Source organism: Lissotriton vulgaris, chromosome 4_1, assembly GCF_964263255.1.
Source record: "Lissotriton vulgaris chromosome 4_1, aLisVul1.2, whole genome shotgun sequence".
NCBI lineage: Eukaryota > Metazoa > Chordata > Amphibia > Caudata > Salamandridae > Lissotriton > Lissotriton vulgaris.
The window spans coordinates 1252273207-1252345295 of record NC_141691.1 but is presented as its reverse complement, the minus strand read 5'-3'; the positions used below and the strand labels follow the sequence as shown (position 1 = coordinate 1252345295).

The window sequence follows — 72089 nt, the reverse complement described above, 5'->3', positions numbered from 1 at the left end:
ACGCTGTAGTCTTTCAAACACTTCCTTATCCTTATCCTCCTTATCACGCTGGAACTGCTCAGCTTTCTTCACTATGGTAGCAACATTATCTCGCTGACTACGTTTATTCTGTCTGATCTCTTTCTGTCGGGCTTCTTTGCGCCACAACCGAAAGGCATCAAACATGGCCGGCCTTGATTTACGTTCGAACAACTTCATTTCTAAATTGTCTAAGATCGACGCCTCGAAGCTACCGTGAGGTGGCCAACGAAGGTCGCCGTCTTTCTTTGTATATTTAATCCAATAATCGTTAAAGGTAATCGGGCCTAGCCCATGTTTGCTATATAAATCATAAGTAGGAGTTCCAACCGGAGGTATCGGACACGAATCCTCCAGTCGGGAATCCGCACCACAAGGTCTAAAACAACTGAACAAAGTACTGCGACCAGGCATCTTGCACACTAGCCGAGTTTCACAAACTTCAAGGGTTACGGGATTTACCAAGTCCCAGCAAAGAACAAAACCCTCGGTTTTTGGCGGCTGCAGTCGTCAAATAATACAACAACAAAGTACGCTAGCAAAGTGTCACCGACAAAAACACTCACACAGCGTGAACAACAAAGACACTTATAGATTCATAACTAGAGCTGCAATTTTCAGATTCCAGACGAAAGAGAAGAATAATGAGTAGACTGAGAGTGGAAGCGATGAAATCACTCGATTCACACAATCAGGATCCTACCTTGAGGACCACAAAGAGACCAGAACTGCAATGTTCTGTGGTTTGACGCGAGTCAAGAGACTGTGAAGTGACCCTACTTCTATGTCTGTGATTACACAGCAGTGGGAAACATGATGAGCATCAAATGGAGATAAACATTGGACACCATTTTCGAATGGGCAATAGAACCAGTGAGATATGTGTGCCAGGTAGAGACACTGGAAGAATATGAAAGTATGTATACGGAGAGTCTAGAAGCATAAATAATGAGTGGGCAAGCAGTATAGCTTACTGTGTATTATAACAACATTGGAGACAGAAGGTGCAATCCTTCATGTTCTATTATTACTAAGATGATTTTATGTGTGTTGAACAACAGAAGGGAAGAACATTCGCTTTATTGAAAGTGTGAACAGAAATGTAAAAGTTTGGCTAAGATATCAGCATGGAATGGAAAGTAAAAAAAGGAATAGTTGCTCTTCATAATGTTTAGACAGGCAGCCTAGGATGAGTACCAAGGAAATGCCTCTTTTTTAATGATCATACCGAGTTTTTGGACTGGTTCTGCTTGTTTTTTTACTCTGAAAATGCACTAAGTCCTGCCAAGCAGGCCTTAGAGCCACTGCCCTCACACTTAAAAATGTATATGCCTAAATAGCTCACCCACAATTGGCATAAATTAACTTACGTATGTCTCTAGTATATGGTACCAGGGGTACACAGGCCCTGTAAGTTAAAGTGTCCCTCATGGAATGCTGCGCTTGTTGTGCCACCAAGAGTTTGACAAAGCAAAGGATCACTCCCAGGCTACCATTGTTGGCTGGCAGAGCAGTTCTAAATTGCTAGCTCAACTTTGAAATTTAAACCAATGGCAAAGCCCCAAAATTCATTTTTAATATGTGCAAGTCATCCTTTAGGCAGGCCTACTGAGCTCTAAAGGCAGGGAGCATTTTAATACAAAGATGGTCATGTGTTTCTTTGCCTTTACATGTCCTCACAGTAAAAGCCCATTGTTGTTTTTCTTTTGTAAACGTTAGTAGTCCCATTGGCGATTAAGGAGTTACATCCTAACAACTCAGCAGTGCTCTCTACTGAATGGAACTACTAAATATAATACTTTGAAGTATCAAAAAAATTGTTGCATTAAACCCGACTTGTTGCTCAAGGCAAATTTAATGTAACTTTTGCATGAATAACAACTTCAGAAAATTGCCTCTTTGTTGTCCAAATTTTCATGTAGCCATTGTTGCCCTCGATACAGTCTTCTGCCATCCTTTAGAGAGAGGTACAAACAACTCTCCGGAAGAAGAACAAAGGATCGGCTAAGAGTACACCTCCTGCTCGCAAGATGGCCAGATTGGGTGTGAGCCCAAAAAGCAAGCTTCAAAGCAGATGCCACCTCTAAAGGGCAAATGGTAATCACACTTGAGAGAGCTGCTCTTTTTCTTTAGGTGACTGGTTCGTTCGCATCTTGAGCAGCAAGGGAGAAACTGTGGGTAAGCCAGTTTTTCAGAGGGCGTGTAACCTACAGGTTGCCACTCCTCTTGGTTGAGTAAGGGAGCACCACACACCAAGAGAAGGGCTCTACCATGTTTGGAGTGATCAGACTAGTACTTTCTGAGCGAACATGTTGCCACACTTCACCTGAAGTCATCTTCCGATGGGAGGGGACCTTGTAGCCCACTGGCTAGTAAGTAACCACATCACCTTAGGCTGGAAGTGGAAATAAAAGTGGCACCCCTGGCACCCAAACCTCAGCTAATGTCTGGACTGGAAAGAGAACCGAAGAAAGACCGTCCTGCTGTTCCCTGAACACAGCAATGAGAGGCTGCATGAGAAGCTAGAGTGCACCTGCTGCGTCTTGGGCTAGCGAGAAAGGACTGTGGTGTCCTGCTAGAGGATAGGTCATCGCCAGATCCCAGACAGAGATGGTAACTCCAAGAGTCAGTTTCTTGACTCCCTGGTATAGCCACAGGGCCGTAAAAGCTGAGAAGCCTACTCCTTTGAGAGGCTAGCGCCAAGAAATCTGTTCACCGCTGGACCCCAAGGTGCAGCCTTGAAAACCAAGTTGCGACCCTCAAAAGTTGCACTTCAGTCTGCCAGACCCAGGAGAGCCGTCAGAGTACAGTTTGGTTGCCCAGCATGGAAGTAGCTGCACGTTAAAGGTAACATCTGGTTTTGCTGTTACTGGAGACCAGTAAACCAGTAGCACCTGGTTTTGTGATAGACTTTCCCAGAAGTTTGTGAGCCATCAACCCCTGAAGCCAAAGTCGTCCCTCCATGTTTGGGTACCAAGGGGTGGCCAAAGTAAAATCCCAAACACCGACTCAGTATCCTCAGCATCCTTGAGCATCTTCAGCATCCTGCATCTCTTGCAACAGGGCCACTCCATTGCTTCTATGGCAGCTCGCCCTTAGGACATGGAACTGTACCAAAGACTGCTTTAACTGCAAGGTAAATGTTTAACTGGAGCTCTTTAGTCCCTGTGACTGACTTCCTGTCAGAGGTGATTCCCTCAACAGTGCCCTTATAGCCATTTTCAGGTTACTTGTTATGGGTAACCCTAAACCACAAGTCGCAGTACATTACCATGATTATTGCACTAAGTGAAAAGCTTTAAGTTCTTGTTCCTTTAAAAATTCATATCTCTAGAACCCTCCAGTGGAATTTTTGTCACTGAGGTGTCTATTTTTAAAGATTAAAAGACAATATATTTTTTATAAATTGATGTTGGATTGTTTAGCATTGTGTTTTTTCTTATTCAAATATTTCTTCTTATTCAAATGAGTTTGTAGTGCTTAATGCTTTACACTTGTTCTTTTGTGAATGCCTGACTGCTCTGAGACACAGCTACCCAGGACTGAGCTAGGTTTTATAAACAAACCTGACTGAACCTGATATGGAATTGTGTCTTTATTACTTAGTGAGGTCTCACAACTACACCATATAATAAGTCACTTTCCTCACATGAATGAAGTCAACAAGAGAAACAGTGGAATTCATGTAAAGAGTCTTGCAGTATCTGGACTCTGATACTAAACAGTATGTTTTTAGAAAGACGAAAACTGTAAGTGAAATGTGGAGAAGGAAGCTAAATTCTAATTAAATGGAAATTTAGTTTTGTTGTGTGTGTCTGGTAATGCTCGAAATGGAGCTGGGATTAGTTTTACAGCTAGGTATAGCAGGTAATTGAATGTATTTGAAAAATGAAATTAGCAATTTAAATATGCTTGAATTGGTAAAAAACAATCAAGGAGAACTGAAAACAATCATATATTCTTGGCTTTTATACATTTTTTTAAAAAATCAACATTTTTCATTAGATGCCATTTGATACTCTGTATTTAAATTTCCTATCCACTTCATTTCCCTTTGTGATAGTAGGAGGAAAAAGGTGGGGTGTAATATCAGAGCCCTGGGTGATCAACGTGCCATCGTCCAGTTGCAACTGTGTAACAAAGAAGAATTGATATCGGGGCGAAGCAGTCCGGCCAATGTTCAACCCTATATCCTTACACGTGCCTATTTGCCTAGGTAATTGGCTCCCTCTGATGTAGATACAAAGGAGGGTCACCTGCCAAAGCCCATGCATGGAGCTCCACCAAACCATTTCGGTCTCATCGAGTTCATGGCTGATACATCGAAGCACCCCAGACTGTTTAGGAATACATATGCCTTGTATATAGACTTTAAAAGCTTCCTGTCAGGCTCCACCGTTCTGAATCCTCAGGGCTGTGTTGATGCTCTAAAGGGGCCCACCTCTGGACAACTCCAAGTCCGGCATATGAAACACACAGACTTTTGGGGTAATCAAGCGTGGGAAGGAAAGTGTAGGGACCGCGGGGAGGGAGATCTGTGAAAGAGACAAGAACACAGTTTGAGCACAGATACCACCTATAAGAGGTAAAGAAGCAAACTGTAGGCAAATAATGGTGTTTTATCACATTTTCCACCCCTCACCTGAAAAGCAAAAGGTAACAACCAGGACATAGAAGAGAGTAGAGGGCAGCGGCAAGTTCCCCTTCTTACACTAGGCTCAGAAGACAAACAAAGAAGTTATGCTACAACAGGTACAAATAGTTTTCATATAGGAGATATGGCTGTTTCCTTTATCCCCCCTCCTATAAACCTACCAAGGTGTCATGAAGTGAAGCTAGATGCCTAGTCATAAGTGAAAACCCCCCTCTTTGAACCTCTCTCCTGTTATTGGGATAAAAGTAAGAACAAAAGAAGTGATGAGTACTTTTCCAGACTAGAAGCATTAACCTCTTGTCTTCAGCCCGGACACTATAGGGGAATGACTGTGACCTCCATCGCCAGTATGCAAGGTTCAGATATACACATCTGTTTGGAGTCAATTACAAACACCAGTTTTTTCACCTGACACTTTTCCGTTTGTAACCTCCTTAGATTTTGCACCAAAACAGCTCCTCTGCACCAGACCTTAGAATACCGGTCTCAGCCAACAGATAAGTTTACCTTCTGACATCCGTTGGAGACCAAACTGAATAAACGCAAAAAACAACTCCTCTGCATGAAACCGTGTTTACTAGGTCTCTGCCAATAGAGGAATTAGTCTAGAATGCTAAAAAATCTACACAAAAAGCTCCTCTGCAAGAGACCTTGGACCGGTCTCAACCAACAGAGGAGTCAGAAGGCTGCGAGAACCAGCGCAGATAAATCCCTGGACCGAGATCGAGGGAAAGTGGTGGAAGTCATCTGGGGAGCTCAGTGAGAGTTTAGCAGCAGGAGAAATCTCCCGCTCAAAATAGAGTGTTACCAAAATTCAAGGTGCCTATGCACTCTTACCGCCCCACCAAACGTGGCTCAACAAGGAAGTCTGCGAAGGGCTGCAAAGCACAGAATCATCTGAGGAGCTGTGATCCTCCCATCGCCACTTGACACCTCGATGGCTTTGCATGATAGTCACGTGGGGCGTGACTTTCGCAAAGCTTGTCGGGAATTGTAGTTTTATCGGCTCAAGAATCGTCCCGCACCCGGTAACACTGAATCGAAAGTAGTCAGTGATTATCCCAGCATCGGAATCGTGACATTTCCCATAGAGTAGCGTAGTAAGACACTGAACCTGAGATTAGCTGGAAGTAGTAAATTATGACATCTTTGACCTCATTTCTGAACAAACTATTGAGAAAGGCTTATGTTGGCAAGCGCCAAGGTGTATATGGTTACACAATGTTGTGGATATTGAGGGACAGCAGCACTGGGGAATGATCCGACAGGGTAGAGAGTGTTTGGATCACAATATTAGGGGATAAGTACCAGTGATCTATGCTAGCCCAGGTGCCACATGGTGCTGAATAGAAAGAAAATCCCCTATCAGTGAAATGTTGATGATGCCAAGCATCTGACAGCAGAGAACACTGTAACATGGCAGTACATTCCTTAGTAGAAGGCGGATTGGTGACCTGACCCAGGCCTGTTGTGTCAAGGGTGGGTAGCAGTGTGAGATTAAAATTGCCCCCCAGTACATTAGAGTTGATGGAGAAGCTAGAAATATGTGTGGATATATTGGGAAAAAAGTCAGACGTATCTTTGTTGGTGGTATAGATATTAATTAGGAGTACTTGCTCTGTACCAATGGACCCAGCTACTAGTAGATTTCAACCCTCAGGGTCCTTAATCACTTTGTGTGCCTGAAACGGAACTGCCTTATGAATCAAGATACAAACCCCTCTGGACTAGGTATTATAGTTAGCAAACAAAAAAGATTATCAACCCAGTTGGAGGCAAAGCAATAGTCTGTGGTAGGTGCATAATGGGTCTCTTGTAGGAATGCTACTTGAACTGCGTGCCTGGCGAGGTAAGATAAGACCTGTCTTACCTTACGGGGGTTAGACAGGCCCCTCACATTCCACAACATGCATTTTAATTCCAGACTACTACTTGACAGTGTCATCGCAGCCATGTATGAATGTGCAGGTATGCATCACTGTACAGAAATGCGCAAGTCTGACCATTGGTATAAACAATACCCTGTATATAACAGACATGTGAATTAAGATACATAACAACCCATAACCCCCCACCCACATAGGATAACAACCCAACCAGTATCCGGTGAATCCCATTCTTCTTGATCAAATAGTAGGAGAACTCCTAGGGGGGAGGCAACACTCTAAGGAGACTGCCAGAAGAAGAATATTAGATCTTAAGAAAAACATATACAGCCAATAGCAGTAGAGTGTTAAAAGAAAAGGATATAGCGGTGTATCTGACAAATAGCAGACTAAATGAACAAGGTAACAGTCAGTAGGCCACTCGACTCATCAGTCTGCGGGGGTGAATGTTGGGGGGCGGCGGGTCTCTTCCCAGGAGGAGAGGTTGAGCTCGGTCTATGCTGCCTCCAAAAATCAGCAGCCTCAGTGGGTAAGTCAAAGATATGGGTCTTTCCGTTGAGCTGAAGGCACAGGGGTGCCAGATAAAGCATGGCATATTGGACATTCACCTTTTGAAAAGTTCTCTTTATATCTAGAAATTTGCGACAGGCCTCCTGAACAAGAGGAGTAAAATCAGAAAAGAAAGAGAGTGACATGCCCTGATACTGAATATCACATTTATCATGGGCCATGTGAAGAGTAGCATCTTGATCATGGTAGTTCAGGAGTCGGGCTATGATTAATCGCGGCGGGGCACCAGGGGCCGATCTAGGAGTGAGAGCTCTATGGCCCGCTCAATTGCAAATGTTGATGAAAATGCTTCCCTGCCAAAAAGAGCCGCTCCACATAGGCATCCATGGGGCCTGTGTTGGTGGATTCTGCCACTCCACCAGTATGAATATTGTTTCGGCGGGATTAGGCTTCTGCATCTTCTGCCTTGATTGCTGTTGTCTTAAGGAGCCGTTCAGTGCACTCAGTCTCTTGGCCATAGCCAATTGAGCATCCTCTAGTTCAGAAATACGCTGCTCAGTGGCATCATTGTGGGTTTCATGCTGCTCAATGCGGCCATGCATATAATCTAGGTGGGCCTCCAATGTGTCAAACCGGGCATCAATAGCCGCCCTCAGTTCTGACATAATGGCCGCGGTTCCATCAATGGGAGGGCATTAAAACCAGTAGAACCAAGAGGGTCTCTGAGCACAGGACCCTCATTTTCTTCACGTCTAGGGGTCTTGTTTATGTCAAAGGAAAGCTGCTGCTGGTTGGGGTCCCAAGACCCATGTTGTAAAGTAGCAGTAGACTCGAAGTATTATTTCCGAAGAAAGGAGGCCGCAAATGAGGACAAGCAATGCAGCCCCAGATATAATAGTAGAAGTGCCTGTGACACAGATGTTGGGGTAGAGAACATGAGGGTGAGGACTCCTAAATTCAGCCCCAACAGTCCGTTTACAACCAGTATTCAAACCAGATAACTTTAGGGCTGCCTAGGTCATCAATTATCTCAAATAGTGCGTCTGGTGAATCCCTGGGGAAGAGCGGTCACTCGCTTGGTGCACTTCCAGGCCATTCAATGCATAGGCCCAGCAGCAGCCCCGGTCAGTGAGCTCGATTCAGGCAAAGGCCTGCCGAAGCAGCCAGGGCTCGTGAAATGGTGAGGCAAGGCATGCAAGAGAGAGGGAAGGCACTCACCGCTGCAGCCTTTCCATTAATGCTAGTGGGAGGTGACAGGATACCTCCTGTTCCTCCACACACCAAAGAATCTTCTCCGCTGCTGGCTTGATTGCAGCGCAGCTGCTCAGCTCGATGCGATCCGCCCTCAGGTTCACCCACGACCCCTGTCTTCGCATGGCCTTTGAGGGTCACCTCAGGCCACTGGTGGCAAGGGCTAGCGCGTCTCAGAAGAGCCTGCAAATTTCACTGCTGAAGGACCCGGGTCGCTCTACAGGTCAGCGGACATCTGCGAGTCCGGCCAGATGCCACAGGGAGACCAGTGAATTGGAGCATGAATGCGATTAATGAGCTGCTGCTCCGGAGCTTCACAGTCGAGTTGCCATCTTGGTACTCGGCCAGACCACGCCCCCAATGGGAACAAATATAATTTATTTCAGTTGATGCATAACCTTAGGCTTGCCCAAACCAATCTAAGAGGTTCATGTCATGTGGCAAATCAACATTAGCATCTTTGAGAAATAACAACATATCATCTGCTTATAATGCTGAATAATGTTGCACACCCTCTACCCCCAGACCCTTGTAAACCCCTCCTGTCCTCACCCAACTAGTAAGTGGCTCCATAGCAATTGCAAATAATAATGGCGAGAGTGGGCACCCTTATCAAGACCCTCTTCCCACTGCATATTGTTCCAAAATAGGCCTACCCATTTCGACATGAGAAGTAGGCGCAGCATACAGATGCCTAACTCATGCAATAAATTGGTTTCCCTATCCCATTTTATTGAGCACTTCATAAAAGAAATCTCAACGTAAACTATCAAATGCCTTTTCAATGTCACTTGCTGCAATCACCCCTTTTTCCTTCTTTGCATAATCAGATTCGGTGATTGCCAATACCCTCCTAATAATATGAGTCGTATTCCCTCCCAGAATACCCAGACTGGTCTGTATGTGTTACCATAGACATTTATGGAGTAGATAGGCGTATTACCAATATGCTTCTCAATATCTTGTTATCCAGATTCAGAATAGAAAGTAGTCGATTAACCCTTTCATCCTCAGAGGCTCTTCCTGGCTTTTACAATTGGATCACTGTTGCTTCTGCAGTTGTGTGAGGGCAATTGCGCAGCACAATTGCAGTAAAGATTGACTAGTCTTAGTGCCAATTCTTCCATATAGGTTGTTAGACGGGACCTGGAGGGTCGGCCGAGGACAAGGGGAGAGGTCTCCGGGGAGAGCCGTCTCCAGCGATCGTACAGACCAGTAACTTCCCCCCCCACAGATGGACACCACACAAAGATATAGTTTAACGTTCTTTATAAGCAATCTTGAAGTACGGTAGAATGGTACACGGAGGTCAGGACTCAGGGGTCCCCTCAATTCTAGTCTCTTGGTTGGGGAAGGAGGGTAGCGGGACAGTCTTGTTACCAATCTGGTAGTTACGCTGAGATGATGGGTAGCTCACAATCCTCGAGCTCAGTGTTCTAGGAGGACGGGCCGCGGCAGCGCCAGCAGGTCCCGAGAAGGTCGTAGGTGGCAACAGTCCGCGGCAGCGCCAGCAGGTCCCGAGAAGGTCGTAGGTGGCAACGGTCCGCGGCAGCGCCAGCAGGTCCCGACGAAGATGGTAGTTACAACGGGCCGCGGCAGCGCCAGCAGGTCCCGACGAGGATGAAGGTTGCAGAGGGCCGCAGCAGCGCCAGCGGCAGGACGACAGCTCTCAAGGCAGGGCTGCGGCAGCGCCAGCAGTCCGTCAAGGATGAGTTCTTCATGGTGTCTCTCGACTCCAGGATACAACTACCCTCCTGCTCTGGAGCTGCCCCAGTTATAGGTCTGGCGCCCTTTGATGTCCGGACCCTCGCACTTGGAGGTCGGGAGGTCCGGGATGAGGGAGTCCAGACACCCAGCAGGGGGGTGGAGCCAGCGCCCGGGGAGGCTGGGGGCGATCGGCACCTGGCGGGGGAGAGCCATCGACACTTCTTTCTCCCATTGACCTGCCAAGTGGTCCGTTCACCTCCTGGGTGGATGGTGGTGCCGGGATGTCGGGGCCTGGCCAGGCCCAGGGTTAGGGTCGAGCTGAGGCCACGCGGCCTCGTGGTGCAGTGTCCAAGATGGCGGCCGGGCCGGGCAATGGAGCTGACAGGGGCCCGGGCCAATGATACAGAGATGTCCGGGAGCAGGAGTCCCATAGGGGACGGTGTGCGGGTTGCTTCTGGGGGTAGCACCTGGAGGGCCGGCGACCGGGCCCTGTCATGCGGGGAGGGAGCGAGACCTTCCGGTGGCCTGTCCAACATGCGTCCCCCCAGCTGAAGGCGGGGAGAGTCACCCACCCTCTTGGGGACTCTCCTCGTCGAGGCGGAAAAAGCGGGACAGGCCATCCGCGTTGGCGTGATCCTGGCCAGGTCGGTGCTCCACAGTGAAGTCCATCCCCTGCAGGGAGATGGACCAGCGCAATAGTTTGGGATTTTCCCCCCGCATCTGCATTAGCCATTGCAGAGGGCGATGATCTGTTTGTACCCGAAAGTGGGTACCGAAGAGGTAGGGCCGGAGCTTCTTGAGGGCCCACACTACTGCGAAGGCCTCCCTCTCGATGGTGTTCCAGCGCTGTTCTCGGGCCAGTAGGCGTCTGCTGATGAAGACCACTGGTTGGTCCACTCCCTCGGGGTTCAGCTGGGAGAGGACGGCCCCGATGCCATGGTCGGAGGCATCAGTCTGGACGATGAATTCCCGGCTGTAGTCGGGAGCCTGGAGCACAGGGGCGGTGCACATGGCGGCCTTCAGTTTCTCGAAGGCCGCTTGACAGTCTGGAGTCCAGTTGACCATGTTTGGGTGTTTCTTGGATGTGAGCTCTGTGAGGGGTCCCACAATACTGCCATAGTCCTTCACAAACCGTCGGTAGTATCCGGTGAGCCCCAAGAAGGCACGGACCTCGGTTTGCGTTACGGGAGGCTGCCAGGACTGGATGGCAGCGATCTTGAGCTGAAGGGGGGCCACCAGACCGCTTCCCACTTGGTGTCCGAGGTAGGTCACGGACCCTTGGCCAATTTGGCACTTGCTGGCCTTGATTGTGAGGCCGGCCTGTTGGAGGGCCTGCAGGACCTCTCGGAGGTGGCGGAGGTGGTCTGACCAGTGGCGGCTGTACACAGCAATATCGTCCAGGTAGGCGGCGCTGAACTCTTCGAGGCCCGCCAATACCTGGTTCACAAGTCGTTGAAAAGTGGCTGGAGCGTTTTTCATGCCGAAGGGCATCACTTTGAAATGGTAGTGGCCATCCGGGGTGGAGAAAGCGGATCGTTCTTGGGCCCTGGGGGTGAAGCCAATCTGCCAGTAGCCCGCTGTCAGGTCGAAGATGCTGAGGTAGCGGGCAGCCCCCATGCGGCCGATCAGTTCATCTGCTCGGGGAATGGGGTGAGCGTCGGTTCGGGTGACAGCGTTCAGACCCCGATAGTCGACGCAGAATCGGAATCAGGGGTGGTGCCTGGGGTAGCAGCTTTGGGGACCAGTACGACTGGGCTGGCCCAGGGGCTGTCCGAGGGCTCGATGACTCCGAGGGTGAGCATTTTTGACACTTCTTCCTGGATGCAGGCCCGTACCCGATCTGGTACGCGGTACGCCCGGTGTCTGATAGGGGGACTGTCCCCAGTGTCCACGTCGTGCAAGCACCAGGGGGTGACTCCTGGGGTGAGGGAAAATAGGGTCGCAAATTGCAGCAGGAGGCCCCGACAGTCTTGGCGCTGCTCCGGGGTTAGGGCATCTGAGAGTCAGACCCCGTCTACTGACCCATCTTTGTCCCGGGTCCTCAGTAGGTCAGGGAGAGGCTCGGAGTCTTCTTCCGCTCCACTGTCTGTAGCCATCAGTAGGCTGAGCTCCGAGCGCACAAAGTGGGGTTTAAGTCTGTTGGCATGGAGGACCCGGAGGGGGTTCCGGGGAGATTCCATGTCGATGAGATAGGTGACGGGGCTCTTGCGCTCGACTACCTTGAAGGGCCCTGTCCACTTGTCCTGCAAGGCACAAGGTTCGTTGGGGACATCACCCATACTTGATGGCCAGGTTCGAACTCTATGGAGGAGGCATTTTGATCGTACCATCTCTTCATGTCCTCCTGACTGGCCTCAAGATTAGCTTTGGCTATCTCTCTGAATCGTCTTGTCTGGTTGCGTAGGGTCAGGAGGTACTTGTAGACGTCTGGAGGGGTTTTCAGGGGGGCCATCTCCCAACCTTCTTTGACTAGGCTGAGGGGCCCTCGAACAGTGTGTCCGTACAAGAGTTCGAAGGGGCTGAAGCCGAGGGACTTCTGGAGGACTTCTCGGTAGGCGAAGAGGAGGCACGGAAGTAGCACATCCCACTGGCGGCGTAGGGGTTCTTCCAACCCCATAATCATTCCCTTGAGGGTGCGGTTGAACCGCTCAACCAGTCCGTTTCCTTGAGGGTGATAGGGGGTTGTGAATCGGTAGGTGACCCCGCACTGCTGCCAGAGGGATTTCATATATTTCGAAATAAAGTTCGTGCCCCTGTCGCTGACGACTTCCCAGGGGAAGCCCACCCGGGAGAAGATCCCCATTAAGGCTCGGCCGACCACCGGTGCTGTTACAGTTCGAAGGGGAACAGCCTCGGGATTGCGGGTGGCGTGGTCCACCAGTACCAGGATGAATCGATGCCCTTGTGCTGTTCGGGGGTCCAGGGGCCCCACAATGTCTATTCCCACCTTTTCGAACGGGGTGGTAACAACCGGGAATGGTTGCAGGGGTGCCTTGAGTTTGCGGCCGCTCTTCCCGCTGGCCTGGCAAGTGGGGCAGGACCGGCAGTGGTTGAGGATGTCATTTCTCATTTTTGGCCAGTAAAAGTGGGTCACCAGGCGGTGGTAGGTTTTGTCCTGTCCCAAGTGTCCAGCCAGGGGGACATCGTGGGCCAAATTCAACAGGAAGTCTCTAAAGCGGAGGGGCACCACCAACACTCGACTGGCCCCCAACTCCGCGATTCTTTGTTCGCTATACAATAGGTCATTGTCCCAATATATCCAGTGGGCCCCGGCGGTACTTCCCGCACTCTGGGCGAGGGCTTGCTGTCGTAGTCCCTCGAGGGAGGGACAGGTCTTTTGCTCTTGACGGAATTGTTCCTGGGTGGGTCCCCCCTCTTGACGCCACTGAGCCAGGTCTGGAAGGTCCTGCGGCTGAGCGAGCCTTTCTTGGGTTAGTTCCGGGGGGTCGGTATGGTCGGCGTCCCCCACTGGAGCGATCGGGGGAGGAGGTGCTGGCATCTCGGGTTCTTCAGGTCGGGGGATGGCGCGGGCGGCCATGGACCGGGTTGTTACACACGCCCAGTCCGGGAGGCCCAACATCCCCAGGTGCTCTCTTCTTTCCACGGCGGCCCACGGGGAACTCTCGAGATCGTTCCCCAGGAGACTGTCCACGGGGGCATCATCACGGACCGTCACCTTCAACATGCCGGATACTCCTCCCCATTCGAATGGGACGCAGGCCATCCGACACAGGCTCTCAGAATTGTCGGCTGAACGGACGGGGCAGAGAACGTTCGGCAGGATTTGTTCTGGGGTCACCAGGTGACAGCGGACGGCCGTCACACTGGCTCCCGTGTCACGTAGGGCTTCAGCCTTGCGCCCATTTATGTTCACCCACTGACTGTATTTTCTGGTGTTGGCAGGTAGGGAAGCCCGCGGGATCATGTCTCTTCCCCCTAGGCACGCCAGGACCATGGCGGCCGGTTCCCACTCTGGTTGTTCCTGTTCGTATTCTTCTGATTCTTCGGAGACTTGCTCTTCTCCTAGGGCGGCGGCAGCTATCTGGCGGGGCCCTGGAGTCTGGTTCTTTGGGCAGTTCGGATCATTGGCGTAGTGGCCGACTCGCTGGCATCGGTGACAAGTGACACTGGCTCGGAACCCCAGGCGCATCGGGGGGTTGCCCCGGCCGGCCGGGGGTGGGGTGCTGGTAGCGGGAGCGGCCGGGACGGCGTCTTTCCCCCGGCCCTGGCCTCCTCCTCCTCCTCGGGGACGGTGATGGCCTTGGCTGTTCCTATTCTGTTCGTTCGGCCCACCCCGGCCCACTCGGGTGCTCTCCCAACGGTCAGCATCGGCGGCGAGCTGCCGTGGGTCAGTCAATTTACTGTCGAGGAGGTGCTGCCTGAGCTCGACGAAGCAGTTGTTGGAGAGGTGTTCCCACACGATGAGGTTAAAAAGTTGCTCGTAGGTTGTTACGCGGCTCCCCTTGATCCATACCTCGAAGGGGCGGCTGAAATAGTTCACATATTCCACCCAAGTTGTACCCGGGATTCGGGTGCAGTCGCGGAACCTCTGGCGGTACATTTCGGGTGTAAGCCCATATCGAGTGAGGAGGGCGGCCTTCATGTGGTCATAGGATGTCATTTGATGGTCCGGGAGCTGTAGCAGGGCATCGCGGCCTTCATTGACGAATCTCCCCCATAGCCCGGCTCCCCAGTCACTTCGATCAATCCGGTGGGAGGTCATGGCGATCTCGTAGGCCTTGAACCACTGTTGTATGTCGTCGTTTCGGAAATACTCTCGGACGACATCTTTGGGGATGTGGACCTTTGGTTCTGTAGCTCCTGGGGTGCGCGGCTGCTCGGGCACCCCCAGGTCTTTGTTTTGCTTCCGTAGTTCTATCTCTGCCAGTTTGTGCTCGTGTTCATATGCCAGTCTCTTTTCTTCGAGTTCTCTTTGTCTTTGCTTTTCTTCCTGCTCTTCTCGGAGCCGTAGGTGTTCTAAGTTCAGTTTTTGTTCCGCTAGTTTTAGCTCACCGTCCATCTTGAGCCGTACCATCTCTAATTCGTGTAGTCTGTTTCTTTCTCTTTCTTGGATCTCTTCCTGTGAGAGACCCGTTCCCTGTTCTTCGGGAGAAGAGGTGTTGATCTCTGATGCTGCAATGTTTTGGTCCGGGGGTCTGACAGCCCCGGTTTCCGCCCAAGACTCAATGGCGTTCTTGAAATCGTCTTTTGTGCTCAGACCGGTGGTAGCAATGCCTAGTTCGATGCAAAATTGTTTTAACTCACGATGGTTGTACTCTTCCAATTTCTCCATCTGGAATTTTTGTGTGCTCTCTTTGGTTGTCATTGTGGTTTAGTCGTGGGGTGAGTCACTCTCTGTACGTACGCGTTGATTCGGATCGCGCCGCTGGCCACCAATGTTAGACGGGACCTGGAGGGTCGGCCGAGGACAAGGGGAGAGGTCTCCGGGGAGAGCCGTCTCCAGCGATCGTACAGACCAGTAACTTCCCCCCCCACAGATGGACACCACACAAAGATATAGTTTAACGTTCTTTATAAGCAATCTTGAAGTACGGTAGAATGGTACACGGAGGTCAGGACTCAGGGGTCCCCTCAATTCTAGTCTCTTGGTTGGGGAAGGAGGGTAGCGGGACAGTCTTGTTACCAATCTGGTAGTTACGCTGAGATGATGGGTAGCTCATAATCCTCGAGCTCGGTGTTCTAGGAGGACGGGCCGCGGCAGCGCCAGCAGGTCCCGAGAAGGTCGTAGGTGGCAACGGTCCGCGGCAGCGCCAGCAGGTCCCGAGAAGGTCGTAGGTGGCAACGGTCCGCGGCAGCGCCAGCAGGTCCCGACGAAGATGGTAGTTACAACGGGCCGCGGCAGCGCCAGCAGGTCCCGACGAGGATGAAGGTTGCAGAGGGCCGCGGCAGCGCCAGCGGCAAGACGACAGCTCACAAGGCAGGGCTGCGGCAGCGCCAGCAGTCCGTCAAGGATGAGTTCTTCACGGTGTCTCTCGACTCCAGGATACAACTACCCTCCTGCTCTGGAGCTGCCCCAGTTATAGGTCTGGCGCCCTTTGATGTCCGGACCCTCGCACTTGGAGGTCGGGAGGTCCGGGATGAGGGAGTCCAGACACCCAGCAGGGGGGTGGAGCCAGCGCCCGGGGAGGCTGGGGGCGATCGGCACCTGGCGGGGGAGAGCCATCGACACTTCTTTCTCCGATTGACCTGCCAAGTGGTCCGTTCACCTCCTGGGTGGATGGTGGTGCCGGGATGTCGGGGCCTGGCCAGGCCCAGGGTTAGGGTCGAGCTGAGGCCACGCGGCCTCGTGGTACAGTGTCCAAGATGGCGGCAGGGCCGGGCAATGGAGCTGACAGGGGCCCGGGCCAATGATACAGAGATGTCCGGGAGCAGGAGTCCCGTAGGGGACGGTGTGCGGGTTGCTTCTGGGGGTAGCACCTGGAGGGCCGGCGTCCGGGCCCTGTCATGCGGGGAGGGAGCGAGCCCTTCCGGTGGCCTGTCCAACATAGGTCAAATAAAATTTCACAGGGAGCCCATGCATTTCAGGGTCTTTCCCTCTTGGAATATGCTTACGACAACCGTGACTTCTTGAATTGTTACCTAACCACCGAGGTCTTTTTTCTCCTTCACTGTAATCTTAAGCAATTCAACTGACTCTAAAAACTCATTAATACATTTTGACATAGCATATAAACCTGCATACAATTTACTAAATCTTCTATTGATGGCTTCCTGTTTATAGATGTGGGTGCCCTACTCAGAATCTATTGCCAGTATGTGTGCACCTATACTCGTAGGGTTTGTGAGCCAGGCCAACAAAGTACCAGCCTTGTCACGTTACGCTGGCATACTGGTCATATATCCTCTATAATCAAAACAACGCATATTTTCTGTATCTACCACTACCTACTCTCTGGCATCCAAAACCTGCTGTTTCAACTCCAGTTTACCTAGTCTCGCCAACTCTAGCTCTTGCAGCCCTTTCTCATGTTTATTAATCTCCTTCACAAGGGTACAGCTAACTCCCACTATCTCTGCTATACAACGCCCACATATAGCAACCTAAAAACGCATCCCACTCTAAAAGAGGGGACACAGTAGTAGCCTAATATTCCCTAAATAATTTACCACTGCCTTTCCAATAACATCTTGGAACACTGGATATTCCAATGCCTCCATGCCCTAATGCCAGCCTGATATTCATGCCCGTGCTCTATTCCACCCCACTGATAGTAAAACAGGATTATGTTCCCAGTGTTTATCTTATAAATGAACTGCCTATTCCTCATCACAGTACAAAACCTAAGGTACCAGAACGTTAATATCAATAACCATACAGGATTCAAGTCTCCTCAATTTTAGAGATCTTCCCCCCATACGTTTAGGCTTATAGGTAATTCCAAAGTATTGCTTTTTTTTCAATCACTAATGTGGCTTTCTTTGAAATGTTTTCTGGTACTGTAGTTGGTATTATCATGGATTGTTTGCTCTAGTATACTGCAAAATCCTCTTTTTGACAGGAAAGTTCATGCTCCCTCTATACAACGTATGGCATGGACATATTATACAGTAAACAGTGTATTCTGCATAACAAATATTATCATGGGCAATTCTGTACTTTCACTTGCTATGTGGGTCTATAAACTCAGTCGTACTACGACTGTGTTCACAAGCTTTACAGTGTCTGCACAAAAAAAACATCTTTGGCTAAACATTCCTGAATTAAATGAGTTCCTGAAAGCATTACTTTACATATGTTTGTTTGTATAATATTAATTTAAAGTGTTCCCAGTGTGGGAAATGTGTTGTCAATGGCAGTTTTCACAGTTTTAACTAATTGCCTAATTTCTTGTCTGATTCCAATGCTACTTATTTTAAAATATGTTTAAACTAATTTCCTCTTATAATCTATTTAGTGAGACAAAGATACTTTCTGTTCAAAATAAATATTCAAAAGTATTTTATAATTTCCGAATTTTTAACGTACAAATGAATCGAGTGCACATTAATTCAGGGAGATGCCCAAACAGCAACTGATAGGAAGTGTCTCGCTAGTTGCTTCCCATCATAACACAATGTATTCATTTTAAAAATGAGATCTGTATGCAAATAGATTCCAGTATGTATGTTTCTGATTGATAAGCTTTTATTCGATATGCAAGATATCTTATAAGCACACACACAATACAGCCATTTACAAACTACAGAAAAACATTATTTAAAAAAGCAATATTAGATGCACATTTAAAAGGATAAAAGGACATGTAATGCCAAATAAATTAGCTAAAAGTGATGTATGTGGAATTTGTACAGCATAAATCTAACCAGAGCGGTACAGGATGAAAGGTAAGCATACAACCAATGGAGGATACAACGGCTATCTGGATTCAGGCAGCAGAAGCGCGTTGTTACTGCATTGTGATGTAGTTTCTTTTGAAAAGTGTGTCTTCAACTCCTTCCGGAATTACAGCAGTGTTGGGGTGGTCCTATTGTATACTGATATATTATTTTTAGACCCTGTGTGCCTGGATAGATCAGGACGTCTGACATTTTCTTTTCTTTTTTTACACTTTTTAATCTCTAGTCTTAATTTGTCAGGGCTACATTAGCCCTGCATTAACCCTTGTATGCTAATTTATTTGAACCTTCTCAATAGAAAAGTCAACAGTTTCATTTTTGTAAATGCCTTACATTTATCATGGTTGTTGAATGCCAGCATTCTAGTGTTTTTATTAGAACACTTTGGTGAAGATAAAGTAGAATACTTTGGAATCAACTGACCGACTGCTGCTGCATTTGGAAGTTGATATTTCACTCTGCAAACCAGACTTTTTGGACAAGGAAGATACATAAAAATGTATAGAAAAGAAGTTGTAATTTTAGCTTTCTGGAGCACGGACCATAATTTCCATGACAAAAGGAAACCCTAACATGTTTTAATTTACCCCGTCTCCTCTATAAGATATCCCTCACACTTGTCATGAATATAAAATCTTAGCGCTCTTTTTTGGAAGCTGTAGTAGAACACTGAGGAGCCAACTGACACACTACTGCTGCTGTTGTAAGCACATGTTTTACTCAGCATGTGAGACTATTTTCTGACACAGATTACAAAGATATTTGTAAACGTATAGAAAATATGCCCTTATTTTAGCTTCTGAAGTACGAAACAAAGGGTCAGATTTACAAGCCCCTTGCGCCTCCTTTACGCCCCCGTTGCATCACTTTTGTGACGCAGCGGCGGCGCAAAAGATGCGCCATGGTGCGGGGTATTTACAACGTGACGCATCTGAGAGATGTGTCATGTTGTAAAGCCCTGCACCAGAAGGAGGCGTTCCTGCGCAGGGGGGGGGGGGGGCGTTCCAGAGCAGGAACGCCTCCTAAAAGTGGATGAGTGAAATCTACAAGATTTCACTCAGTCACTTTGGGGCCCATGCTGCGTCAAAACTCTGCGCCTGCTTGTAGCAGGCGTAAGGATTGACGCAGCATTAACAATATAGGGCCCCCCCAGAGCGTTACTGGACTCCAGCAATGCGACACTTTTACGGCACAGATGCGTGACGCATCTGTGCCGTTTTTGCCCCATGGTGCGCCGCATTTTAAATGCGGCGTATCAATGGTGGCGGAGGCATGGCGCACAGTAAGTGGCGCATCCCTGCTGATATGCAGGGATGCGCCACTTATTGTAAATATGCCCCATCATTTCTATGAGAGAAAACATGATTATGCATAGTTGGATGTATAGTAAGGAATTTTAAGATCTGATGATTTGGATAAGGCAGCGTATGGGACAATTCCTTTCGATCTCCTTCCCTTGGGATTTCAGAGATAATACTATAGTATTTAGCTTCTGAAAACTTACAGACCTTGATGCTTCTAAAATTACCTGGCCTTGTTTCGGTAGTCCAGTTCTTGGATTTTCGGCTCAGAATCAAATATGTTGTTTTGCAAAGTTTGTCTAATCAAAGACGACTAAGAACAATTATGTATGGGCAGTGTGCAATATAAATAAATACATGCATACACACATACATATATAAATATGTATATTTGGCTGCTTAATCCCTTTTCACCTATTGTTCATGTTTCATTTTTATTGGTTGAACAGTTATACTTTCTGGAAGGAAAAACTATGAATTGGTTTCAAATCAGTTTTTTGTATTCTGAACATTCCTACTTATCATAACTTATTCAGAACTATTAAGAAGCCAATTTCACTCTAAAGAGATAATTAGAAGTGGAAACACTTATATATGTGACGATTTATATCCTCTAGCATTTAGATTACCTGTTGGATGCATTTCATTTGCCAATCTGAAAGTGTTCTGCAAAGTTTGTGGGTTGATGGATTTGGTGCAGTGTGTCATCAGAAAGGATGGGGCTGACTTTAGTGCTGGCAGGCTCCTTTTCTCTGGACCGATGAAGCAGCTTGTTTTCGAAACTGGTGAAAATAGCATTCTGCTCTGATGGGTGAGTGTCTGCTGTGCGTGGGATTGCCATCTGTAGACACAAACATAATGTTCCCTGTTGTCCACTTTTTCTTTCTGATGAACTAAACAAAATATAAAAGAAAAAATAAATATCAAAGAACCTTGAAATTGTACAATGACATCGTTTATCAATTGAGATGTTTTACTGAAAGCAAAAGAAATACTGATAAATTGAATTAACTATGTTCATGTGAGCATTCTCAGGCATATTTTACTCCAAAAATACATTTTAAGGTAATTTTAAGGTAAAATGTAGTATTGTGAATTTATTCATCATTGAGATATACAAACAACTTTATATTTAATGATGAAAAATGTTCATCACCATGGGGACATGTTTATTCTTTTGCTTTTACTTTGACTTTCACATGTTTTCAATCCACTTGAATGATTTTAGTAAGGATTAGCAATTGTTATGCTAGTTATCAAAAATGTCTTGGTTTCACCATTTGTAAAATGTGCCCTTAGAGATTGAGGGTATCATTTATGAGGCCCTACCGGCACTATTGCGCCACCTGAACTTCACTTTTTTTACGTTCCGGTGGCGCAATGTGCCACTGGCATATTTATAAGGCCATGTAAAGCGACATTACGTTACTTTTCATGGCCTTATAAATATGTGTCCCTCTCACGCAGAAAACTGTGTGAAAGGGGCATTCCATGGGTGTTGCTGGGGTCGTTCCCTGCAACATCAATGTTTTTCTGACTCTGACACAAATTTACGAGAAATCGTAAGTCTGAGGCAGCACCAAAAACGTACGCCTCCCCAAGGGAGGCATAAGGAAGGCACAACCAGGAAAAATGTCTTTATTTCTCCTTGTTTTTCCTCTTTCTATGGGTGCTGTATTCTACTTCTTGTGATTGCTATTGTGCAGGAAGGATTCCCTCCCTGTACAAAAACAATCATCCCTGCAAAGCAGGCACCCTTGCACCATGGTGCAAAGGTGCCTGCGTTGGCACATGGCAGCCCATTGTGTGTGGGCACAGGGAAAAAGGACAGCAATGCACCATATCTAATAGTTTACAACACATTCCTGCCCTTTTCTTTGGTTGCAGGGCAGCGCAGCAGCAAGGTCTGCTGCTCTGCCCTATAGCAAAAGCCATAAATGAGGCCCTGAGTGTTTAAAAGAAAACTGCTTAATAAAAATTTCAATGTAAATAAATATTCTGAGAAAATGGTGGGAAAGTTAGGTAGAGTGCCTGATTGCTAACGCCCTCATAGATTACCTAAAACGTTAAAAGGCTCAATTGCCAAACACTGTGGAGGTGAGAGGAGAATGATCAAGGGCTCTTCAATAATGAGTGCATATAACCAAGTGCCCTGCCCAACTGTTTTGTAATACAAAAGAGAGACAACTCACGCAGAGGTACATAAAACATGAGATTCAGTGACTCCATTGTTCAAAGACGGTGCAATTTAAATGCAGTGAAGCACTTACTCTGCTATCCGAAACATGTTGCAAGAGTTGCTAAATATCCATAGATGGCTTAGCTGATGAGAGTGTTTTTGCTGGATGTGACGTCATTGATAAAATATACATGAAAACGTGGGAGTTTAAATGTATAGTACTTGTTAATATCGGAATGTTTTGGTTGGAAACTGTGAGAAAGTGGATTATTAGTTGGGGTAGATGGTAGCCCACCACAACTAATAATGACACTACCCTTGTTAGTTCCACAAAAGTTTTCAGTAATTTAAAACTCAGCTCAACCCCTGGTAGCTATAGTACAGAGTAGACAGGCTTAACTTAAGAAAATATGTTAAGCATTTAGAAGTGTCAAACAGTAAAAATAGTCGACAATTCAATTGTTTTTAAATCCCACTCCAATTTTTTGAAATACCATATATTTTAATGAACAAAACAACGCCAAAATGACAAGCATTCAATAAGGAAATCTGGATATAATTTTTTTTTAAGTTTTAATGGAAAATAGGACCAAAAATCTTGAATCAGCAACTGCAGGCAACTGGTCATATTAGGCGGGGACAAAGGTAAGTTTCAAGCCTGACCACAATGGAGCTTAGGTTGGATATAAGAACCAGGTTGCTCTTGGTCAAAGAGTTACTATCAGACTTGTATATTTCCTGGGAAGGTAGAATCCTCTACAAAGCAAGGATGCAGGCAGGATCCAGAAACCAACTTGCCAAAGATGGGTGGACAAAGGACAAAGTCTTGTTAAGCCATCATTGAAAGTGGGAAAAGTCTCCCAGAAAGCTATCAATGTTAATCAGATGCTGCTTTGCATCTTGCTTAGTGAAGATTTTTACCTTCAGACTTAGTGCGTAATTACGACTTTGGCGGTGTGGGGACCGCTGCTGCCATTTGGCAGGCCAACCGCCTGCTACTCAGGTGGTCGAGCGCCAGATTTCGAAGCGGGAGAGTAAGTTACCTAAAGATTGCTTCCAGACCACTGCCAAGATCATAGCTCCCGTGGCAGTGAGGAAAGTGGCCGTCAATGGAGGCTGTGCCGGAATGGGCATCACCATTGGAATTTGCAACCTGCATTCCAGCCCACATTTTCATGGCGAGGTCACCCCATGAAGCAAGCAGAAAGGCAGGTAAAGGGCCACACAAAAGGACCCTGGAGCATATAGGTCGATGTTGATTATGGCCTGAGCTCATGTTGTAGCCCCTCATGACAGTATGTTGGTTCACGCTCTCTCTTAGAGTGGAGGCATGCTACCACCTTGGCTGTGCTGCCACAGACCGCCAGCCCTACAGGAAAGTTGTAATGTACCAGAGAGTTCTCAACTCTCTGGTACAAAGCAGCTATATTTAAGTTAGAGCCACGTATAAAGTATTTATGCAGCACTTCAAAGAGTAATAGAGTGGAAACACAGGAACAATTCCACACTAATTTAGAAAAATAGAGTAAAATTTTATAAATTATTTGACACCAAAACAACAAAAATCCAATTAGTGGGAGCAGAGATATCCAATGTTAAATGTTTTGTGAATCTCAAGAACTTAGAAGCCGTGAGTTTCTCTTAAAGAGAGGATGTGGCCTAAAGGCTAGGGGTGTCGATTTCAAATCTGAGGAACAGGGTTCTAGTCTAGACAATGACACTCATCATCCTGTGATTCTGAGCAACTTAATCTCCCCGTGCCTAACAAAAATGAATGTGTCCTTGTGTAATGCAAGTGGTGCTCATGTAAAGCGCTCTGATACCTTCAGGTCAAGTTCATGATATATAAAATTCCGGACAAAAAGTACCATCCACAGTTATTTGGTTGCATCAGGCCGGGTGCAAGTTACAAGTTCAGCCCAACCGCTAAAAAGTGCAGGCTTTAGACAGAACTGAGTTCTGACTAATGAAAAACTACCTGGTTGATCTGGGCCTCAGGTTTCAAAGTCCTTGAATCAAGGTGTGCAAGCCAGCATCAAAGAGCTGTTGAAGAGGAGCAGCTTTGCGATGTCTGGCGTTGCGACGTGTAATGCAGCAGCAGAGTCGATGACATCTACAAGGAGCTGCAATGCGAGGCCCTGCGTCCTTGTCAAGGAAGCTGGCTGGGCCTGCAGAAACTTGCACTGTGATGTGTCTGCATTGGGGATGAGATGCATCATGCCAGGCCGGTGTCAGTGTCGGGCTGCATCAGCAATGAGTAATCTGCCAGTACTTACGGGGACTTATGCTGAGATGCGTCGATGTTTCGGACAAACTGCGTTATGCTGGGCCTTAGTCAAAGAAGCTTGTTATGTTATTGTGGCTTTAAACAGGGTGACAGCCAGTTGATCCTTGGAGATTTACTGGAGTTCTGGGTCCACACAGGCAGGCTGGATTCAGCAGGGCAGCTTACGGCAGCAGAAGACTCTTGGTGCAGCAACAGCAGTCCTTGGGCAGAAAAGCAGATCTTGGACAGCAAACAGCTCAGCAAGGCCCACTTCATAGCTGGGCAGTCCTAAATTATGGCAGAGTCTACGTGTCCAGATGTGATCTGAAGAGTTAGATCTGAGGGTCCTCTATTTATCCTGGGTGCCAGCTTTGAAGTGGGAGACAGTTCTAAAGGGTTTCACTCCCAGAGAAGTCAGAATTTTCACCCGACCTTGTCAGAGGACACAAAAAACTAATGTGAAACCTTTTGTGAGTATGCTGAGGCTCTGTATTTTTTATGTGCAAGTGTGGTAGGTGACAGCTCCAACCCCCATCATGTCAGAAATGGCCCATCCTGCCAACACCTATTGCTCTTTTGTCTCACTGTCTGTGAGCAATACACAAAGACCAACTTGCAGCAACGCCTAGTCATGTGACCCCAGATACAGGCTGCAGACACCAAATGGTTAGGGCAAGACAATTCCAACATTCTAAATGTGCAAAAAGAACAATTAATGGACGGAATGCTGAACAATGTCAAACATTCACCCCCAGTGCAGAGATCCGAGCCTAAAGACATCTTTTTTGCTCACCCCCCCATTCCAGTTGGGACCCAGCCATATGCAAATCAGTCTTGGCCCTGCTCCCCATGGGATAATTCCAACCCTAACTGCCAGGTCAGGTCCTCCACAGACTGGAAACAAGCATCCTAGGACCTATTTCGGAGTATTGTCCCTCATCATCCATGATAGATTGACTCCAGTGTCTGGGCATACACTTCCCACTTAGGGTGACAAATGCAAAAAGGACAATTTATGGATGGAATGCTGAACAATGTCAAACATTCACCCCCAGTACAGGGGTCTGGGCCTAAGTCCATCATTTGTTTGCTCACTACAGCATTCCAGTTTCGACCCAGCCATATGGAAAACAGTCTTGACCCTCCTCCCCATGGGAACAGTCCAGCCTGAACTGCCATGCCAGGTCCTCCCCGAACTGGAGACAAGACTCCTAGGATAGGATCTGGGGTATCACCCCTCATCAGCCATGATAGCTTGACTCCAGTGACATGGCGAACACGGGACCCATGTCTGAGCAAGCGAGGTGATGGCAGCATAACTATGTAGAGATCAGTAGGCTTCAGCAGATCCTATTGACCTGTATCACTGGAGTGAGGTCTAAGGCTCATCCAGTTATTGTTCCGCTGGTGTGTGGTTACCTCAAACTTGGACTACATTAGTTTGGCGTATAGTGCGGCGAAGGACATGGCTGGTGAATCTGTGCTGGGTGTATAAGTGCCTGGGAGGGGTAAAATACAGGAATAATGTAGTACTGTGCAGTGCGTGCATGCTAAATGCATGTGCTGGATGTATGTGAGTAGTACAATACATGAAGGATGTACTACTGTGGAGTGTGTATTTGGTAAATGTATATGCTGGGTGTATGTGTGACTATGAGTGGAACAGTCCAGGAAGGATGGTGGAGTGCAGTGTGTGTGTGTTTGCTGTATAGATGCACTGGGTGTGTGGGTGCCTGTGAATGGCTCAATACATGGAGGAACTTGACTTCCATTTTGGGAGACCCATGCCTCCATGGGGAAACATGAGCAGAGAAGATAGAAGATGCCCCCCAGACAGATTTGTGTATTATTGCATTCCTCTAAGCTGGGTGTGGCATACACTGGAGAGATGAGAGTCAGGCTGCCCCTGAACACTTCAAAATGTTCTCTTTGTTTATTGAGATGTCACAAGGAAGGGGCCTGGGCACATCCTAGGAAGAAGAGAATCATAAAGAGTAAGGCTGATGGTCTGGGCTAACCTTTTCATACACATATCTCTATGTCTGACATCAAGGTGCGAATTCTAGTCACTCTCATGGCCTGTGTTGGGGGCTATCAGCTTTGGAGTCACTCCTGCTGTGACAGACTGCTTTCAGAAGGAAGAGAGGGCAGAAGAGTGGGTTTTGAAAATAAGCAGACCCGGAACATGAACTTCAAAGACCAAAACTCTAAATCACATGTGGTGTCTTGAAATGGACTATAAGAAGAAGAGCTTGAGTTCCTAAAAATTGTCATCTGCCAAGCAGCCAGACAGGGTATGTGAGGAGGGGAACCTCTACAAGACTGTGTTCAGGACTTAGGGCCAAGGACTGCTAGTCTCCCTGATGGGTTAGGGGACATTACCCAAGGAAACCACAACCACCTGCCTTGAAGCCTAGAGCACCAGTGCCTACGTGACGGATAAGATCAGTATGGCCTGTGAAGAAGAGGAGACTGCTGGAGGGAGCAAGGTCCTACACCTCTCAGAATGTTGCCTTTAAGCAGGTTAAAGTTGGCGACGCTCGTAGAGTCATAGAGTCATGCACATCATTATGCCAATCGGGCTGGAGCCCGTGCATAGTAAGGAGTTGTGACCCTGTATGCTATGAGGGACTGCTGCAAGAAGATTAATGGGCTGTGAGGGCCATAGCCCGTGTGCCGTGGTAAGCAGCGACCCATTAAGCCAGCCCCGAGGAAACTTGCTCGGTGTTGGAACACTGTTGACTTTAAAATATAGTCAGGGTGGACACTTAAGACTCAGACTACTCATGGAACTTGCCCTAGAAGTTACCTAGAGTGAATGGGGAATAACCACTATCGCTAAGAGGTTGGGGTGATTGGGACTCGGGGGCCGTCTAAAGAAACACTCGAGCCATGACTTCCAGGGGTCTGTGTAGTTCTTTGTGAATGTTGTATTTTTACTTTATGCCGTTACTGGTAGAAATAAAATACTTCTCTTTTATCATAAAAGTTAGATTTGGCTGCAGAATGATGTATTGCTGTAGCTGTGAACATTTTGAGTTTTGAGCCTATGATCACTCCCCTGTATCTGCTGCTCCTCCTAGGGAGCCTTGGACTGGGTGGATGCCGCTATTCCTGAGTCAAGTGCTGAAGGGACGTTAGCCCAGTTGCTCAGGATACATAGGAGCTCAGTGACTGGAACATCAGGAGTAAAAGGCCTCAGCCCCCATGTTCGGACCCAGAAACGATTCGGTCGGCGATTTTGCGTTTCTCACATCGTACTTGCTCGCTCGTATAGCTGTACAAGTCGGGCGGAGAACACGCGTACGGCTCATACTTTTTACCGCCAGATCGCGTTCGGGGACCTTCCAAACGATTTCAGACTCGCCCCCATAGTTGTAGAAACAAAATTAGTCTAACTTCTGAAATATTTCTTCAGTTTACTTTGCAAACGAGTAAGCACAGAGATGGCACTCATATATAAGGGCCATCCACAGGACCACTCCATTCATGCTAAGAATCGTCACTCCATGTTTTATTCAGTCCTATCTCATGAAAGCAAGCTCCTGAGTCAGTGCTACAAATGCTCTTGGTTTGAACACATTTGCTTAAGTGATCAGGTCTTAGATCATATGCAGCTTTCATGATCAGAGTTAAAACTTTAAAATGGATCTGATCTTTTATTGCCTGCCAGGCAAATCTTTTGTACTAATTCATCAAATGTTGAGAGCATAAACAATCTTGGTCACCCTATTTTGGGCTGCATACTCTTTGAAAATGTTGTACTGGTTAGCGTTCAGATATATAGGCACATTAAAGAAGCCAGGAGACAACCACTACATTCAATAAAATAATATGGGGCCATATGTATAAAGATTAGTCATTGCGATTTCAAAATTGCACAGTTTACCAAGTCTCAATTTGGAAATTGCAATCCCTAGTGCATGAAAGTTTAAAATTTAAATGAGCAATTCCTAGTGGGTCTCAAATCGACCTACATAATGAATATTAATGAGGTAGGTCACACAATTTGTGACCTATTATGAATCGGTGCCATCTTAGGGATGTTGGCCTGCTTGGACAACAGACCACCATTTCTGACTGCTTTTTAACAAAGCAAAAAATGTTTGTAAATTCAGCCTGTTTCCTCTAAAGGAAACAGGACAGAACTAATTTTTTTAGCAAATTTTATTGAGCATTTCATAACATCTTACATCTCCTTTTATGCAATGAAGTCCTACAGACATTCAACATTAAAGTGTGTACTGGTCCCTTCTATCTATAATCAATCATGGTGCCAGACTAGCAGGAATGCAAGAGAAACATATTAATCAGCCACCATAGCATTCTTGTAGCCCTTGAGATCTCTGGCGTTGAGGACCCGTCTATTTTCTTAGATAGCTATCAGTCCTGCTAGCTCCATCTTTCTATATCATGCCATCCTATCCATGTAACATTGAGCAACCACCCAACTCCCTCACCTCCTCCCTCCCTCCCCCTAGACGTGCCTTAGCATGAAGTCACTCTATCTGTTTTGCCCTTTGCTGGTTTTATTCCGTAGGTTCATTAGCTACTGGCCTGCCGGTTCAATATTAAAATATCGATTGTAAACATATTGATGAAAAATGTATTGATGTGAAAATATCGATAACAAAAATATCGACTTCCTATACATAAACAGATAAGTACAATAATATCTATAGAAAAAATATTGATGTAAATAATATAGAAGTAAAAAATATTGTCTTAAAAAAATACATTACTTAAATGAACTTAATTAAATAATATTAATTTCATTAACAAAATTAATTAAATTTAATACATATTTTAACTAATTATAACTAATTATCTTAATTTAATAAATATAAGCACAAAAAAGTGCACATATACATATATTTACTTAAATACAAGTTATTAACTATTATCTTTATTTAATTTATAAACTTTTTAAATTATATAAAAATAAAATATACACATATATAAATGATGTAAATTAAATTAAATATTCTATATGTAATTAACAGATTGCACTATTAAACAAAGAATACAACTTAAAATTACTATTCCCTTGCCAGTGAGTGCAACAGTAGGGCAAGCGTTTGATAGCATAGGGGTAAACATTACTATCGCCCTCCGATCGGAGACAAGCAGAGAGACTGAGGAGGTGAGGTGAGGTGTTTCAGCGGAGGAAGCTGCTACTTAGCCCCGTCCCCCCTGGATCGGCGCATAACAACGCCGAGAGCGCACAGTTATTTTATCTCCTTTTACTGTTTTTATTGTTGTACAGAACAATAGAATTATCACACAGCGGACTAGGATTCACGTCTACAGAACCCTTGATCTTCAAAAGGGTGGTCCTGACGTAGCATGCAGCTTGATTACACGGGGTAAACAATGACTGCAGTGGCAACATCGTGGATACCTTAATGGCACCTTTACTTATTGTACTATTATTTTAACTTTTATTTTTAACTTCACGCTAACATGGCTGACAGTATTTTTTGGGGTACAGATTAGCAAAATGGCTGACCACTCCAAAAACGAGGGTGAGAGGCCCAACCCCTGCCATGGGTCACTCTTATCATAGATCAACAGCAACCCCTGTGGAACCAACACTAAACACAACAACTGAAAAAGAACTAAAAACAAAATGATGAATGGAAATGCGAATGGAAAGTAAAACAAGACTACACCAGGCGATCCACAGTCAATGGAAAAAGACATAGGACTGCACAGCTGTCTTCCTATCCTCTGTGTTTTGTATTTGTTTTGGGGGCTTAGAGGGGTTGTACGACGCCTGGGCTGTTCGCTGGCAGCACCATGATGAACATTCTGAAGGCAGAGATCGCCTGTAAAAGGAAGCTGTTGGAGGACAAGGCGCTTGTAGGGAAAAACAAAAAATACTTCAAACACAGTGAGCTTGCAAGAAAAGATGAAGAGGCATACTTCCAGAGGTGTGGTCTCAAGATAGAAAAGGATGATGAGGAAGAGCAGCCATCGTCCTTAAGTAATCCTGTATTAGAGCTCGAGCTAGCAGAGGAGAAGTTACCGATGACTCTTTCTAGACCAGAGGTGATCCGGAGGGTGAGAGAATGAGGTGAACCGATTCTATTGTTTGCTGAAACAGATTATGATGCTTTTCAGAGATTGAGAAAGATAGACATTTTAGCACCTGAAGTTAATAAAGGCTTGAGGAACGACTTGAAAGCTGCCCTGGATAAGATTGGCCAGCAGTACTTGAATGAACTTGTGGCAGGCCCAGAACCGGGAGAAGAGGATACCCAGAATGACCTGAAAGTTCATGAAGAGAATACCACAATCGAGGAGCTGGAGGCTTTGGGAGAATCTTTGGGACAAGGTGATGATAATAAAGATATGGACTTTAATACACTAAATGCTTATTTATTTTGTGATTTACTATTTGCATATGTGTATATTTTGGATTGTCTGTGTATGATTTATGATTTTCAGACTGCCTTAATTTGCCTAAAAAACTTTTGTCTGTCCTCCCTTGAGTGTGTTAGTTGGGCACCGGCTGGTGTCCCACTTGTATCACACCTAACTTTTCTGTATCTCATGCATTGAAATTAAACTGTCCGGCTGGACAATTGATATAGAACTATTTAGTCTATATTTATTGGAATTTACTGTCTTCTGGTCTAGGGACATTGTCTCTGTTAATAGATAAGGATATGGACAGCATAACCAAAGTCATGAAGTTTCTTCTTGGAGTGTGGGCTAAAGACCTAAATAGCCGAGAAGATTATGTGAAACGTAGTGTACAAGGGAAACTTGCCAGCGCCACGCAGAAACAGACTGAATCCTACCTGAGACCGCTGTTCCGAAAACTTCGCAAAATGAATCTTCCAGCGGATATTAAAGAATCAATAATTGATATCATAAAGTTCATGTTGCAGAGAGAGTATGTGAAGGATGGCCACCAGAGTACCAGTGTACCGTACAGTCCCCTGCCTGACCCCAAGATGGCTTTCCATAGTGGACCCCTATACGTTGCTTTACTTCCCTGGGACAACAATTGGACATTGACCAGACCTTGAACCTATCCCCTAACCTGCGTACACATCAGGACTTGGAACCTGCGGAACTTAGCCCAGACTGTGGAGACCTAGTGATTTGGCTGATGCCCGTAGAGTTACCATATAGCTAAAGAGGAGATGGGTTGTGGACTCCCCCTCCCTGCCATCACTTACCCAGCCGGACCTTGGGCAATTTTTCCCCTTGTCTCTACGTCCTATCTTCCTCCTGCCCCTTTACCCTATCCCCTTACCCTTCCTTGCTCTAATCACCTTGTCCCCTATGTTCTTTAAATGCTTTTCTTAATACTTATGTAACTTTTAACTGATGCAAATTATAACATTATTGTCCCTCAGGTAAAGCGCTCTGATTCCATCTGGTCTAGCCAGCGCTATATAATACCTCATTATTTAATTTTGTTCCCATTTAGTACTCTTTCTCTCTTTGTCTTCCTCTCTAGCTCCTATCATTATTATTATTATTATTATTATTTAAGGATTTGTAGAGCGCCTGGTGACCCGGAGGCATCCCCGCGCTATAAGATCTGTAAAGTTGGCTGAGAGGGGAGAGGGGGGGGGAAAGACCTTTTTATTTAGGGAAGAGGAGCGTTTTGAGCTGCTTGCGAAAGCGCAGGTAGCAGGGTTCCAATCTCAGACTGCGGGGGAGCAAGTTCCATCGGGAGGCTGCCTTTACTGAGAAGCGGCGACCTCCGGTACGTGCCCTCCTAAACTTGGAAACATTCGCCAGTCGCTCGTTATCCGAGCGCAGAGATCTAGGGGCTTTGTACGGGGTAACCATGTCTCCTAGGATAGAGGGGCCTTGTCCATTGAGGAGCTTGTGGGCGATGCACATAGCCTTGAACTCGATCCTCTCTCGCACTGGCAGCCAGTGGAGTGCCTTAAGGGCCGGTCTGGTGGAGGATCTGGAAGGAAGGCCCATCAGCATCCGGGCAGCTGCATTTTGGGTTCGTTGCAGCTTGCCCAAGGTGGCTTCGGGGGCTCCTAAATAGACAGCATTGCTGTAATCCAATCGTGCAAGAACCAGTCCTTGGACCAGCAGTTTCCTGGAAAGAGGGGGAAGTAGGGGGAGGATCTTGCGGACTGATCCCATAAGTCCAAAGCAAGTTCCGGCTGTTTTAGTAGCCTGGGTTTTCATGGATAGGTCCGGTTCGAGCCAGACCCCCAGACTCTTAATTTCTTTTCTGGGGGTGGGCACCTCACCCATGGAGTCGGGCCAGACGGATAGTGGAATTGTTGCCCATTTCTTACCCATCAGCATAACTTCTGTTTTTGACCTGTTGAGTTTGAGTGAGGATTTGCACATCCAGAGGTGGATTTTCTGGAGGCAGTGCAGAAGATTATCCGGGTATTGGTCTAGATGTGAGAGCGAGACGACCAGTTGCGTGTCGTCCGCATAGCTCACCATCTTTATGTTGAAGGGGGCAACTACATCCTCCAAAGGGGCCATGTAGGCATTAAAAAGGGTGGGGCTCAGTGAGGACCCCTGGGGGACCCCACTTGTCAGAGGAAGAGGGTCAGAGCGGGAGCTACCATCCCAGACCTGAAATGAGCGGCCCGACAGGAATGACTCTAACCAGGCCAGCGCTGTGCCCCCGAGTCCTGCCCTGGCCAGCCGATGGAGCAGGACACGGTGGTTCACCGTGTCAAAGGCTGCACTAAGGTCCAGGAGGATCACTGCCACTGATCCCCCCGAATCCAAAATGCACCTTGCCTCCTCGATGACGGCGAGGAGGGCGGTGTCCGTGCCTTGGCCAGGGCGAAACCCCATTTGGGACCGTCGCAGCAGATTGTTCGATTCCAGAAACTGGGACAGCTGAGCGTTGACCAGTTTTTCAGCGATTTTGCTGATGCCTGGAAGGAGCGAGATCGGTCTATAATTGGCCACATCGGCGGGGTCCAGTTGTTTTTTTTTTAGCAGGGCTTTGACTACCGCTCCCTTCCAGCTAGGAGGGACGGTGCCTTGGGACAGAGAGGCATTGATCAACTCCAGGACTGGGGGAACAATCGCAGGGGCGACTGCTTTAAGGAACCTCATGGGTGCGGGGTCAAGGGGGGAGCCACTTTTCATTTTTGCCAGAGTCTTTTCGACTTCGTCCGATGTAACCGCCCTAAAGGCAGTAAGCAGCGGGCGTGGGGCTCCTACTGGGCAGGTGTAGGGCGCCACAGTGTCCCAGCACATTAGCTGGCTAGGCTGCGGAAGTGAGTCTAGGATGTGGGAGATTTTGGAGTAGAAGAATTTTGCTAATTCTTTACTCCTGTCTGGAGAGGCCCTGGTCAGAGATGGGGGTTCAGGAACTTTTAGGAGTTCTTTGACGATGAGATAGGATTCTCTTGCGGAATTAGTGGCATTTTTTATCCTATCGTCATAGTAGGAGGCTTTAGAGATTTTCAGAGCAGCTTTATATGCTCTCAACGTCCTCCGGTATGCATCTTTGTTGGAGTGAAGCCAATCCTTCCTCCACAGTCGCTCAGCTTTTTTACATTCCTTGCGGAGGGCTCTGAGTTCAAGGTTGAACCAGGGGGCTGAGCCTGTCTTTCCGCTCTTGTCTTCGCAGGTTTTTATAGGAATGATGGAGTCAAGTGAGTCGGAGATCCACTTCCTGATGTTACTATCAGCTGTAGCAGGGTCCCCGGAGGGGGCAGGAGTCGTTGATTCTAGAGCATTGGCCCAGTCCTTGATAGAGAGTCTGGAACATGCTCTGTCCCGGGTGTATGTGGTGGGCTTGGGGGGCTTCCTGAATTCTCCTGGCAGAAATAGGGGGACCAAAAAATGGTCTGTCCAGGGGAGGGGGCAAGAGGGTCTAGCCTGGAGGGTACGGACATTTGTAAAGACTGGGTCTAGCAAGTGGCCCTTGATATGGGTGGCTCCGGTATTTGCTAGGTGGAGACCATAGGCAGCTAGGTCTAATACCAGGTCAGCAGCCCCTGTGTCTAGGGGATCATCAAAGTGAATATTGAGGTCCCCTAGCACGGTGAAGTTGGGTGTAGAGTGGGCAAGAGCTGATATGGAATCAAGTAGGGCGCTGGCAAAGGGGCCGAAATGGCCAGGGGGGCGGTACACCAGAATCCCTGTCAGCGAGGTTGTCGGGGTTAGATGGATGGTAAAGTGGCAACTCTCTGAGTCCTTGATGTGAGCATTGCTAATTCTGCAAGAGAAGTGGTCTCTATGCAAAATAGCCATTCCGCCTCCTCTGCCACAGGGGCGTGCTTGGGACTGGATAAGGAAGCCCGGGGCCAGAGCCAAGACCACATCCGAGTCAGAGTGCGGTGTGAGCCATGTTTCTGTGAGAAACAGGATGTCTAGCTCATGGTCCACAAGCAGATGGTTAATAAGTAGGGCGTGCATGGGAATCGACCTACAGTTCAGTCCTGCTAATTTCAGGCCAGAGTGTGTAGGTGGCGCCTGAGTCAGTTGTAGTTTGACCGGGGGGCAGATGGCACAGTTTGTGAAATTTCTGCCTGAGTCATGAACATAGTTACAATGTATGTTTTTTGTAGGTCTGAGACTAAGTAAGGCACGTCGCGAGTAACACACCCTCTCTGTGTGCCCTATCCACTCTCCCCTGAATCTCTCACCTTGCCTGCTAGTCTGCCTAGCCCCCTGTCCTTTTGTGCCCTTTGACTAAGCACTCCTTCTCCCCTTGTTGGGTAAAGATCCAATATTTATTCTCTGAAGTCTCATCGTACCACTGAAAGAGTCCACTGCGCCAAGGGAGCCACTCACAGCTGAGGTATGTTATGGCACCCCTTGGCAAAGCACCCCCTCTCCCCTTTTTGGGGAAGGATCCAGTATGTAGGCCTTGGAGTCTCAGAGTCCCCTCTGAGAGAGTCCACTGCGTAAAGGGAGTCTCTCACAACAGAGATAGGGAAGCGATACCACTTCCCCTGGGATCACAGCTTACTGGACTTTGGACATTGCTTTGACTCGTCTACCGGTTTGTGTCCCAGTCACCCTTCCCCTCCTCTTTCCTTGCGGTGTCCTTCACCCTCCCCTCCTCTTTCCCGCCATCATTTCCTGTCTACTTCCTCAGCTCCTTCCCCCTCCCCTGAATCTTTCCCCTTCCCTGCTTTCCCCTTACCTATTTGTGCTCATTGTTTATCCTGACCTTACAAGTAACTATGTGGCCATGCTCTAATAACTGTGTTACCTTTGTAACAATGTAACCTGTAACTATGATCTGATGCTCATGTAAAGCGCTCTGATACCTCCGGGTCTAGCCAGCGCTATATAAAACCTTTAAAATAAAAATTAAATAAATAAATACTATTCCAAGTCCAGTACGTGCAACTGTAGGGAAAGCATTGGATAGCGGAGGGGTAAAAATTACTATTCCCACTCCAGTGAGTGCTACAGTAGGGAAAGCGCTGGATAGCGTAGGGGTAAAAATTACTATTCCCACTCCAGTGAGTGCAACAGTAGGGAAAGAGTTGGATAGCGTAGGGGTAAAAATGATTATTCCCACTCCAGTGAGTGTAACAGCAGGAAAAGCGTTTGATAGCGTAGGGGTAAAAATTACTATTCCTACTCCAGTGAGTGCAACAGTGGGGAAAGCGCTGAATAGCTTAGGGGTAAAAATTACTTTCCCCGCTCCAGTGAGTGCAACAGTAGGGAAAGCGTTGGATAGCGGAGAGGTATAAAATACTATTCCCACTCCAGTGAGTGCAACAGTAGGGAAAGCGCTGGATCCTACAACAATAAAAAATAAAACCATCAACATTTTTATTAAATGTAATTTCTAATATTAACATACTTATTATATAAATTTAAGTATATTTTTATTAACAAAGATAATAGAAAATCATGAATTACACATGAATTAATACTATAATATCCACACAACACACCTAAAATTAATTACACAAAAAAAATAATTAATTAATGGAAATTAATTTATAAATATTTATTAATTAATCAAAAAAATTAATTCCTTACCATCCTTCACACCATTTACACATATAAACACCACAACTCACACCTAAACGTAATTAAACAATTAACATAATTAATTATTAATTGATTAATTGAAATTAATTAACAATTCTTAAACTATTATTAATTAATCACTTAACACATTAATTATTCAATACCTTTTATGTAATTAAATTACTTCTCAACCTATTCCCCTATAAACCCACAACCCGCTACGGATTTAAAAACGAAAAATTTAAACAAAAAAAAAATTTACTATAAATTATTATTTAAATCTATATCATTAAATTACTTCCCACCTTATTCCCCTATAAACCCACAACCCGCTACGGAACTAAAAACACAAAATTAAACTTAAAATATATTAATAACTAGTAACATTTTAAAACATATAATGAAATGGCAAACAATTCTCATTAAAAACACTCAAATACATAACATTATTAATAATTCAATATTTTTGTCAACTATATTTTTGTAAACAATATTTAAGACGTTGATCTTTTTGAAATCGATATTACTTACCTGTCAGTCGATATTCTTGTCCACGATATTTTTGTTGTCGATATTTCTTTACCACTGTATTTTTGTGGGGATATTTATGTCCCTCGATATTTATATGTCGATATTCCTGCTCTGCACCAACCTATCATCGGCCCTCTGGGGGCAGCAGATTGGGGTTCATTCATGCTCTCTATTCCTCAATGGTCCCCTTTACTCTTCCTCTTCCACTATGCTAGGGGGTGCTTTAGTAAATCCACTAGTGCTTCCCAGTCTCTGGCTGCTTCCATGGATCCTCTTCCTCATCTTGCTACACCCAACTTTACTTTCCCCTTTTAAGTCGCTCACCTTGTGAATTCCTTCTTCCACCACTCTACTCCGGGATCCCCCTGGGTTTTCCAGTTTCCAGTGAGCTCTCGTTTGGCTAACAGGAGCGCCAAATCCTGGAACTTAATTGTAACCTTGACCTAGGAAGTGTGTGGGAACCAGTATTGGAGACAGTAGCCTGGTGTTACATGAACGTCTTTCCCATTTATGTCAGCTAGCAGTTTCGTCACTTCCCGCCAAAAGAGTCCTATTTTAGGACAGTCCCAGAACATGTGTAGAAATGCAGCATTTGCTTCTCCACACTGAGGGCATAGGGCTTCTTGTGTCCGAAATTGTTTATGGATGAGGGCTGGTGTGAGGTATGCTCTGTGTAGTACCTAGAGATTCATTCATTGGAACCTGGCATTTCTAGTGGCCTTTGTTGTCCTTTCCACTAATATGTCCCAAGCTTTCTCTTTGATAACTCCTCTTCCCATTTTTCCTGCAACTGGGTGACAGCAGACTGTGTTTCATTCATGAGGAGTCTCTATAAGCAGGTGACCGCTTTATAAGTCCCAGAGGCTGTCACCACATATTGGTGTCCTGACATCGGAGGTTCAGAGAGGCCTTCTCCCCAGTGCCTCCGTATTGCCTTTATGAGGACATCATAGATTAAAATGTGACATTAGGGTATATCATACCACTCTCTAAATTTGTTGAATGGAAGGAGGGATCCTTCCTCATATAACATGCCTATGGTGGTCACTCCTGTCTCCAACCAGGTTTCTAGGCCTTGCCAGTTTCCCTCGTGTGGAAGTGACATACATAGGGTCAGTGGTATCTCCAGGCGTATTGTTTTTTAGTTTTAGATCTCTGGTGGTCCCTGATCCAGCATTTACATATCACTTTAACTTCCTAGGTTTCCTCTCCCCACTTTGTCGGTAGTCTTAGCACTATGCTAGACAATACTGTTAGAGTAGGGACCGCTTCTTCTGGCTGGGTTGTTCCTCTCACCCTGCCAGCTTTCATGAGCCACTTCATCGGTGCTGCAAGATAGTAGTATTCGAAGTCCAGGAGTGCAAGGCCTCCGGCACTCTTTGGCCTAATTAATGTGGTCCACGTCACTCGTCTCCTACCTGTCCCCCACATAAAGAAATCACCAGTGATTGCAGATAGCGGAAAGTTCCTGCTGGGATCCAGAAAGGCAACACCCCAAACAGATAGAGCAGTCTCATAGCTCATAGAGTCACCATTTTCAAGAAAGCTATTCTACCCATGACTGACAGGGGTAGTGCTCCCCAAAAGGTGAGACAAACTTTCACTCCGCTGATTGCTTTCCCTAAGTTACCTTCCAGTAACTCCACCCTTTCATGGTAGATGGTAACTCCCAAATAAGGGAGACACCTGCTCTCCCAAGACACCGCCACTTCCATTTGTGGCTTCTCACGACCTCGAATTGGAAGACAACCGATGATGAGAAAGGGGCATTGAGTTGGTAACATCTGCCAACATCCCCGAGGGTGTTCGCCCGTGAGGTGCCTTCCTCTCCACCACACATTTTTTCGTCTTAAGGAGTGTACACATGTGGTGAAGTGTGGATTGATGTACTGTTAGTCTATATGGCAGACATCTATGGGACGTCACGCTGGACACTTTTTGAATTGAGACCGCAGTATTTAATTTTCTTTGGAACCATAGAATGAGTGGGGACAACTAGACATTAGAGGAGCAATACCACACTGCGATAGATAGCAGGGGTTTAGCTCGTTTTGTAAAAGATGAATGCAACTCGAGCGATGTGTACTCATGTCTGTGCTAAGTTATTAGCGCCCCAGGTATAGGGATCTTGTTGTTGATTTACTGATTAGAGTGGAGGGCGATCCCCTATACCGTTCCATATCCCTCTTGACTCCTTTTGTTATTGTCTGGCTTCTCACGACCTGCCTTGGTAAGGAAAGAGGCACGACTTACTCCAATTAAGTCGGAGGCCCGATACTCTTGCCAAAGATGTAAGCAGTTCCCCAGCTCCAACCAGGTCATCTCTTGCATTCTGCAGGATCAACAACAAATCATCTGCATAGAGCACTAAATGCTGGGTGCAGCCCATTACCTCTAAACCCCTATAGTGCAACCCCATTCTGGTCGTGGCTTCCAATGGCTCCATGGCCTGAGCAAATAACTTTGGGGAGAGTGGGCATCCCCGTCGCGTTCCTCCCTGCATCTGATAGGCATCAGATATCAGCCCCCCAGTCTTGACTCGAGCCCTAGAATTCAAATATAGTAGGGACATCCATTTTACAAACTCTAGGCTCAAGCCAAATCTCTACATTACTCTAAAGAGGTAAGGCCATTCTAGGCTATCAAAGGCCTTTTCAATATCGACTGCAAACATGACTGCGATATCTTTATCATACGATTCTGACTCTAGGATCCATATCAATCTTCTAATATTCATTGCTGTGCTGCGCATTGGAATGAACCCCGCCTAGTCTATATGTATGAGATCCGTCATATGGGTTAGAAACCTCGTAGCCAGAATTTTACTTAAGACCTTATAGTCTAAGTTCACCATGGATAGGTGTCTATATCCTGTCTTGTCCGTTGCTGGCTTACTGAGTTTCAGCAAAGGGATGATCAATGCCTCCCTTGTCGACACTAGTAGAGTCCCCTTTTGTTTTGCTAGGTTATACACTTCCTCTAATCTCGGCTCCAAGATGTCTACATACATCAAGTAAAACTCGACAGGAGGTCGTCCGTACCTGGTGTCTTGTTTCTAGCCATAGCTTTAATAGCGGCCCTAACCTCTCGCAGTTCTATATCTCTTCCCAGCATTTCTGCAGCTCCCTTGTCTATAGTTGGTAAGGCTTGGGGCCCTATGAAGTTGTCAATCTTGGTCTCTGAGCACTTCGCCTTTCTCCTGTACAGTTCAGCATAGTATCTAAAGAACACCTTATTATTATCTTGTTGTTTATATGACTCCCCTTCTGATTCATCCCGGATTTCAAGTATGGTCGAGCCTCCCTTAGCCGTATTTGCTAACCGCGCTGGCATTGCCCAGAACTGTCTCTCTCAGCATGGGCTCTGATCATGTAATTTTTATAATAAAAACAGCAGAGCCTTTCAATCTGTTCATCTACTGTCTCCTTGGCTGCCAGAGGCTGTCCTTGTAGCTCCCTATCTTCTGGCCTCACTTTCTCCAAGTCTCTAAGGTGCTGTTCGGCTTTCAGTGTGTCTCTCAGGAGTGTTTTCCTAATACCAACGACCTCAGAGATATATTTTACCCTGACCATCATCTTTAAAGGCATCCCACTCCACAAATGGGTCAGTGGCCATCCCTGCATTGGCCTCAAAGTATTGCTCTATCTCTGTTCTTATTGTTGCCTGAAAGACCTGATCTTCAAAGGTTTCCAGCCTTAGACGCCAGGTGGGGATGCTCGGCATTTCTCTTGTCCATTGGAGCCCTACCAAAAGGGGATTGTGATCGGAACTTGTTGGAGCTAAGTATTCCCTTGTCTTCATGTGTTCATGTACCTCTGGTGAGCATAGTATGGCATCTAGCCTAACATGCAGTTCATGCAAGTAGGAAAAACATGAGTAATCCTTATCTCTTGGGTGTAATGCCCTCCAGGTATCTATCAGTCCCCACTTTCTGCACGATTCAGCTGTTGTGGTAATGGGGAAATTCCTCAGGGTTGGATGGGAGCAATCTAATTCAATATCTGTGATGCAGTTAAAGTCTCCTCCCAGTATCATTGAACCTACCAAGTGTGGGGCCAAATTTTTTTAAAGGGTCACCAGGAAGGAGGCCTGATCTGCATTCAGACCATATACTCTCCAAATTGTTATGTCTCTACCATCTAATTTGTCTACTAGAACTACATATCAACCTTCTAGATGTTCTTTGTGTGTATTACACTGAATGGGGACTCCTGGTCTCACTCAAATAAGCACCCCCTCGCGAAAACCAAGTATTTCGTATAGGATACCTGACCTCTCCATCTCCGCCCTAGGGCCTCCCCTTCCTTAGTAGTAATATGTGTTTTTTGCAGCAGCGCTATATGTACACCCCTCCTAGTCAGGTATGCATGTGTATTATGGCACTTATGGGCATACGTATCAAGCCCTTTTCCCGTTTGTGAACGAGAAAAGGCCATTTAGGATTTATAATCCCAAAAGTGCATCGCAAATTAGAGAATCGCAAAATTTGCGATTCTCTATTTCACGATTGCATTTAGGAATCTCAAATTGCGATTCCTCAAATGCGATGTAGAAAGCACCTAAGTTGTACGAATTTGGCATAAGAAATCACAAATTGCCACTAACTGACAGTTGGTGGTAATTTGCAAATTCTTTGAAAAAAGCACTTTTTTCAAAGTGCCATGTGGCACACATATATGCCCTTAGGCCATGTATGTGCGCCACATGTGCACACACGCTCATTTCAGGGGTGCATCCTTATGACACGCTTGCACCCTTGAAATTGCACTCGCAAATTATGAATATCTTCCCATTCACTCCTATGGGCCTCTAGGCCCATAGGGATGAATGGGAAGTCATTCCTAAATTGTGACTCACAATTTACGAATCGCAAAATATTTGTGATTTTTTATTACATCTTGTTTTGTGATTCTCAAATAGCTATTCTCAAAAAATCGCTATTTGAGAATCGCAAATACAGGATTTGATACATATGCCCCTTAGACATGGTGTGCATACCTCTCACATTCCACAAGAGGAATTTAACATCTTTGACGGAACCCATTGGGATGATATCAGCAGAATACAGGGAAACAGTCAGCGAAAACAGGACTGCATTTAAAAAGAAAAGTGTATTTCTTTTTTTCTGTTGAATAACAGGCAGTGTTCTCCTGGAGCAATGCCTCCACTTAAAAAAAGGTTGTTTTTACATTCACAAAAGGGAAGAGATCCCCAGGGGACCCCTTCCCATTTGCAGATGTGTTACCACTATATGTTTGCAGTTGGTAAATTATTAATGTTTTGTGACTGGAAATCAAATGGAAAACATTATTACATACCATAATGATTAGGTATTTGTAAGGGACACCCCATCCGCATACAAATCTGTTTTTGGCGCAAACCCAAATTGTATACCGAATCCCGGTTTGGGTTCCATACATGCCAAAATGCATTGTTGCTGTCGCAAATGGGCCATATCTGCGAATCGGAGCGTTTGCCAATGTAGAAAAGCTTAATATAACTATCCAAAAATGAGTAGTTTGCAACAGCGAGGCTAATTTAGACATGTTTTAAAAGTGGAAATACAATAATTAGGTAATTGCCTTTTACCAGGACCAAAGAATAGAGCCACAACAAAAAGAAAGCATATGTTCCTATATGTTTGTACAGGTTTCAGAGATAAAGCCAACTTGTTTACACTTTCTTTAGTGGCTACTATTAAGCAAAGTTTCAGTTTTGCAAGCTGTTGGACCTGACCCTCTCCGAAGGGTCACACCCAAACGTTTTGCCTTTACCTTCCACTTTTTTGGGCTAAATTTAACTTGCTGGCCTTGGGGCTCTGTGCACTTTTTCAAAGCTAACCTGCAGTAAAATGCTTGTGCTCACTCCTCTAAACATGGTTTAATTGGCTTACAACTGATTTGCATAATTAATTTACTTATACATCCCTTGTAGTGTGGTGTACCATATATCCAGTGCCTTTAAATTCAATTCTATCGGTGAGCTTGAAACACTGATTGTGTCACACATTTAAGTAGCACCTTCAAACTTCTCCCAGGTCTGCCATTGCAGCCTGAATACAGATTTAAACTGCCAATTCCACTTCGCAATATAACCCCCTTTCCAAGCCTTAAGCTTACCTTTTATTGCATATAAGTCACCACTAAGATAGGGCCTAGGTAACCCACAGGGTAGGGTGCTTTGTAATAAAAGGTTGGACATGCACTTTTAAGTTTACATGTCCTGGTAGTGAAAAACTCCAAAATTCTTTTTTCACTACTGTGATTCCTACTGTTCCCATAGGATAACATTGGGTTGCCTTATTACATATAATATAAGTGCTACCTTTTGATTGGGACCAGCTAGCCAGTTTATGTTTGATATCTATGAAATTGTAATGAAAACTTCTTTGATTTCTTATTACTATTTTGAAAATGGTACTTTTAGAAAGATGGCATTTTCCTGCATTTAGCCCCTTTGTGCCTCCTACCAGGTTTGGGTCACATGATTGAGTGTAACTGACAGTAGATGTTGTGAATTCCACCCAGACAGTCACACAATAGAGGGATTAGGTGTCCATGAATGGACCATCTTCTGCCAGGATGGGGGTGGAGCTGAGCACAGTCCTTCACAGAAAAGACTAGTCACCTCCACATTGTCACTGTAGCCAGGCAGGGCAGGAGAGTCAGGAAAGTCCATGCACTTTAAAGTAGAAACCTCTAGAGACATCTCCTAACTTCAAAGGCAGAATTGGTTATAAAAATAGGAACATCAGACCCACCCTTCAGTTCACTCCTGGACCTGTGAAAGGACTCTCATAGGACTGCCTGCTGTTGTGACTTGCAGTGCACTCAGCAAGACTGTGTTGCTGTACATGGGTGGACTGTTTTGCTTCCTGGAGCCTCCCTTGAATCCTCAGAGGCCAGCTCTGCTGTTTGAGCCCTCCGTCTTTACATGTACGCAGGACTGTCAGAGGGACTCCAATGGCTTGTTTGCTGGTCTCCTGTTCAGAGCCACAGGGTCACAAACGGCTCCCACCATATTGAACCTGCCACCAGATCAGGCGTGTGTGAGTCATGATCACCCAGGTGGTGTCCCACCATTCCTGGATGTTTGGTTGTGATGCAAAAGGCACCCAGATAGGCAAAATCCAGAACTGAGAACTTGGAAAATAGTTGCCTAAAAGCTGCTCTGAAATATGAGGGCATGCTGGGACCAACCTGCTTATCCAGCCACTCAAGGTGCATAGCCAGTCGGCCTGACATTGTGGCTTCTCCCACTACATTCTTCTCCATAGCAGCAAATCCTGATCAGCGGTCCTTCGTCAGGGGAATATCCAAGCCCCTGGAACTGTGTTCGGCTACAGCCTCATGTTCATCACACTGGAGATTTTCGGCTTCCAAATATTACACTAAGTCCGAATGTAGAAATCTTCACCCCGGCTGAGATCCAAGGCTCAGTGATGACAGAGTGCCCTCCTCGGACACAGCCTGGAGCCTTATCCTGCTGAGCCTGAGCTTTACCTTCTTAGAACATTTTTCTCAAAATTTCTTCTAAATCCAAAGGTAATTACTGACCAGGCCAATCCACTTCCAGGTGATAGGATTTTCTAAAAACGTTAAAGAAAATCATAACTCTGGTTCTACTGATTTTGTTTGATTTGGTGTCAATCAATTTATTAAAATGTACTCTATGTTTCTAAATTGATGTGGGGTTTTTCTTTTATTGTGTTTACACTTTATTACTGTTTTTGTGCTTGATAAATACTTTACACATTGCCTCTACATTAAGCCTGATGCTGTTTGCACCAAGCTACCCAGGTTTAAGCACAGGTAAATGTAGTTAATTTTTGTGGTGCACCCTGCAAGGGATTGTGACTGTTGCTTAAGCAGGGCTCATACCCAGATCGACCAACAAACCACTTTCTCACACAAGCATTTATTCATAGATGGGTAGCGACCATCTGTTGCTGTGCACATTTTAAACATGACTGGGCTTTTGGTATGTTTAAGGATTTCTTCTGACAATCCATGATAATCAGTATACATTTTATACAGAAAAGTATGGACAGTGATTAAATAAGAAAAGAGAAGTTAAGCAGATGTTAAACAATAAGTGGCAAAGGAAAACGCGCAATCCAAGTGTTGGGTTATAGAACTAAAATGTCCTTATTGAACCGATTGCAGCCAATCTGACAAAAACTAGCAGATTCAGCTTTGTTCTCATCCCCTTGACTCTGTTACTGAACCCATTCTATTGCACAGCAGTGCTTGGTCCTTGAAGTCAAAAGCCGCTGAGGTACATATTACAATGAAAACCACATGATGTCTCTTATCTCTCAAACATAACGTTTCGTCCTTGATATCTGTTACAGCAGTGCATCAAAATGCTTAAAAACTTGAATAGAAATAAAAAAAGATATTATTATTCTCTAAATACTTTTGAAGTTGTTGTATCACAGTGGGTTCAGTAATTTTTGCTTTTAGCATTGCCACAACACCAAGTTAATGCCGCTCAAACCCTTCAATTCATAAACATATAATATTCAAATTCTATCATGCAAGCATAGCATCATGGTCACTGTAAAATCAAGAAGACTCCTCAAATTGATGAATAAAGTTAAGTTTATTCCTAAGAAGGAAATGTCCCATCCATCTGCTTGGTTCAGTCAGGTGCAACTGACTTACTGACCACACACATTCCATTGCCACTTAAAGACAATTCATCCTCCACGTTCCAAAAATGGTCAACATTCCCACCAGTCTTGCATAACCAACCTTTTTTAACCAATGAGCGTAATTCAACATCAGAATCACAGCTTCTTGCCACTTGTCTTCTTTTATATCATCATGCTGAATATTACAAACCCATTCATTCATATCTTCATCCTAAGAGTCTTCATCACCTTCTTCATGATGGACTAATCTTGAAAGTGTATCAGCGATGCAATTACGCACCCCTGGTAGATATTCAACCTTGAAATCATAAGCCTCCAGACCCACAATCCATTTTGGTATCCTGCTAGAAATTACTTCAAACCCCTTTTTATTGAATACTTCACACAAAGGTTTATGAACACTTCTCACCAGGAATTTGCTACCCCATAGTACATTTTTGAGTTTCTTAATGGCCCAGCGAACTGCCAGAGCTTCTCTCTCTATAACAGAGTATCTGAGTTCTGCACCTTTCAAACTTCGAGAGAGAAACAAGATAGCATTAATTTTTTCACCATATTCTTGCTTCAAGACAGCACCAAGGCCTTTCATGCTTGCATCAGTGATAAGCACAGATTTAATTTGCTTGTGTTGACGTTGAGCATGATAAAATTGTGAAAGAAGTATTGAGAAGGTTCTGCAAGAATAATCTCACTGTTAAGTTAGAAAAATGCAAATTCAAGAAATCATCTATTGATTATTTAGGGCATACCATTTCTAGTAAAGGTGTTGTACCTAAACGATAATTAATTGACACCATTCAGAATTTAGCCTCACCTACCAATTAAGAAGAAGTGATGAAAGTTATGAGTATGACCGAGTACTCTGGAAAATTTGTAGAAGGATTTGCAGAAAAGACTGCCAACATTAGGGAATTGTTGTACAAAGGTGTTGTGTTCAATTGGTCGAATTTGTGCGAGATTGATTTATCCTCATCACCAGTGTAAAATCAAGAAGAATCCTCAAATTGATGAATAAAGTTAAGTTTATTCCTAAGAAGGAAATGTCCCATCCATCTGCTTGGTTCAGTCAGGTGTAACTGACTTACTGACCACCCACTCATTTCATTGCCATGGTTTTCCTTGAACAATAACTACAACTCTTCACAGCTCTTAAAGGAACAAGTAACAGAATATAATTAAATAAGCACAATGTTACAGTCAATCTCACAGGTTTAAAGGTCACTTTGTTTCTGATATGCTATCTACTATCTATTTTACCTTTAAATCTTTCTCATTTCTGGTCTTGTTGTGAGTTTTGGGAACTAAGGGAAGGAGCTGAAGTGGTAGGTATCAGTAGAATGAAAAGACCTGTTATTTTGTAGACTACCACAAAGATATGATATGTGACTACCTCTACTGTTTATACTTCTTCTTGGGCAGATGCATGCACAGTTCTCTGCACAGTTACTAATGGCAGTACACTGTTGCAGATCCCTCTGCAAAAACACATAGCAACACTCCTTGTAAAACTCCTAGAGGCTTATTAACAAGCCCATTGCGCTGGCGATGCGTCACTTTTTTGGATGCCTTGGCGGCGCAGTGTGCCTACCCACATTTACAAGGCCTAGTTAAACCACCATCTGTGGTTTTTCATGGCCTTTTACATATTTCCCCCTTTCACGCATTACTCTGTGTGAACAGGGCATTCCATGGCTGGTGCTGTGAGTGTTCCCATGCAAAATCCATGGAACCTGATGCATTCCCAGACTTGAACGGTTATTATTGTCTGCAATATGAAAGACCACTATCTGAAGGATGTAAGTAGTTTGTTGCAAGGTTGATAATGTGAAAATATATATCATTAGGTATGAAATACCCTCTGGCATACAGTAAAAGGATATTGCAAGTGACATCGGAGTTCCATGACCTTACAAATGAACTCGACCTTTGACATCATTCCTTTATATGGTTGTGTCTTCAGTGACTTGCAATTTCCTTATAATATGCAGCACAGGGCACTTTATCCAATATATTGTGTCAGCAGTCATGCCTAGCAGTTGGCCGCTTACAATAAGTCATTTCTGTAAGAAGCTGAATATTTTTAAAATTGAATCCATGCAATAAGAGCGAATGTCAATTGCAAACTTTTGTAGAGGAGCTATTTCACAAGAAAGAGAATTCTTATTTTATGTTAGATAGAGCACCACCAAAGCAACTAATTTGAAGCTAGAAAAAATAAATCAGTTATGTACTGGAAAAAAACCCTATGACATATCACTATTATTCTATATAATATATTAGGAATTGCACAGCACCCAACTCATGCAGATGCTGATTTACAACTTGGCACAGCTGCTGGTTTACACCTTTCAGAAGTATGCCTGGAAAGCTGTCACGATTTCAAGTTCCCAGGTATACCTTTGGTACACTCTTGTGAACTTTTCAACATGAGTAACTGTAGTGTGTACAATTACCAAGTTCACATATTATCCCTTTAATTGAGTGGCATATTCTTTGAATTTTTTTCCTCCACTACTAAAATAATTTTCCCCATGAGGGACCCCTTCCCCTATACCTTTACATAACTTTTAGGTATGCCCTTTCCCTACCTGCTTTGGAAGTAATTTACTCCTGCTGTTGGTTGGAGTAAATCTCTCTCCATTTTCAGGGAGTTCTGGTAGCAGTTTTTACAGGCAGATGTACTTTTTTAGAGGAAATGCTAGCATACTCATGAAATGAAGTGATAGTTTTACCTGTGCAGAGCCAGACAATCTGATGGAAATGGCAGTCTCAGGATAGATACCTTGCAATGTCAGCTTCATCTAACAAATCTAATCGCATTAGTAAGAATGAGGGGTGTTGAACTTGGCAGTGAGTGATATCTCGCAAAAAAGTTCAGCTCAAACGCCAGAATATTAAGAATGAGGAATAGAACATCTGTTCTGAAAGGGCAGGATCTTAGAGAGACCCACTCTCTCAAGGGTTTTGGATGACTAATGTAATGAGAGTCAAGGCTCGAGCAAAAAAACAGCCTCGATTTTGAGAGGGACAAAGAAGTCATCCTAATAGCGTTAAGAGATATGGAGACACATGCATCAAACATGCCATTTGCGATTCCTTATTAGCGAAAAATAAGGATTCGCTAATAAGGAAGCGCAAATGCCTATGCATGTAGGAATCGCTGAGAAAATAGCGATCCCTACAAATTCCTTAATTGAGACTCGCAAATTGCGAGTCGCAATTAAGGAATGTCTCACTATCCATTCCCATGGGCCTACAGGCCCATAGGAATGAATGGGAGTTTGCATGCGCAATTTGCGAGTATCAAAGGGTACTCGCAAATTGTGCATGCAATTTCAATGGTGCAAGGGTGTCAAAATGACACCCTGTTGCACCCCTGAAATAGTGATGTGCACCCATGTTGCACACACACATGCTCCCAAGAGGGAGTTTGCTGTTCAGTTCTGCCACATTCCAAGATATAATATTTAACTGTTGGTTTGGCGTAGGAGCTGTGCTGTGTGGAGAGGTGGAGATATTTCCCTGCAAAGAGACTGGAGATGGTGAATCTATATACAAGTGTGAATCAATGACTAGTTCTGGATTGGTGCCCTATTAGTGCCTACTGGACATGGAGGGGTTTGTAATGATTTGGACGGATAGAGGGGATCAGAGGAGGTGGATCTTGTAGTCAATCATTGGACTCCAAGGAGCAAGTACCTGCTAGGTGCATTATTGCCTGTGTGTGATGTGGTTTATCCAGCTTGTGCAAAGGCTGATGTCTAAATCAGAGTACTACACTTACATGTCAGCTAGGCCTGACTTTCCCCAACTGAAACCCTTGCAAAGGATGTTCAGTTTCATGAACAGCTGAGATTATGTACTTCTGACTTAAACATATTTAAAAATAAAAAGGTCAGAGAAGCTGCCCTGGAATATGAATGTAGGACATTGGGAGCACTGTCTAGGCGGAATACACAAAGCCCAACTGTCAGCTACAGTCAGTCATGTAGTCAGAGACAGGCTGCAGGCATCAAATGGCTAAGGCAATAAAATTCCAACTTTCTAAAAGTGTCATTTGTTAGAATATCAATTTAAAGTCCAACTACACCATAGGTTAGGGCTTTAAATTGTGATTTAAGACTCCCAAACATGAAGCGGTTATTTCTTCCTATTTGGAAAATACACTTACAAAATTTAACAAGGCTACTTCAATGTTATCCTGTGGGAGAGCAGTACTTGCAAACACATGTAATAGTTTTTCACTACCAGGACATGTAGAATTCAAAAGTACTTGTCCTACTTTTTAAATACATTGCACCCTGCCCTTAGGGATATCCAGGACATACCATAAGAGTGATTTATAGTTTTAATAGCAGGCTGGAGACATGTTAAAAATGCAACTTAAGTGAGCACTACAACCACTGCTGCAGGCCTACTAGTAGCATTTAATTTACAGTCCCTGGCCACATGTAATGCCACTTTTCTAGGGGCTTATCAGTAAATTAAATATGCCAATTGGGTGCAAGTCAACGTTAGCATGTTTTAGGGAGAGAACACAAGCACATTTGCACTGGTTAGCAGTGGTAACGGGCACAGAGTCCTAAGGCTAATAAAAACGAATTTAGCAAAAATGGAGGAGTGAAGACAAAAATTCAGGGGATGATCTTGCAGAAAGGGCCAAATCCAACAGGTGATATGGGCGGTAGGGGTAACATCGCAGAGAACAGAAACATCACAGGTGCAGCAGAGAAGTACATGGCAACACAAAGCAAGAGGTCAGCACAGAAGCACATAGAAAGATAGACGAACATGGAGACAGGTTGTGCATAGAAGCACATGGCGATACAGAGCAACTAGGAGATGGGGCAGAGAAGCACTCTGCATGACAGAGGACTACAGAGATGGAAGCAGCTAAGCAAACGAGAGAGACAGCTGGAAATCACGTGTTCTCTCAAAGAGTACTTAACTAAAAGGAAAAAGAAGCATACAAAGAGTAGTGTAAGGACACACTAATGCTTCCATGCTCCATGCGAGGGAAAACTCATGATGTGAAGGTTAAGCCCACATAAACCATTGAATAGGAAGTGAGCAAATGAGAGTGACAATGGGGCCAAGTAATGGTAAATCAATAGTAAACAATGGCTGCGCTCTAACACCCCTGCTAGCCGACAAAAAGTCTTCCAACTGTCTGAGGTGAGATCTAAAAAGCAAATCACAGTGTGTACTCAGACATATGAGAAATCATCACATGGATGCTATAAAGCCACTACCTTTAAATGTGAGCACTAGTGTTCATGCTGAGTTTGAAATATAAACTACCAGACTGCAAATTCCATAATGTCTTTCGGTGGCCCTGCATCACCCAATTGGAAGCTTGTGGAATCTCTTCGTTACTTTATGTCAGGCAATATTGTATGGCTAAAATATGTTTGGCTAGGGGAACTAGGGGTGGCACTCTTGGTGGTTTAAATTCAGAAATAATCCTTAGATACTTAGGCAAGATTTCCAGATAACAATTCCAACAATTTTTCACAGACATTAAAACTTATTTTCAGTATCATTCCCATTTTACCAGCCAAGAAATATGAACATTAAAGTTTAGTGTTGAGCGTACAGGAGAGCTTTAAGCTTTAATGACAAACTAGCCGATAAACCAGGAGTTCACAATTAAAGTTCAAAATCCTTCATGAAGAAAACTTGGCTCACCTTTAGATAGCTCTGGCTATACTCAAGGCCTAACTCCAACAAAGGTGCAGGGGGTGGAGGAATGAAAATTTCCCTGCTTATAATGATGAAAAATTGAGGTTGCGGCAATGAGTAAAGAATGTCATATATTTGGATTATAGCTGAAACATTGGCATCACCAGAAAAAAAAGATAACAAAAGCCTTCAGGATAATGTTCTTTATCATCCCCTTTTCTTGCCAGCGGACAAACGATTCCACCCAAACTCCTTCAACAATTACAAAAGCTAATCATTTCATTTTTTGAGGGAAAGGAGGGAACCTACAGTAGGCAGCAAACTGCGTTATCCAACTTGATCTAACACTAAGGGGCCGATTCCGATTTTGGCCAGAAGGGCTCCTAACCATGTTCGGAGCCCTTCCGACTGAATCCTTTAGTGCCGGCCAGATTCCTTCCCGAACGAGCCATTCAGATGGGCTCGGTCGGGAAAGAATACGACTTGGATTTCCGGATTGTGGACGATAGGTTCGGAGAGTCTGTCCGCAGTCCAGAAATCCTTCAGTACTCCCCCAATCACCTCTGTGCGACCGAGGGAGTACGATGGCAGCTTTTCACTGCCTTTTCGTGCCGGTCTGTCCGGCATGAAAAGACAGTCAGAAGCTGTCTCTGGGGGCCCCCAGCAGGGCCCACATGGGTGTGAGGCCACCAGATGGCAGCCTGGGGGCACCTATGCTGCCCCTCCATTGATCCCTGCCCCGGTGCACCTTGGCGTGCCGGACACAGGGTGCAGGGATGAACTGCACCCCTGCTATCTACATTGCAAGCTTGCTTTCCGGTCGGAAAGCATGCTTGCATTGTAAGGTATACAAATGTGATCGAACCCTGTTCAGTCGTATCGTACTAGCGAGGCTATAACCAACGACAGCAGGTCGGTCGGTTACAGCTCCTGCCCGATGTCGGATCGACTTAGGTCCGTCCGACATCGGAATAGGCCCCTTGATTGCAGCTAGCCTGAGATGCATGGTGGAATGGGAAACCAAATAAACTGGAAAAAAATGGCCCTTCGAAGCCCACCGGGTAGAAGAATCCTCAACGTAAGCAATATAGTGGCTAGACAAGAAGCATAGGGGATAAAAGCTATACCCTTTCATGTAACTAGGTAGCTTGGGCTACGCTAGGTGTGTGGAACAAACTTTCTCAGGGTAGAGTTTTTACTACTTTTACCTACCTGTTCACAACCATTATCTATAATTTGACATTTTCCCTACACTTTACATAGAGTGATAATGTTGATTATGGTGTGCTTGATAGTCTGATCCCTCTTTCAAAATTGGAAACTTAAGACTTTTTACACTTTGAAGAGGCAGTACAGCCTAACAAAACAAGACAGGTTTGGTTACCTTAAAGAATGTCACAAGGTGCTTCACCTGATGGTGAGGCTAGGGATCCCAAGAATGTGTACAGGTCTCGAGATAGAGATGCTGAAGTGGGAAAATGACACACACCTGCTATTCAGTCCTTATAGAATTATTCTTGGTACTCACCAAATAGAAAAAACAGTGGGACAGAAGAGATGGTCCCCGACAGAGAAAGTATGGTATATGATGGATTACAGAACACATAAGCCCATCCGTAATTCCACGGGTAGAGATAGCAATGTACTGTTTATTTTACACCGGCAAATATTCACAAATGGAATCCAGGGAAATCACAAGAGTGCTGGAGATTGTTTGGGGTACAAGGCACCCTGGTTCACAGTTTATGGCGAGAAAGCGGCTGAGCTTTGGCTACAGTATTAAGCATTTGTGCTCTCAGTCTAGAGGGCCTTTTAGGTAACATGACTGGCGCTTCTGAGTAAGGAAGAAAAACAGTTAAAGGTTCTCAGAGATAAACAAGTGGTGATGACTTTGGGCACAATGCTTCACACCTCTGACTTTGTGGGGAGCCAACAGAGCATCAACAAACTTGGATTGGTTCCGCCACATCTGGAATTTCCTGGAAATGCAAAAAATGTAATATTCACTTAAACACAGAGACAAGTCATATGAGGTGGACTGGAGTTCATTCATAATTTTTCTGGCCTTGGAGCTTAGACAACTGACCTACCTTAAATACCTTCAGGTGTTATGTTTGGTGTCCCACACATGAATAAAAAAAAGCAAAGTGACCTTTGGTGCAACATTCTGTAGCTCCTTCGATAGTGTCAGGTACTGAGCATTTTGCTTGACTCATCTGGAGTGGGGAATGCTAGGGAGGATAAGATGGGTACAGGAAGTTGGTTATTTTAATTTACCATTCGCCAGCCAATGGATGTAGAAATTGAATATGGTTGTACATGAGAAAATATGAATGAAGAATGTTACACATAAAAATGTTAAGCTTTTTGGATTATATTATTCTCTAGTAATGACTTTACTGGTTATGCAAATGTGTTTATAGTTCATTAAAACATTCAAATATGTTGAGCTATTAGAAAATGTTAAATATACTGGGGAAAAGTGATTCATTTAAATCACCCTGTAATGAAAAGTCAGAAAGATATTATTTAAAAAAAAATGCATGTTCTTGTTCCTAGGACTTACAAAAACACATATTTTACACACCATGTTATAGAAATGTTTTGGAACATTATACCAGTTGCCAAATGTTATTCATTTCAGAGAATATTGGAGGGAAACCCAGAAATTATGTTATCAGTAGAATCATCATCTTTTTAAATTCAGTAGTGGTATGATTTATGAAGGAAGAAAAGCTAAGATTTGTTGAATGTGAACATGTGCAAATCTCTAAAGAAATGTAGATCAATATCTATTTGGAGCTAAGGGCTCAGTTTAGAAGACTGAGAAAGATGTATGTTTACTACAATATGTTATTGCTGTGTTGTGTATAGCTGTAATAGAGAGCCTCTATCATTTATTTCAGTTTCCGAAAGTCATAACTCCTTGCTATGACATCACAACAGTTAATAACAAAACTGGATGTGAACTGCTGTGTTTTAAAAAGCCTTCCAGGCCAGACTGACAGGCAATCCCTCGGAGCCTATCAGTGCAGCTCTGCATGTCTACTTTGACTAAAATCAGTAAGCACAGCTGCAAGAGAGGGAAGGAAGGCAGGAAAGGTAGTGGGTTTTGATTAAGGATAGCAGGTGAGATATTTATTTTTCACATTTGTGTAAGGGAGGAGAGAGCATGTTATGTATAGCTCCCCCATCATCCTCTGCCCCTGTGCAGTAGATGAAGAAGAGTCAGATGATTTCGAGGGCCATATCTAACATAGAATTAGAGATGGGTAAAAAGTGAATTACAGGGATATTTTTGACCTCGGGGTTCTAAGTGACATCAAAGACAATTCGAGGTAGGCTCTCACTGATGTGTCTGGTGGCTAAGTGGACTAATGCGCCCAGTGTAGGGGCCTGTGTTCAACCTTATGGTCACAGATTCAAATACCAGTGGGTCCAATCAGCCTTCCGTCCTTTCGAGGTTCATAAAAGGAGTACCATTGATTTGGGAAACAATAAACATCTGTCATTTGCCCCAGCCCATTACAAGATTACATTTATAAGCATTTTCAGATTGGGGACCTTCCAGTTAATGTTTGGTAATTCCTTATAAACGTATGCGTTTGCAAACAAAGGCCCTGCCATTGTCAAATATTTGCTGACATGGATATTGAACCATTGAGTCAAAATTTCTATGTCAGCCAGTGCCAGATCACGAAAAATGTGCTTGCTCAGTGCAGAGCTACAGAGTTGCAATGGCCTTACTGTATGTCCATTTACTTTTTTCTTAATTATATTCTTCAATAAAACACATTTACCTTCACTTTTGGCATTTTATCATGAGGACATGCAGCTGCCTCCAACCTCCAATGATCCCATCTACACTCTACCTTCTGGATAATGCATCCTTAACAAAAGCGGAATAACGGAGGTGTTGAAAAGACCTTAGAGCATCATTTCAATAGATCAGCAGCAAGCAAGGGAACATTTTAGCATCCTTTCATGCACTCCTTGACAGTGGTGGTGTTGCCCTACTGCTTTTAAGCAGTGTAACTAAAGGAAAAATAAAATTAAACTAACTCAATGTTAATAATATTTTAGTTGTTCCTGCTGCTTTGTGGGTAGGGCGGGCGAGACTGCTTTGCTCTCCGAGCAGGACAGGGGAGGAGTGGTTTGCCCACTCCAAGTGCACATGAATCTTTGGCTGTCCCTCGAGGGCTGGCCAAACAGTCTTGCAAACTTTCCATGTTATCCATGCAGGTTGCATTACAACCTGAGTGGAGAACATGCCCAGGCCTATAGTCTCCATCTGAACGCCGAACCACAGCGCTCAGACCAATCACAACACTGCATTGCTGTGTTGTGATTGGTTAGCCCAAGTGTGACATTGTGGAGATACCCGGCAAAAAGGTATATTTTTAAAAATTATAATTTTACATTCCACTGCCCCCGTTCCACCCCCAACCCCCCGACCTGACCCCAACTATTCTTTAATGCAGTATTTTCTCTTACAAATCCTTCACTCTTCTCTAATTTATTACAGAATATTATTTACCAGAATCCAGTAAAGCTTAATTTAGGAATAACCTCAAGCCAATCGAACGTAAAGTATTTTTGAAGATTTAAACATACACAATTATCTTGCTGGCTGTTCTCTAGTCCTTCATGAGATTGCATCACTTCCCAAAATCTGTAGCTCCTTCTTTCAGTAGATTTGACATCAGATGAAACATGCAAACTAAGATCACTCTTTTTACAATTACAGAGAAACTGATTATACTTACTTATGGTTCATTTTGATTCAGGGCCAAAACAGATGCAGGTTAATTACCTCTCTTTACTAGATGTTCTGCCAACCCCTATTTATTGATAATTTTTAAAAACGCACAATTCTCTAGAAGTTATCATGACTTGATTTGTGATGGAAGATCATTTCTTTTTCAGGTAAATGGCTGGAAATCTACTCAGGATTCATCCATTTCTTTCCTTTTTTTTAAAAATGATTTGGAGAGAGCATATCAAAAGAAAAGTCATTTACAGTTCATAAACCTTAAAATACATTTAACATGCAGCACAAGAGCGATTTCATACATCTCAACACAATAATTCAAAATAGGACACAGAAAAAAAAAAAAGAAATCGTGAGGTAAAGAAGACCGAGTCCTGGGGAGCGAAAACTTAAATGGTAATTCATCCACAGATCTTTAAGCCATAAGAGGGAACCATACAACAAAATTCGCCCTTTCTTATTAGATAACATTCTGTTTTATAATCCAGTTATTCATAGGGGCCCAGATTGCCTTACCCCGCTTTTTGGCTTTATGGTCTTTACACTTATAAAAGGTTTAATCCAGATGGTAAATTGCCAGCAAGTGACCCAGCCAAGCTTGAAATTGAGGGGGATCTACATCTTTCCAATGCGTGGCAATAAGGAGTCGCATTACAGCTATTGAGACAAAGACAAACTTGTCCTTGTGCCTTTCACATTGCGCCTTTTCATCGCATCCTAACAGCATTAAGGTTGGGGTTATATTAATGCTGGTGCTGATTGCCGATGACAGAAATTCTTCTATCTGCTTAATCACTGGACGCGGTTTCTCACAGCCATAGAACATATGCACTATATCTGTGGTCCTTGATCACACTGTGGGCATTTATTGTCATCTCTTTTCCCCCTCCGATAAAATTTTGCAGGGGTGAAATAAAGGTCATGCACTGTATAATAGTGCTGAGTTTTCAAATTAGCTGCGAGAAACGTCCCTTTGGCCAAGGCTAGTGAGTTATACACATCAGCATCAGTGTCTCCTATTTTAGTTGCCCATCTGATTTCTAATGCCTCAAGGTCATCTGGAAGGGTATCTATCATGATCTTATAAAAGTTTTTCATTTTTACTAACGGTGTGAGTATAGTTTCTATTAACAGATTTTTCCCTAGAGAGATTCTTTCTTTATTGATCGTATTCAAAAAGCAAGTGATTTGTCTATATTTAAGGTATGTTCCAGCCACAATGCCAAATCTTTGCTTCAGCTCTAAAAATGACAGCTGTTGTTAATTAAAATAGATGTCTCCCAGCCTCAATATGCCTTTTTCCTCCCATTGCTTGGCCAGATTATCATTCATAGATGCAGGAAAGAGAGGGGATCTCCACAATGGCGTATATCTGTTATAGTTTGATATCCTCAGAAGCTCTATCATTATTTTCCAAATGCACCAGACTGCAATTATAATCTTAAATTTAGTCTTCTTGTAGTAGCTAGGCTCTAGTTGGCATAGAAGTACTCCTTGTGCATTCCTGCCTATTGCTAGCTCATAGATCGAGGGGGGTTCAATGTTACCCACCCCAGGTATGATCATTATGGCCATTTGTTGTAAGAAAGTTGCATAGTAATAAAATCTGAGATTGGGGACAGACCATCCACCTCGATCTTGTGGTAACGCTAAAAACTTAAGGGAGCGCCGGATTTTTTAATATTTCCAGACAAAATTGCAAAAAATGCCATCTACTTTTTTTAAAAATTAATCTTCTATTACTATTGGTATTGATCTAAACAAGTAGAGGGCCTTTGGAAGCATGACCATCTTAAGAATGTTACATCTACCTATAAGAGTTAAGTGTAATCTATCTAGGTTACGTAAGTCTGTGCTTATCTTGTCTATCATTGGAGTCATATTTATATTCCAGATTTCTTCTATCTTACTGCTGGTTTTAATACCTAAATAGGTTACTTCATCGAGACTTCAAAAGTTGTTACATGGGGTATTGGAGTTACATAGAATCTGGGTTTTCCCTGCGTTTAATAAATATCAAGACTTACGACCATATTCATGAGCTAAGTTCTGAATTTGCCTAATTGCGTTTACCAGATCAGTGGTGACTACTGCCAAATCATCTGTGTAGGCCATAATCTTTGTTTCTGATCCATTCCTCCTGACTGGTGTAATTGCTTGATCTTGTAATATTTGTTCTATGAAGATGTTGATGTAAAGGGCAAATAGAATTGGGTAACAAGGACAGCCTTGCCTTGTCCCTCTTGCGATATCTATAGATTTTGATTCCTGCCCCATGATGTTTAACATGGCGTAAGGCCTGTGATATATTGCCTTAATTGCTGTGATAAAGCCAGACCCAAATCCTCTCTGTATCGTGGTTGTTCCTAAATATTGCCATGAAACGCGATCAAATGCCTTTTCGGCATCCAGGAGGATCATAGCCAACCCTTCACTTGTGGTCTCAGTTATGTCGAACAGAGCAAAAGCACGTCTGATATGGTTCGTAGTGCTTCTTGATGGTATGAAGCCCCCCGAGTCGCGATGCTAAAATTTCTGAATAAAGCTTGGCGTTCATCAAAGATAGGGGCCTGTATAATGCAGGGGTGTCAGCTGGTTTCCCTATTTTAAAAAAAACACCACTATATCTGCTTCCTGCCAGCAATCTGGGGGTATCCCACTATATTGTATACAGATCTAGAAGTATCTGGGTTATTTCGTCATGAATTGACTTATATAACTCGAGTGGGATCCGATCAGACCCTGCCGCTTTCCCTGAGGCCATTGATTTCAGAGCTACTAGAACCTCCTCCCTCGTAATTTTTTTCCCCCGCTTTGTCGCTGTGCTTCACTGAGCCTACGGCGGTTGCTTAAAATTAGCTCTGTTTCATTACAGGGCATGGAGTCAAGGTTGTCCTCTTGATATAGATCTTGATAAAAATGTTCAAAATCCTTGATAATATCCTTTAAATTAGGGTGGCATTTGCCATCTTGGGTTCTTATAGCTGTGATGTTATTTCTGGTTGTTATTTGTTTAGTTCGTAAGGCTAGAATCCTACCAATAGACTCGCCATATTCGTATCTCTCGTTCCTACGTGTCTGATAGCAGGCTTCCTCCTTTTGTATATAATAACTACTTATTTCTGCTTTTATAATTGTTATCTTTTGTCGCAATGCTAGTTCTCCCACCTCTTGTTTTTGTCTAATTGCCTTGGTGTGTTCCTCTTCTAATTGTCCCAATGTAGTCCGATATCTCTTTCTTTTCGTGCTTTATCTTCTTTCCCACAAAGCTTATCGTTTCCCCCGAAGGCCTGTCTTAAAGCTATCCCAGACTATACAATTCAATTCAAAAACTTTATTCGACAATTAAGTCATAAAAGCATACATAACATTTTTTTAATATAAAATCCATTAAAAACAATACAATAAATATTAATACAGGATTAAACTACTATAAACTATTGCTGAATTTCATTTTTCACAATTTCATAAAATCCTAAAAAGCCCATCATTTTTCATACAATCCAGGGTAATATTGCACGAAGTTCCTACAAATAAAGCATTGCTCATAGTTTTCAACTTATTAACGGTGATAGATACTTAGTATTCAGGTTTCGGCCGCAATTACTCGCTTACGAATTACCCATACCCATTTCAAAAATTTGGCCAGAGCAATAGCAATTGGCGGACTAGGATCTGTACATAGAATTCTTAAAGCCTCTGCGTATGCCAAGCAGTTTACAAATTGGCTTAACCCACATAGCTCTGGGGGCAGAATACAAGGGACTGAAAAAAAGGAGATGACTTATTGTCTCTCGTTCCTCCCCACACTTAGTGCATTTATCCTTGCCGTTTTCACCTGCCCATTCAGCTGTAAAAGATCTAACTGGTAGGGAGCCTACTCTAAGCTGAAAATAGAGTTTGTGGTCCTGCTTTTTCTCTATGGCATCCCAATATATTTCCAGCTTCGGTTGGGCCTTAAACTCCAGAAAACGACCTGTTAGGTGGGAGGAGAGACCCTTTGTAGAAACGTCTGCATTCACCATCTCCCAATACTTTTCTTTCAGGATTTTCTTGGAGGGGAATGCAGCATTTACCGGGTCATCCCATATTTCCCTCATTCCCAATCTAGTTAATAGGGTCCGAATGGTCTTCAGCCAGTGTATTTTTTGACAGACATCCTTAGCCATTATCTACCTCAGGCCCTGAGCATAGTGCTGTAGCTCGTCTGTGATCCATAGACGACGCCAGTACAACAAAGGCCGCAGGAAGGCAAGATCTTGGACCGCTTTTTTCCCAAGATCCCACATAAGAGGTGTTAAGGGGGTACTTGTAGGAACGCTAGCTGCGTTTCGCAGAAATTCCTGTTCTGCTAGCGTCAGATTTCTCAAATTCTGAAACCCCCAAAGTTCGGCACCATAAAGGGCCGAACTTAGCACCTTCATCCCATAAACTTCCAATAATGGGCTAATGGGTTTTGTTGTTGAGGAGTTAAACCTTTTCAGAAGAATGCCAGCCTGCTGCCGGTGTTTTAACACTGCAATGTTTAATTGGCTGGTCCCCCCCAGATAGGAAAAGGCATCAACCCGCTCCAGCGGGGAGCCATTCATATATATCATCCCTCTGAAAGGTCTAGCAGAGCCAAAGGATGTGCGTCCACTAAGAACCATAAACTTTGTCTTTGCCGTATTTATTTCAAGGCCTTTCTCCAGACAAAAATGTTCAAAGCGCTTTAAGGCGCGCTGGAGCCCACTTGGCGTTTTTGACACTATTAGGGTGTCGTCCGCGAACATGAGGATCGGGACCCGCTCGCCACACTTCGCAGGGGCATCAGTCGGGATCAGGGAGAGGAACTCGGCCACCCCGTTCACGAAGAGCGAGAACAAGGTAGGCGCCATGACGCAACCTTGCCTCACTCCCCGCTCAACAGGAAAGGTTTCTGTGACCTCTCCCTGATGACCCCACCGAACCCGAGCGAACGTATCCTCATGTAAGCGGACAATTAGGCTCAACAGCTCAGGTGCCATCCCTAGCCCTGCAAGAACTTGCCACAAGATATTACGTGGAACAAGATCAAAAGCCGCCCTTAGATCGACAAAGACGGCATACAGGGTGCCTTTCTCCAGAACCACAGTACGCCAGTATAACATAATAAACCGAAAGACCTGATCTATGGTGCTTGTTTTCAGGCAAAAGCCAGCCTGGAGGGGACTCAGAATGTTATCTTCATCCATCCAGGACTGGATTTTTCCCAATACAAGCCTCTCCACAATTTTTGGGATAGAGTAGATAAGGCTTATTGGCCTATAGTTACCTGCTGCCGACGTATCCTCTTTTTTATACCCTGGCACTATTTCTGCACGTTTCCATGATTTAGGTACCTCCATCCCTTGGGCTATGGCATTTGCCACATACAGAATATAAATCCACCAGCGGCCTCTATTATTTAAAAATAGGTCGGCTGGGACACAGTCCATGCCTGTAGCACGTCCCTCATTGACTAGGTCTAGTGCCCTATCCACTTCTCCTACAGTGAAGGCGGCCTCATTGTAAAAGTATGGACAAACGCCCCCTCACTATTACCAGCTACACTACTAGCATATTGGGGCCTAAAGTAATCGACCCATGAATTTCAATCAACATTATTGTGAGGGCTCTCTCGGTGCCCTCCCCGGTCCCATTTAAAAATATTCCAAAAGAGTTTGGGGTTTTCAGCCTTAGTAAGTAAAAGTAAAAGTAAGCCAGGGGGAGTGCTTGGATCCCAGGGGAGTGATCTTTTTGTGGCCAGTTACAAATGTGATTGACACATCTCTGGTCTCTGAAATTAATAATAATACAGTCCCCTGCCACGGTCTTACATCCACTTCCTATCCAGTTAACTCTCCTAACACCAAGGATCTCTGCTCGCATATTAGTTGGCAATGGGTGAAACCTATTAAGCCAAAAGATACACTTGTGCTTAAGGTCTAAATAAGATTCCCGCTTCCCCTGGACTACTTGGGGGACCCCAACCAGAACTACCACAAATGGGGCTGATTGGGGAGGAAAATCAATAAAAGGTAAGGGGGTGTCATTGTGTACCATAGGTAAAGGAGGCATATTTTGCTGTCTAGCTTCCCTACTGCCACCATCTCCCTGGGTTAGCCTATTACTCCCTGTTAATGTGCCAGCCCCTGTCTTGTTTTGGGTCGGGGGTAAGACATGGGTTACTGTGTTGCCTGGGGAGTTCTATTAGTCTGTGCTATACTCCCACCCCCTGCCGAAACAGGAGGCCGAGGGATAACAGGGGGCACCCCTTTACTAGACTGGATAACATTGTCCCCCCAAGCTCTCACAACACCAATACTAGAATCAGTTATGCTATGAGCTGCTGGTATTTTCGTCTGACCAATTGTGGCACTGTGCCTTTGTCCTGTTTGTTTTTGGACTTGTGCAAGTGAAAGTTCAAGACACACCAGTCTATTTTCTATAGAGTCCAGCCAATCATGTATTGGGTGGCATATCTTCTTAAAAGTCCCCTCCAGTCTTTTGCTGAACAGAGGGCCCAAGTCCAGGTGTGCTTCCACCCCCGCCATTTCCGAGTGGCTACCATGGCCATCTTTGCCCAGCAGTTTAGGTTGAGTAGAACTAGTAGATGGGATTACCACCAAGTCATCTTCGGAGACAGTGTTTTTTGCACTTTTAGCTTTTCTCCCCCAGCATGAGTTTGGGCCCCAGGACGCTTTCTTTTTGCTGTCGCCCCCCATTCTGCTGTGCCAATCCTTGTTTTGCTTGGCATGCAGACCGAGTTTTTATATTAGGGGATGGGGCTCTATCTGCATCACTGTCGTGACCCCTGCTCCTGGGAGAGATCTCGCATGTATCCAGAATAATCATTGGGTGAGATGATAGGGTTCTCGCCTCCACTCCTGACGGAGGAAGCGTCCCCTGAGAGTCAGCTTGTAAGCTTGTTGGTGATCTAGCCCTTGCTAGGGGGCCCAGGGAAGATCTTTTGTCAAAAGCTGTATCCAAGGAAAGTCTTTTCTCAGTGAGTTCTATATCCTTGGCCAAAGCTGATGATACCCTAATGAGGAAGTTATCAAGCGTACCCATAAGTGAGCCCCCAGTAGATTTCCTTCCAGCTGTTCCTTCTTCCGGCATGGCAGTCATGCTTGCTAAGGACAGGGTATTATTCTAATATGTTGACATGCAGTATATATCACACCTGGGATCTAATGTAGGGCACTAACCTTATGATGATACAGCGGCCATTAGAGGGGTGGCCCGTCCCGTTCTTTTCCGGTCTTGAACGGCTTAAACGGGCACGCCCTTGGCCCAGGCTTCGCCCGGCTCGTCCCACGCGCGTCCCGCGATGCGGGGCGATGCGCTCGTTAAATGCGCCTCCTGGAGCTGGTGGGATGTCTGTGGTACGCGCTTCCGCTTAGCCTGCCGGGAAATGTAGTCCCGGGCCGGAGGCGCGAGTTGTTGCTTCCAGTGACTCCTGGCAGTGCCGGCAAAGGGATTCGGGCTCTTGCTGCCCTGCTGCTGCTGACGGTATGCCTGTAAGTCTCCCCCGCTCCTGCCAGGCGATGCGCTCGTTAAATGCGCCTCCTGACGCTGGTGGGACGTCTGTGGTATGCGCCGCCGCTGAGCCTGCCAGGAAATGTAGTCTGGGGGCGGCGGCGCAAGTTGTTGCTTCCAGTGACTCCTGGCGGTGGCAGCAAAGGGATTCGGGCTCTCGCTGCCCTGCTCCTGCTGATGGTATGCCTGTAAGTCTCCCCCCAGTCTCCCAGACTATACCTCTTGTGGAGCTAAAATGACTAATCTCATAGTATTTTATGGCCCATTGTTTAATGTGTTTAAGATATTCGTCATTAATTAATAAAAATCTATCAAACGTCCATTTTGCCTGTGGGTGGCCTTCTATCTGAGATGCTAGATCTATGAGAAGAGGGTTATGATCTGACTTAAACCTAGGCAGTTTTTTTTATCCCACGGTCGTGATTAGAGGGGGCGACACCAAGAAGTACTCCAACCTGACATACTTATTTGTGCGGATTTGAAAAATAAGTATACCCGGGATCAGCTGGATGATTTTCTCCCCACACGACCCTCAGATCATAGGTATCCCGCAGTGCAGAGAGGGCTTGATGAACCTGGGGTTTCCTACCATGGTGCCTCTGCATGCCCCAACTCCCTGTATCATAATGGATGTTCAGGTCCCCACAGATCACCAGTGAGCCAGACCAAGCTGTTAGCTCAATTTTGAAGTCATTAAAAATGTGCGGGTCATCTTCATTTGAACCGTATACCGTACAGTTAATCAGTCCCGTATTGAGCTGTACAATAAGCCACCTTCCCCACTTATCTTCCAATACCCGTTTAGCGGGACCAATACTGCTCTTTGCATGGATTGCTACTCCTCTGATAGTTGAAGTTTGGATGGAACAGGCAAGAAGGTTATAGCCCCTTATTGCTAGCAGATCTCTTTTCCCCCAGGGAATATGAGTATCTTATTTACATATTATATTAACTCTAAGGCTTCTTAATATTTCACAAACTCTAAAACATTTTTGTTTGTCGTTAAGTCCCCCAATATTAACTGCGCAAATAGGTATTCTACCCATATGGGTCATTTGGTTTGTTTAAATGGTCTTGCTTGTTTAAGGTTATTTTCTTCCTCCCCTTTGTTATGCCCTCTCCATTTATTTGTTTCTCCACACTGTACCCAACCCCCCACCCCCTCCTCCCCGCTCTCTAACCCCTTCCTCTACCCAGCCCCCAAACCCTGTGCCCTTGAGCCCCACCACCATCCCTCCCCCTGTAGAAAGGCATCCAGACTGAGAAGTCTGTTGTGATGAGTGCTGCCCCCGAACCTGGCATTAATTTAACGACAACTAGGTTTCTCGACACCTAAGAGCAACATTAGGAAAAATGAAAAGAAAAAGACAAAATAAGAGAGAAGTTCCCAGCACAATCTCCTCCACCCCCAACCTTCCCCAAGCATACTGTTATTGGTTACTCTTTATACTGGGCAGAAAGAGGAACAGAGAGAGAACGAGAGGGAAAAATCAGATTCACATATTCAATCAATATGCTTCCAGATATCCCTTAAATTTAATTTCAGAAGTAAAGAACCGCGTATGGTCTCTGTTGATCACTTTCAGAAGTTCCAGATGCAACAGGTATGCTTGTCCCCCGCGATCCTGTATTGGCTTAATCATCTGACGAAGATGCCATTGTCTCTCCACTGTGTAGTGGCAAAAGTCTGGTTGGACAAAGAATGAATAGTCTCCTCCATTGCGCTTTGATATTGGCTTAGCTTTGTCGTAAATTGCCTGCCGGAGTAAATAGTTACCTAAATAGACGAGCATCTCCCGGGGATTTGTGTCAGGCTTCAGCGGGGACTTAAGGTTGAACGGAACCTGATGTGCTCTCCGCACCTCCATTGACCATTGCCACCCCTCAAGATCCGGAAAAGCCTTCGATAACATGTGGACCATACAAGCCCATGCATCAGACCCTTCCTTTCCTTCTGGTACACCTAGCACCCGCAGATTGTTTTGACGCTGGCTATTTTCATGGTCCTCTAATTTCCATTGTATATCGATTATTTGAGCATCATGAGCATTCGTGACTGTGTGTTCAGCTGCTAAGTCATTCTCTAAAGTCTCTGTTCGAGTTTCCAAAGTGGACAAATGCTCTTTGATGTCAACCCATGACTTTGCCACCTTCCTTACAGCCCCTAGAATTTTGTGCATAGCCATCTGTGCTCATTTGCTATCTAGGTGCCTTTCTTCTCGGTGGGAGAGAATGGACTGAAGGACAGTGCCCAACGTAGGGGATTCTGCAGGTGCTGCGTTATCTTTTTTCTGGATTGTTGTTATGCAGGTACTAAGTAGATCTGCGCCTGAATGGTCCCATCTCAAGCTTTTTTTTGTGGATTAGAGTGCTTCCATCTGTGCTGGTTTTTAACTTCAGTTGTACACAAGGATTGGACGGAATGGAATCAGTGAGGGAGAGCGCCGGGGGGGCGAACTGGCATTATGGGCAGGGTATCCTGGATTGCATTAGCCGTCACTGTACTGGTCATGGACACAAGTTCTTGCATAACACCAGAGTCCCTGTCAGCCTCCCCAGTCTCCTCCTTGTCATCTTTGCCTCTCCCCCGTACCTGCTCACCTTCTTGTACTGGCAGATTCTTTAAACCAGATGCTACATGCAGGAGATCAAGGACAGAGGGCTAATTAACAGGAGGCAGCGTAATACGAGTTTTCTTTTCTTCTGCCTTATTGCTCCTGGAACCTACAGCCCCCAGTGTTGTTTTTTTCTCTCCTCCTTGTCGCTGTTGGAGCTCTGGTTGCAAGCTTTGGGAGACGAACCTGCAGTGGCAGCCAAGCCAGACCTCATTTTCCCTTTAATTGCCGTCTCAGGGATTTTCATGTCGTATTCTTTTTCTGTTCCAAAAGTCAACATGGTTCGGGGGGCAGCCGAACGACTGACTCACACAACCGCCATCTTGCCTCTCTCTCCCAGACCTAGGATTCATCCATTCCAATGTGAAATTTAATGGGTAATACATTGCGTCCCAAAATACAAAGCCCAGGAAAATTAAACCTTTCCAGGATATGGCCCCTGGAAAGTTGCCACTGCTGTGACAATTTCCAAATGCTTAAATATAACTAGTGTATATTCTTCCATGAATAAATACTTTGGAAATGTACATAATTTAAAAACACTTTTCTTTCCCTTCATCCAGTTGGAAAACATTTCCTCCCTACAGGATCCCATTTCCCTTACGTTAAGTCACAATTTCCAAGCTTGGGTGGAGACTAGTAGTTCTCTGGACATATCGAGGGCAGGAATATCGCTGAAAAGAGTTTGTTAATACACATAAACTTGAATGCCAGTCTGTGTCTACAGTTCCAGGCAGGCATCCCCATCCTCGAATACTGACCGATTTTCTCAAACATGATTTTAGCTCTTATTGGTGAACTTTCTTAACTTACATTTTAGAAAATGTAGTTATAAATTGAAATACAAACTTTATGACTACAAAAATGCAAATTTAGACAAGGAAATGGAGTAAGTCAAACATGTAAGTTTAATATAAATGTGCAAATACTTTAAGAATCTGGCATTCTTTGAACATTGGCACCTCTGGAGTACTTACATGTCTTTTGGCATAGTAGCATCTATGATCAAACAGTGCAGCGTACTATTTCACAATTGAATATATTTGGTTAATATCTGAGAATGAGTTTCTGTGTAAATTTGCTAGGAGGCAGTAGTCTTCTCCACTTTTTCTCACTCACCGTCAGGAATTGCATAGACTGACCTAATATGCCCTGAAGTAACTTGCAGGTGTGCCGTGATCCCACCTTACCCTATGATACTATTATTCCCAGTTCTGTATGGAATTCATCCTCTGAGAACTAGATGAAGAGAGTGAAAGGGGAACACTATAGCTTTCTTCTCACAAAAAGGTGCTGGTTGTTACTAATCAAGAGTTAAAGATGCGTTATTCTCATGTAATCATCTTTCTGAGAAAAATACATTCCCAGTCCTCCTGACATATGTCCAAAAGAGTAACCCATACCTAATGGGGTGTTCCGTAGCCTCTTCCATATTTGAAATTGATCCATCTTGTCGATTCTCAAGTCTAAAGCCAAAGGGAAAAGTATTTACTATGATTTGAATTTTCCATTTGGCTTTTTTCCATGTTTCTTACTATGTGATAACAGTGACCATGTATCCTATTCCTAGGCAATTCACACTTACACAAGATAACTTGAGATTCTACCATGCAATACTTGCAGCTACCAGAAACATTACCCAAATCGTACCTGGGTGGAAGATGGAATTTTGAAGATTCTTAACACTCCTGTATCTCTGCTAACAACATTGCACAAATTAATGCAAATAGGCCTAATAGGACGGCCGACTGGAATAACCAATACCACAAACCAAGGGGGCAAATGAAACCAACACCAACTTTGAATACCCAGCGGCTTAAATAGAAGTACCAAGGGAAGACGCTGGATAAAACCTAGATTGCTAGTAAAAAGAGATGTAAACAAGAGAACTGTAAATTAGGACAACTTTAAAATAATATCTTACGTCACTTTGCAGCTCTCCTGAATCTGAAGACGAGTCTTCAATGCTGCTAGTAAACCCTGTGGGAGCCAATCTGTACCCCAAAATTCAGATACCACAAAATATACCTCAATTGGTTCTCCTACAGTTTACTGGATCGGAGAAGGTGTTGAAATTTAATTTCATGAGGCAATGTGTCCCCATGTTAAGGCGCCTCCTCAAACATCAATTAGCAGAGTAAAAACTGTTGGAAAGTTAAAAGGTTTTGTTACAAAAGTTGAAATTAAGAGGTACATAGTCGATGCCATGAAGGCTTTCAGATTCAAAGTTATCCAGAGTATGTAAAATAAAAAAATATTTTAAGTCTCAGTGGGCAACAACATAATATGAAGATTGCGCAACCTCCCCGGTAGAATAGAAAAGTCTTCTAAAAGTCTGTCTCACCCCCACAAATCAAGGGGTTGAAATACATAGTTCATGCAAAGTAAATTAGAAAAACTGCATAATCATTGTGGTGTGAGGAAAAGTATTATTTCTTTAACAAATCATAACACAAGAATAATACACATCTTTACCTTAATAAATAAGCATCACCCCAATTTAAAAAAAAACATATTCCACGCCCTCTATGCTATTTGCATCCGGAGATTTTCAAACAAATAGGAAACATTTAGACAAAAAGACTTTTACGCAATTCATAGGTTAGTTGACGACTTGTTTGAAAAACACTACTGTTACGCTGCACTTGAAATTGAATTTGATTATGCTGACTTTGTGACTCCGATGATTTTAGATCCTTTTATACATTTTTATTAGCAGTTGTATTTAAGTTCTTAATGCACATGCTGCCGAACCTTGAAGTAGTCGCTCGTTTTCCTGGATTTTGCCTACATTTGTGTGGCAGGGCATCTGTTTTTAAATGTTAGGGTCAAGGGGCATTTGTTTTTAACTTTGCACTCATACTTTACTCTTGCCTGAAGGCCAGGTCATGAGTTGGTCAGAGACTTTTCCGTGTGCCACATTAGCTGCCATTTTGGAACGCAGCCAGAAGTCTAGTTGTTGGCAGGAGATGTCCCTGCCCTGTGTAAGGCGATGCAGTGCATCAACATGTCTAAGGAAAATCCGTCTGAGCCCATCCACGCTCGGTCTGTGCTCAGCAGCATGCTGCTTGTTTTCATCCAGCTCAGGGTCAGCGTTTAGACTACTCTTCATTGGAACAGCACCCATTAAACTGTGGTTCTCACTGCACAGGGGTGTTTAACCTCAGATAATACCTAAACCTCTGTGTGTGCCTACTGTTCATGCTCCCTGCCAGGACAAGATAGAACAAAAGGTAATGTACACCCGCCTTCTACACTCACCATGTAGTCTAGGAATGATTTAGCAATCCGGGCAGTGCCGGTGAATGTGGGCTCCCTTCATAAAAATGCTTTGCACATTTTGGCTTACTCAGGGAGGAACAGTTAAACATCTTTTTCCTTGGATGTCAGAGAGCTCAATCCCGAATATTGCATTAGCAATCCCTGAAGGATACACTGTGCTTAATTGTGACAGAGCAGGTAAAAGAGGCAGTGGTGTAGCTATTGTTTTTAAGCAATCTTTCAGATGTGCCTCATTCAAACTAACAGAGCTCCAGTGGAAGAATCACTTGGTTTCTGTCTCACACTATTAGCCAAAAATTCTTGGTGGTAGTCTTAGTATATCCACTCCTGGACTATTCAGGAGAGTTTCTGTCATCTCTGGATGAGTGCTAATCCATCTCCCTTCTGAAATTCTTCAACTTTACTTTCTTAGGTGACTTGAATCTTCATATCAATAAAGTCTCTGACCAATGAGGCCAATTAATACTTGACAACATGACCTCTTGTAATAGGGTACAATTTGTAATTCAACTCACTCACTCCGCAGGTCTTATCCTCAACTATATTTTTTCAAATGTCAGGTTGCTGTTTTGGATATTAAAATGAGTGATTAGTCAGACTGTGCTATGATGCACTTTGCAAGGATGGTGCAACAGGGTTCTTTAGGTGGGAGGATTATTCCTTCTTTACCTCACTGATACTAGGCTAAAGTCCCTAGTTCAGAGATAATGTCCGCTCTTGGTTACCACTCCTCAGTTTCTGAGTGAAGATGTCGAGGCTGATTCTCTGACGCTTAATGCCTGGATGCTGCATATGGTAAATACTGTTGCTCCTGTCAAGGAGAGATCTGGTTTCCCCAAGAGCAGATTACCTTCTGCTCCATGGTTTGATGAGGAGCTCAGGAACCTGAAAAAACAGTGTAAAAAATTGGATAGAGGTTGTAGAAAGAATTACTTTAGATAAGGGACATTACAAAAAAGTGCTAAATAATTATCACAGATCAATCAAAAGCGCCCAAGCTGATTTCTTCACAAATCAAATTGCTGAATCTGGCAGAAAATCGAGAGACATTTTTAAGATCGTCAAATAGATCACCAACCTTGATGCTCTCCTACAGTCATTAGAGGCCTCTCCTAAGCGGTGTGCATAGCTATCTGGCTTCTTTGATAACGTAATTAGGGGCAGTATAGATGCACTTAGCACTGATGGTTCCTTTTACATAGGCGGGTTGGAGGATCAGCTAGTGATCCCAGAAAAGACTACATTCTGCTCTTTGCAGGAGTTTGAGCACATTTATTTGAAGGAGTCTGAACAAACTTCTCATCCTCGTTGATCGTCTCTCAGCCCTGAATCCCATCCTCAATGTCCTTTTAAATACCCCTACATTCCACACTCTGCCACAGTATCTAGTTGCTGGAAAAAGCCAACCCCTTCTGAGGAAGCAATCTGCAGACAGATTGATTTTGGCCAACTTTATATCTCTCTCTTTGTTGCCAGCTTTCACCATGATAGAGTGATTAATCACCAACTGTCTATGTATTTAAAACAATACCAACTGCTGCACCCCTCTCCATCAGGCTTTCCCCCGGCTTCAGTATGGAATCCACCCTTGTGGAGGTCACTGACACAATTAAGCTGGGGGTAGATCAAAGGAAACAGGTTGCGTTGCTACTTTTGTACATATCCTTGGCCTTCGACACAGTGTCCAATCCCATCCTTATGCAAGGGCTAGAAAATATAGGGTAAGTGGATCTGCGCTGGCCTGAATTTATTCACTTATGTCTGACAGAAGCCAGTCTGTCTGGATGGGGCCTTAAGCCTCTGATCCTAAACCTTCAAATTTATGTCCCCAAGGGCCCAGTTCTGAGCCTGACACTGTTCAATATTTATATGACCGCCTTGTCTGTGTTGATGCAATCTTTTGGCATTCAGGTTGTGTCCATGCGGATCATCCTTACTCTTGACAGAAATGTACCAAACAACTTGAGTAGATTTAGGGCCTATTTAAAGGCCTTCTTCCAGTGGATGCGTTTTAGCAACCTACGGTGCAACTCGATCAAAAGAGAAATCCTGCTATTTGGCACTGCTCCCTCTATCTGGGATGGCCAATGTTGGCCCAGACATGCCTCTGACACAAAAGCACATACTTTAGAGGTGAAGTTTGACAGCAGAACGTTTTTGGCCCACATGTGGATGGCATGGTGAACGCCTGTTGTAGACTTCTAAGATGACTGAAGAAATTTCTGAACCTGCTACCAATTCAGTTCCAGAAGACAGTATTACATTCCATTACCATTTCTTGCCTTGACAACGCCTACTCTCTCAACTGGGGTCTTCCCGCATATCAACTTAAAACACTCCAGTTAATACAGAATGCTGCGGCTTGGCTTTTACTAACACTTTCTAGAGTCCATCATATACATCAACACCTTAAATAGTTGCTCTGACTACCAATCAAAGAGAGAATATGATTCAACTAACTCATGTTGGCTCATAGAGCCTTCTATTAGGCATGTCTGCAGTACGTGGAAAAGAGGATTGCTCCATACTCTCCAGCAAAAACACTACATTCCTCTAAAGCCATGTTGGCGGTGATGCCGGGATTTAAGAAGAAAAAATGGGGTGGCACCCCTTTCTCCTTTTTTGCTGCCACTGCATGAAATGCGCTCCCTGCACACATATGGGACATAGTGAATGAACTTTCATTCAAACACAACCTCAAAACCTGGTTGTTTAAATAGGGGTATCAGGAGACAGTTTTGGTGGTCAATGTGTCTATCAGTACTGGGACACTCTCTGAGTAGCTGTGCAATCTACAAAAACCTTTGACTGACTGATTGATTGCTTGATCGAATGGGACAAGTGAAGAAACTGTGCTCTGACAGAGATGGCATCCATCTTGTTCAAAATGGAGATTTAAACAGACATATGGCTTAACTATAACAC

General features: G+C 44.6%; 1 pseudogene; it reads left to right on the top strand.

The window, feature by feature from the left end:
• The first annotated feature begins 29932 nt into the window (after nucleotides 1-29932).
• LOC147723105 (pre-mRNA-splicing factor 18 pseudogene) lies at nucleotides 29933-44108 on the top strand (annotated as a pseudogene).
• Nucleotides 44109-72089: the final 27981 nt, after the last annotated feature.